Source organism: Schistocerca nitens, unplaced genomic scaffold, assembly GCF_023898315.1.
Source record: "Schistocerca nitens isolate TAMUIC-IGC-003100 unplaced genomic scaffold, iqSchNite1.1 HiC_scaffold_519, whole genome shotgun sequence".
NCBI classification, from domain to species: Eukaryota; Metazoa; Arthropoda; class Insecta; order Orthoptera; family Acrididae; genus Schistocerca; species Schistocerca nitens.
Genome location: NW_026046052.1, coordinates 203528 through 274941, shown reverse-complemented (window position 1 = coordinate 274941; position 71414 = coordinate 203528). Strand labels below are relative to the sequence as shown.

General features: G+C 58.9%; 5 protein-coding genes across 5 annotated transcripts; all 5 read left to right on the top strand.

The window, feature by feature from the left end:
* The first annotated feature begins 4030 nt into the window (after nucleotides 1–4030).
* On the top strand, nucleotides 4031–4816 carry LOC126232496 (WAS/WASL-interacting protein family member 2-like). The gene has a single exon (XM_049942745.1). The coding sequence runs from the start codon at nucleotides 4031–4033 to the stop codon at nucleotides 4814–4816; it is 786 nt and encodes a 261-aa protein (XP_049798702.1).
* A 13805-nt stretch (nucleotides 4817–18621) lies between these two features.
* On the top strand, nucleotides 18622–19404 carry LOC126232494 (uncharacterized). Its single transcript, XM_049942744.1, has one exon. The coding sequence runs from the start codon at nucleotides 18622–18624 to the stop codon at nucleotides 19402–19404; it is 783 nt and encodes a 260-aa protein (XP_049798701.1).
* A 14292-nt stretch (nucleotides 19405–33696) lies between these two features.
* LOC126232493 (uncharacterized) lies at nucleotides 33697–34476 on the top strand. The gene has a single exon (XM_049942743.1). The coding sequence runs from the start codon at nucleotides 33697–33699 to the stop codon at nucleotides 34474–34476; it is 780 nt and encodes a 259-aa protein (XP_049798700.1).
* A 12336-nt stretch (nucleotides 34477–46812) lies between these two features.
* Nucleotides 46813–47592, top strand: LOC126232492 (uncharacterized). The gene has a single exon (XM_049942742.1). It carries the CDS (start codon nucleotides 46813–46815, stop codon nucleotides 47590–47592), a length of 780 nt encoding a protein of 259 aa, XP_049798699.1.
* A 19590-nt stretch (nucleotides 47593–67182) lies between these two features.
* On the top strand, nucleotides 67183–67962 carry LOC126232491 (uncharacterized). Its single transcript, XM_049942741.1, has one exon. It carries the CDS (start codon nucleotides 67183–67185, stop codon nucleotides 67960–67962), a length of 780 nt encoding a protein of 259 aa, XP_049798698.1.
* The last annotated feature ends 3452 nt before the right edge of the window (nucleotides 67963–71414 follow it).

The following is a 71414-nucleotide window of genomic DNA, read 5'->3' as shown; positions in this document are numbered from 1 at the left end:
GCGGACCAGCCCCAAACCTGCGCCGCAACCACCCGCGCCGTTCAAACCACCGAGGATGGGGCTACACACGGCCACACCACAGTCGCCAACCAGTCGCCACGGCAGCGCCGCAAACCACGGCCAAACTGCAGCTACCGCGCGCTACAGCCTGGCTCGGCCCGCCGAGAATCGCCGCCCCCGCCCACATGCCGCCCCCACAGCCCCAGCCGACGACCCGCCACAATGGCCAAACCTTCGGCAAAAGTGCCACACCGTCGCCGCGCCAGCCCGGCCAGCGCGGCCGCCGCCACAGCCACACAAGCGGAGGCGTGCGGCGATGCCGGCCGTGCAAACGCACCTCCGCCGCCCCATCGCCCTCCCACCGTTTCCCGATCGGCCCGCAGCCGTCGGGCCACCTCGCCCGCCAACATTCGCGCCCCTTTCTCACAAAATTGCCCGCCGCAAACAAAACGGGCGCCGCCTGCGCAACATCGGCACCGGCCAACCGAGCGCCGCCGCCCCTCGCCGCTTACGCGAGGGGGGCTGACCGCCGTCCGCAACTACAGACACACCGAATCTGCCTCCAAGCACACACGACAGCCGACCTCCTACATTTATACGCCGCAAGCCACCCAACGGTGTGTGGCGGAGGGCACTTTTTACGTTACGTGCCACTGTCGTCATTGCCTCCCTTTGCCGTTCCAGTCGCGTATGGTTCGCGGGAACAACGACTGTCTGAAAGCCTCCGTGCGCGCTCGAATCTCTCTACTTTTACTACATTCGGGATCTCCTCGGGAGGTATATACGTACGGGGAAGCAATATATTCGATACCTCATCCGGAAACGCACCCTCTCGAAAACCTGGCGAGCAAGCTACACCGCGATGCAGAGAGCGCCTCCCTTGCAGAGTCTGCCACTTAACTATCACGGTTACCACATAACCCTGTGACGAAACGTTGGACCTTTCTCTATCTCCTCCGTCAACCCGACCTGCTACGCATCCCACACTGGTGGGCAACACTCACGTATGGGTCGGTCGAACGCGTGTTTTTGTAAGCCACCTCCTTTGTTGATGGACTACATTTTTGCTAAGCATTCTCCCAGTGCATCTCAACCTGGTACCCGCCTTACCAACAATTACTTTTATCTGATCATCATTCCACTTCCAAATCATTCCGCACGCATACTCCCAGATACATATTTTACAGACGTCACAGCTACCAGTGTTTGTCCCGCTATCATATAATCAATCATACAATAAACGATCCTTCTTTCTGTATATTCGCAATACATCACATTTGTCTATGTTAAGGGGACAGTTGCCACTCCCTGCACCGGGTGCCTATCCGCTGCCGATCGTCCTGCAACCTCTCTGTATACTACATACAGCACATCATCCGCGAAACGACGCATGGAACGTCCGGCACTATCTACTAGCTCATTTATATGATATGAATTGTGAAAAGCAATGGTCCCATAACACTCCCCCGTGGCACGCCAGGGGTTACTTTAACGTCTGTAGACGTCTGTCTCTCCATTGATAACAACATGCTGTGTTCCGTCTGCTAACATCTCGTCAATCCAGCCACACAGTTGGTCTGATATTCTGTAGACTCTTACGTCGTTTATCAGGCGACGGTGCGGAGCTGTATCGAACGCCTTCCGGACGTCAACGACAATGGCATCCACCTGGGAGCCTGTATCTCATATTTTCTGGGTCTCATGCGCAAATAAAGCGAGCTGGGGGTCTCACACACGATCGCTGTTTCCGGAATCCAACATGGATTCCTACATAGTAGACTCTGGAGTTTCCACAAACGACATGATACTCGAGCAAACAACATGTTCTACAACACATCGACGTCAGAGATATGGGTCTATGGTTTTTGCGCATCTGCTCGACGACTGGGACTACCTGTGCTCTTTTCCAATCATTTGGAACCCTCCCTTCCTCTCCAGAGACTTGCGGTACACGGCTGTTAGAAGGGGGGCAGGTTGTTTCGCGTACCCTGTGTAGGAATCGCGAATTGGTAATCCCGTCGGGTCCGGCGGACTTTCCCATTCCTCCTTGGACACTTATTTCGATGTCAGCCGGTTTCTCGTTCGTGCGAGCATTTAGAGACGGAACTGCAGTGCGGTCCGTCCTCTGTGAAACAGCTTTGGAAACAGGTGTTTAGGTATTTCACAGCTTTACGCGTGTCATCCTCTGTTTCAATGCCATCACCATGCCGGAGTGTCTGGATATGCTGTTTCGAGCCACTTACTGATTCAACGCAAGACCGGAACGTCCTAGCATTTTCTGTCAACGTCGGTACATAGGGTTTGTTCTACTTTCGAATTCACTGAACGCTTCACGCATAGCCCTCCTTACGCTCACACTTTGGACATCGTTTAGCTTCTGTTTGTCTCGGAGGTTTTGGCTGCGTTTAAACTTTGGGTGAAGCTCTCTTTGCTTTCGCAACAGTTTCCTAACGTTGTTGTTGTAGTATACCACGGTGGGTTTTTTTTCCCATCCCTCACAGTTCGACACTCGGCACGTACCTGTCTAAAAACGCATTTTTACCATTGCCTTGCACTTTCTCCATGAACACTCAACATTGTCAGTGTCGGAACAGGCATTTGCCTTTTCATCTGTCGGGTCGTCTGCAAATCTGCCTTCTATTACTCTTGCTAGCCAAAACAGATAGATACACCGTCCTCCCTGCAACGGCCTTATGATCACTGCGTCCCTGTTCTGCACATACAGAGTCGAAACACGTTCGGGTCTGTTTGTCATCCGTAGGTCCACGATGTTATCTCCACGAGTCGGTTCTCTGTTCATTTTGCTCGAGGTGATTTTCGGACAGTGCACTCAGTATAATGTCACTCGATGCTCTCTGTCCCCCTACCACCCGTCCTGAACATCATCTGAGTGTCCCAGTCTATATCGGGTAAATTGAAATCTCCACCTAAGACCCTAACATGCTGAGGAAAATGTATGTGAAATGTGTTTCCAAAATCCGTCTCTCCGTTGTTCTGCCACTAATGCTGCTGCGTCGGGAGGTCGGTCAAAGGAGCCAATTATTATTAAACCTAGCTCGGTTGTTGGGTGTAACCTCCACCCACAATATTTCACAGGAACCATCCACCTCTACTTCACTACAGGATCAAAACTACTACTCAAACAGCGACGAACACACCACCACCGGTTGCATGCAATCGAGCCTTTCTAAAACACCGTCTGTACCTTTGTGACAATTTCGGCAGAATTTATCCCTGGCGTCAGCCAGCTTTCTGTACCTTATCACGATTGCAGAGCTTCGGTGCTTTCTCTGTCAGCGCTTGCGGTTCCGGTACTGTACCAACGCAGCTTCGACAGTTGACAATTAACAAACGATACCGATTGCTGCTTGGTCCCCGCACCCGTTGAGGCTGCTGTTGCCCCCTTTCTGTACTTGCCCAAGGCCATCTAACCTAACAAAACCGCCCAGCCCACGCCACACAACCCCTGCTACCCGTGTAGCCGCTTGTTGCGTGTAGTGCTCTCCACCTAAGACTATAACATGCCTTCGACATTCGCAGTGTACAACACCTTAGGTTAGGGTTGGCGTCGCTTGGGTTAGGTTAGGTTACGTTAGGTGGACGTGGGTTAGGTTAAGGGTTAAAGTTAGGTTAGGCGTCAAAGTTAGGTTAAGCGTTCGGACGTGAGGCGTCAGGTGGCCGCACCTACCTTACGGCCGGACATCTTAGGTTAGGCTAAGGGCGCCGAGGTCACGTTACGTTCACCTTCGGGCGCCACACGTAGCTGTCACAGGTAGGTAGTAGTTCGGTCGGTCGGTCGTCGGCAAGCCGCAAAAAACTACAGACGACGTCGACAACAAGACCGAGCAGGAGGCAGATATATACCGAGCGCCAAAGAGACCGACCACACACACACACACACACACACACACAAAACAACAAACACCACCCACCGGCCAAAGGGGCACCAAAAAAACCCACAAAGCCGAGCACCACACGTCGCGACCAGAGGCAACCCGCAACCGCAACGGCGCTTTCCGCACCGGGCCGGATGCACGTACGACAACACCGCTACCCGTACACAAGGCCTCCCATTGCACACAGCCGCTCTGTGTTCAACATCATCAATGGCGCGCCCGCGGCTCGTCGCGGTCGCAGCCATGACGCCGCCGCCACTTTTGCACCAACACATTCACGCACCGCAAAACAGCTCGCCGACCCACCGACACAGCACAGCCGACAAACAAAAACAACCGCGGCGGCGGCAACAAAACAAAACAAACACCTCGCACCAAGCGTCCGACAGAAAACAAACGGACAGGCACACAGGCCTCTGCTAACGACCACGACACAGCGGCACGCTGCCCCTTTCCCGCCACTCTCGATTCACAGCGCACGCGACCCCGTCGTCGACGACGACACGCGACGGGCTCGCTTCCCGCAACCTACACCTTTCCGCCACTACGCACGGCTCCACCCGACGCCCGTCGCAACGGCACTACTGCACGCACTATCACCCCCGCCGCCGCCGCCGCCGCCGCCGCCTCCTCCTCTCTCCCCCTTCCCGTACACAACAACACAGCCAAAAACACACTCACGACCCAAACATAACAACATGGCACGTGCATCGGCGGCACACCCCCAACCAGTCACCGTCGACACAACCACACGCAAGGCACGGAAAAACCGGCGTCCTTCCACGTTGCCATCAAAGCAGCACAAACAACCACACAGGAGGAACCACCAACAACTGCCGGCCGGCCGGCAACCACCAAACGCACATTCCCGCTCGCCACCACACACCTCTCGGCAGCCGTTTCGCAAAGACATGACATGACATGACGCGACATCATCGCATCACGGGCGACGCACGCACACCGACCCACTTTCCCGCCCGTCTCTCTCTCTCTTTTTCTTCCGACGCCTTCGGCCGAGCACACACGTACGTGGCACAACGCCCAACACAGTCACACACAGTCGACAGGCGCACGCCCAGGCACGCAACGACGCAGCGCAGCAAAGGCGCCCGCGACACATACCTCCTCTCCCGTCTCGCCGCCGACCGCCAGCCAGCCACTCGCAATGTGCACTGGCCAACCGGACACACGTCCACCGCGCCGCCTCCGACCACCCGCCAGGGGGCGCTCACGTCCGCGACAACAGCGCGGCCCGCCGCCGGGCGGGCCCAGCCCGGCCCAGGCGGCGCGCGCTGCTCTGCACTCGGCGCGCCGCGCCACACATCCTGCTGCAGACCGGGCTCGTCTCTCTGTACGCGTCTGCGTCTGCCCGCATCTCATCTTCCTGCGCATCAACACAAACGAGGCCACGTGAGCAAACCCCCGTCACAACGCCACATCACGCACTGCCTTGTCGACCGCCTAAATAAATGCACTCACCCACCAGCCATCCGCTTCGTCCTCTTCTTGCTTACTCGTTGTTCGTCGTTGTTGCTGCTGCACCAGCACCAGCACCAGCACCGGCGGCGGCGGCGGCGGCGGCGGCGGCGGCGGCGGCGGCGGCGGCGGCGGCGGCGGCGGCGGCAGCGGCAGCGGCAGCGCACACAGCCCCCAGCCGGCCGCATCCGAGGGGGCCCCGCCGCCAGCGTCGCCTCCTTGGGCACAGGTGCGGTGCTGTGGCCGCCCATCCAACCGCATTTGCTGGCCGTCCCAGCCGCCAGGCAGGCGTTCCCACTGCCGCGCACCGCCTCTGCTGCAGAAGACGAACAAACGAAACGTACAAACATACACGCACCCGAAGCGTGGCCACACACGGACGGGACCGACAGGCTCCAAGGCGACCAAACGATGGAAAAACAAACACAAAAACAAAAGACACGCGAGCGAGCGAGCAAGCACGCAGTCGCCTCGCCTCTGTCCTCCCGCCCCCGCCCTTCTCCCCACCACATGCCCACAAACACCACCGCCTGCCCGCATCTCCACATTCGCCCCCTCCATTTGTTCCCTTGCGTTCGTTCCTTCCTTCCTTCCATGTGTCTGCGTGCGCGGCGCCTCTCCAACATCCGCCGTCCGTCCGTCCCGTTTTCGCCGTACCACACGCCACCGTCGGCGCCGCCTCGCCTCCTCCCAGTCCACCACCGCCGCCGCCCCTGTCCGCCCCGCACACCACCATACACCGCTGCTTGTCCCGGCCGTTGCCACCAAAGGCGCCAGCCGCAAACCGCGCCAAACGCCGCAGCGCGCGTGCGTCCTTCCTTCTTGCTTGCTTCTCCGTGCCGACGCTGCCTCTATTCCCGCACCCATTCGGCCGACAAGCACTGGCGTCGACGACACAGCCGTTGGGCTCCGGCACTGCGCGTACCGGAGTTACACGCGCACCCCCCCTCGCGAACGCACGACTCATTCTCTTTGTTGTTTCTCCTCTTTCTTACGTCTTCGTTTCTTGTTTGTTTGTTTGTTTGTTTTTTTTTTTTTCCTCCCACCGCCGCATGTGACACAATGGCCTCCCTCCCCCTTTCGTTCGTTGTCGCCGCTTTGTTTCTCTTTCTCATTGGTGCACGTCCGACGCGCTCCATTTCCACCACACCACGGCCATCGGCCTCCTCAACGGGCAGGCGCAGTGTGCCATTCTCCGGCGCACAAGCACACCGCGCGGCTCGCTCTCCTCGCCCCCACGCCACGCCACGCCACGCAGCACAAATGATGCTGTCTCGCAACACGACACACGGTGCGCACACCCCCGACCACGCGGCTCTTAAAAGGCATGGCACCGGCGACATGCGCCGCCCCGGCCCGCATCCGTCGTCTCACGTTCACTGCCGGCCGCGTCTGAGGCTACAACCGCACCACAACAACGGTCCCCTCCCGGCAACACATTTGTTGCACAAACACAACCGCCGAGCGCAGCGCGAGCCACCCACACGCGCCCTCCCCGTCTTTAAAAGCCTCCGCGTCTCCTTTCTCCTTTCGCGCCCCTCCCATCTCCCGAATATGCCAGCAGCGGTGCCACTACCGCGAAACGGACACGCCTTCCGGGCCACATGCAAGGGCACGCCCACCACCAACTACTGCCATATTCGCGGACGCAGTTAGGCAACACGCAACGCACTCTCCACCTACTTTCTCTCTCTCGTCCATTCTCTTTAAAACACACGAACCAACCAACCACGGCTAACACACTTTTTCGCGACACCTTTGACTGCGTTATCTTGACCGTGACGGCAGCTATCGACCTTCCAATTCCCCACTAAACACACACACACCCCTACATACACACCCTTCGCTACACCGGACAACAACAGCGTACACAACAGGAGGGCACACGAAACGGCAGGCAAGGGCAACGCATTCTCATAGATTCCTCCTCCGAGCCATGTCGGCGAACGTTTCATCCGGGAAGGCAATGCAATTCAGCCGTCACCACGGCCGACACCTGCAGCCGCGCCGTAAACGCCTTTCAGTGCGGCTGCAATGCACGGGAACGTTCCGTTGCTATAGACAGCGCCTCTCCGTTTTTCCCTGCTTCGTTTTCCGGTGATTGCTTCTCCATTTTGTTTGTTTTATTACTTTCCGTTCCCCTCCTCCACCATTGTTTCCGTCCCCAACAGTTTTGCTCATTCCACACGTTCTGCCCAGACACGACACTCGACCGATCAAAGGTCAGCCTTTCGTCACCGTTCGCGGCGCCGACGGTGCCACAGTGCGACTGGTGTGAACACCGACACGTTGCCATGACGCCGGTGTACCGCGCCGATATTGACAGTTACTCAGAGCCGCCGGATCGGATCACATCACCGACACACCTGCCATTTCACACCGGGGGACACAGACCAACGAAACGCGTGTACGCCCATAACAACAAACAACGACCGTCGTCGTCTAGCCTCACGCTTACTGTACTCAACCGAACACACGTGCACCGTGAATGACGTGCGTGCGCACAACAGTCCAATCAATCATCAGTCAAACTGCAGAAACGGCTATCATCAAATCAAGGGCCAAATAGGTACACCACCGTGCGTGTCGCCTACCCCACCCGCCCGTACATTTCTTGGCGACTTCGTAATGGATGATAGTACGACACGTCCATTTAAAACGTCACCAACACACACACACCAACGCGCCGTACAGCAAAGGGAATAGTCGACGGCAACACAACATTTCACCCTCGCCATCATGTATGATGTGACAACAGACGGCCGTAACGGTGACATCCAACAATCAATCAATCGCGAGGACTTTCAATTGCAGTCACGTGACTAACCGGGCAGACGGAGACAAAGACATGAATCAGCGCCACAGACAGCACCAACACCTCCTATCGATCTATCTGTGTGTCGACAAACAACCACGCCAAGACTCGTGCACGCATTCCACGTCACACCGGCGGCAACCAAACCCTCGCGGCCGTACCCCAGTAACCACAACCACAACCACATTCGAGACCACACCACCACGGCACAGCAGCACCACCAGCTGCCTCGCAACCAACCAAACCGGGTAGCTATGCCGCCCCTCTCACTCACTCACTCACTCACTCACTCACTCACACACACACAAACAATTCCGCTCTTCCCGCAAAGGCAATTTGGTGGCCCTGAAAAGGGCCGTTTTGCCGCTCTCGCAACGGAGGGAGCTTCCTTCCTTCCTTCCTTCCTTCCTTCCTTCCTTCCTTCCAAGAGCCGAAGTAACAACCTCCTCCTTACTTGGAGCTCGTGTACTTGGTCACCGCCTTCGTGCCCTCGCTCACGGCGTGCTTGGCCAGCTCGCCAGGCAGCAAGAGCCGCACAGCCGTCTGGATCTCGCGGGACGTGATGGTCGAGCGCTTGTTGTAGTGCGCCAGGCGAGACGCCTCGGCCGCAATGCGCTCGAAAATGTCGTTCACGAAGCTGTTCATGATGCTCATCGCCTTCGACGAGATGCCCGTGTCGGGGTGCACCTGCTTCAGCACCTTGTAGATGTAGATGGCATAGCTCTCCTTCCTCTTGCGCTTCTTCTTCTTGTCGCCCTTCGAAATGTTCTTCTGCGCCTTGCCGGCCTTCTTGGCGGCCTTCCCGCTAGTCTTGGGCGGCATCTCGAACGTACAACAACAGGCAGCAAGCGCTCCGCTCTAGTCAGCGTCTCCCCACACAGTGGCACCCGCCGCTACCGCAACACCGCACCTTTACCAGCTCGCCCTGTTGCGGCCGCCGACCAATGGGGCGCGCGCGCAACCGGCCGCCGCACCCGAGCCCATAAAGGGACCCCCACCCCGCCGCCGCCGGCACACGCACGCACTCCGCTGCTCGACTCGCTGCGGCTCGCACCGTTACGGTTACGTGTTTAGCGCTTACGCCACTAGCCAAACGCCATGTCCGGACGCGGAAAGGGAGGCAAAGTCAAGGGCAAGTCAAAGTCCCGCTCAAGCAGGGCTGGGCTCCAGTTCCCGGTCGGCAGAATCCACCGCCTCCTGCGCAAGGGAAACTACGCCGAGCGCGTCGGCGCCGGGGCGCCCGTCTACCTCGCCGCCGTCATGGAGTACCTCGCGGCTGAGGTGCTCGAGCTGGCCGGAAACGCGGCCCGCGACAACAAGAAGACGCGCATCATCCCGCGCCACCTGCAGCTCGCCATCCGCAACGACGAGGAGCTCAACAAGCTCTTGTCGGGCGTCACCATCGCACAGGGTGGTGTCCTGCCCAACATCCAGGCCGTCCTGCTGCCAAAGAAGACCGAGAAGAAGGCCTAAACAGGGACCGCGGCGCTGCGCTTGCGTGCTCCCTGCACGCAAACGCAAACGCGCCTTTGCCTTGCCGGCTCGCCTCACAACAATCGGCCCTTTTCAGGGCCACCACACAAACCTACGTCCAAAGCAAAGTTTCCGTCGTCCTCGCCGCACTTTACAACAACGTCCACAGCGCCGGCGCACGTCCGCCATCTTGTCCACAGCCCGTGTGGCCGAACACACACACATTTTTTCTGCACCCCTCCACGCACGCACAGTCGCGTTCCAAACAACGACAACGACATCAATACACCAATAATGTGATGTGATCATTGTTAATATGTTCATAATTAAAAGAGCGCGTAACGGCCCGACGACGGACGACACGCGGGCCGCCGCGCGCGCTCTCCAAACACACAGGCACAGGACAAACCAAACCAAACCAAACAGCTGATCCGATCGATGATCCGGCCCGCGCCACAAACAAACCACGCACACACCGGACTCAGCCGCGCCCTCCCGCATCCATCATCACACACGTCACGTCGAAACTCCAAACGGAACGCACGCACGCAAAGCAACAGAGGCGCACAACAACAACAACAACAACAACAAACACACACACACAGAGGCAGGCAGGCAACACAGACCCTTTCGCACTTTTCAATTTCCGAACAGTGTGGTGGCCCTGAAAAGGGCCGTTTTTCGTCTCTCCCACCAAGCACGGGCAACGGCACGGCCGCGGGAAGGCCACAGCACAGCACACCGGCTGCCTGCCTAACCGCCGAAACCGTACAGGGTGCGCCCCTGCCTCTTCAGGGCGTACACCACGTCCATGGCCGTCACAGTCTTGCGCTTGGCGTGCTCAGTGTACGTCACCGCGTCGCGGATCACGTTCTCCAGGAACACCTTCAGCACTCCGCGGGTCTCCTCGTAGATCAGACCAGAGATGCGCTTCACGCCGCCCCTGCGAGCCAGGCGGCGGATGGCGGGCTTCGTGATGCCCTGGATGTTGTCGCGCAACACCTTGCGGTGCCGCTTGGCGCCACCCTTGCCCAGCCCCTTTCCCCTTTCCTCCCTTGCCGCGGCCTGTCATTCTTCCTCCTCCTCAAGCAACAAAAAAAGCACAAGCGGCAGCTCCTCACCCGGCGCTAGCGAGTCGGCTACGGTGCGCCGTGAGCGCGCGCCGCCCCCCTATATAGACTCTGGCCCGCCCTCCCCCCACCACGCGCACCGAGGGCATATAAGCGCAGCACGGGCCCGCGCGGGCCCGTCCCGTCCCCGTCAGTTGGCTGGGAGACTGCGGACGGAGCGCACAGCAAGACGCCGGCGCGCACGCATCTTCACACGTTTACGCATCCGACATGGCTGGACGCGGACGCAGGAACGGAAGCAAGTTTGCGGCCGCACTGGAGTTCCTGGCCGAGGTGATCGGCAAGGACCACGGACGCAGACGACACAAGAAGAAACCGCGCACCGAGCAGCAATGCTTTCGGTGCCAAAGGCTGGGGCACATTGCCAAAGTGTGCAGGGGCAGTCTGGCGTGTCTGAAGTGTGCTGAGGCACACGACACACGCAACTGCACCAAGCCCCGCGGTGCGGCTGCCAAGTGCGTGAACTGCGGCGGTGCCCACGCCGCAAACGCGCGCAGCTGCGCCTACGTGCGGGGCTACAGAGGCAAGTTGGTCGCCCCACGCCCTGCTGAGGTACCTGCAGAGGTGCCTGGCGTCGAGACGGACGTCCCACCAACCCGCTCCCGCGGGAGAGGTGGACCGTGCCGTCGCGAAGCCACCACAGATGACACACTGGCCGCCTTCCACGCCGCCCTTGCGGCCGAGAGGGCCGCCATGAAGGAGGAACTCGTGGCTGTTCACCGCCAGCTGCAACAGCTGCGTGAGGAGCTGCGGGTCCTCAAGAAGACGTCCACCCCCACCGCCAACCCCACTGCGAGTCGGCCAGCAGGGGTCGACGCCTCCACCCAGACGGAGCCACCCGCGCCGCCAGTTTACGTGACGGGCGGCGTGGAGGCTCCCATGGACATCGAGGTGGAGCAGCCTACTCTCCCTCCTGATGGGGAGGTCGAGCCGCGGGCACAAGACGAGGAGACGCACACTGAGACACCCCCACTTGCTGCGGCGGAGACTGAATGCCTGCCGCTCCCAACGGAGCACAGCGTTCAGCCTGTGCTGCAGAAGGTCGCCGCGTCTCTTCGGGATGGGACTTACCCACACCTGGATAACCCCTACCCGTTTACACCATCCGACAGGACGAAACCGGCCCTTCCTCACCAGCCCTACGGACCAGTCAGGACTAACAAGGCCCTCAGAGGACTGGTATCGAGGAAGGACCTGAATACCATCAATCAGCACCCCGTCTTCACGCCCACGGACTGGGAACACATCTTTGTGGTCTCAGCCCGGGGCGCGGCGGGCGGGGAAGCTCGTCCGGAAGCAGAACAACACCCAGCTTACCTGGAACTCCAGGAGCTCGGAAAGCTAGGAGAGAACCTCACCAAGGAGGAAATGATCCAGTACTGTCTACGTAATCGAGATTACTTGGACAAGCTTAGATTCCGACAACCAATGGATGCTACGCATCCGACAGGCCAGCCCGAATTAAGCCAGTACCCTCCCGTACCAGCAAGTCAGTATCAGCAGGAATAGCACCTAGATGCTCACCCTGCATCTTCACGAGCATAGGATTGCTCGCTAGTAAAGTGCAGTGCAGTGCAGTGCGCGGGCCCGTTGTCAAGGCAGCACCGGACGCTTCGCTACCGCACGCACCGCTAACCGCTATGGCCCGCACAAAGCAAACGGCCCGCAAGTCCACCGGCGGAAAGGCGCCGCGCAAACAGCTCGCCACCAAGGCGGCGAGGAAGAGCGCGCCCGCCACCGGCGGCGTCAAGAAGCCCCACCGCTACAGGCCGGGCACCGTCGCCCTGCGAGAAATCAGGCGCTACCAGAAGAGCACAGAGCTGCTCATCCGCAAGCTGCCGTTCCAGCGCCTAGTGCGCGAGATCGCCCAGGACTTCAAGACCGACCTGCGCTTCCAGAGCTCCGCAGTCATGGCCCTGCAGGAGGCCAGCGAGGCCTACCTCGTCGGCCTCTTCGAAGACACCAACCTGTGCGCAATCCACGCCAAGCGCGTCACCATCATGCCCAAGGACATCCAGCTCGCGCGCCGCATCCGCGGCGAGCGCGCCTAAACCGCTTAGCCGCGGCACGGCACCGCACGCGCGCAACACAAAAAAAACGGCCCTTTTCAGGGCCACTAACATCTCTCCGTCGCGAGCAAAACTTTTGTCGGTCTTGCCGCCCAGCCTCTCTCTCTAGCCCCGTTAAAACAACCACCACAATTCCCCACCCTCCCTCCCGTACACAGCCGCTCTCGCCAACAATCACAATCGACGTCATCCCACCCCACCCCTTCAAATACACACAAACAAACAGCCGGACGACGTCACCACGGGTGGCTGGCCGCCGCCGTCTCCGAGGCGCCACCGCGCCTTCCCAATTCCCGCCGGCCACTTCCACGTCTCAACGTCCCCGTCCCCCTTTCACACAGAGAGGACACACACATAACAAACAAGACGCGCCATCCGCAAAGCAAGCAAACAAACAGAGTCTCCAGAAACATGAGAAACCAACCGTCGGCCGCCGCACAAAATACAAAACACAAAACAAAACGGCCACAACCGCTCCGCTACCGCGCGCCGCCGCCTACCGCCACCGGCCCCACAATCCAACCACCACGGCACGCACACAGTACCCACAAGGGTCATACAGAAACGCCACACAAACACCAACCAACCCCACACACACACACACACACACACACACACACCCCGGCGCATGCACGCACGGCCACCCAAACAAGACAACACAACGCGCCAAGCACGACAATCAACGCCTTCCCGACGTCCTCTGATGGCCCTGAGAAGGGCCGTTTTGGGCCGCGCGCAGCCGTGCCATCGCGCGCCACTAGACGACGCGGGGGAGGGGGGTGGGGGACGACGGGGTCAAGCGCCAGCCCTTCCCTTCCTTCCCCTTTCCTTTCTTTACTTTAACTTCACTTCTTCTTCTTGGGCGAAGCCTTCGCCTTAGACGGCGTCGTCGCCTTCTTCGGGCGCGGCGCCTTCGGCTTCTTCGTCGGAACCTTCGCGGCCTTCTTCGCCTTCGACGGCGACTTGGCCTTGGCCGGCTTGGCCGCAGCCGCCTTCTTCGCACCCGCGGGAGCCGCCGACGCCGCAGACGCCTTCTTGGCGGCGCCCGCCTTCCGACCGGTCGCCGCCTTCACGCCACCAGCCTTCTTTGCGCCGGCCGCACGGGCGCCCTTCTTCTCCTTGCTGGCCGGAGCGGCGCGCTTCTTCTTCGCACCGCCGGCACGGGCCTTGCCGCCCTCGGCCGCCCCGCCGCCGGCGCCGGCAAGCTTGAAAGAGCCGGACGCGCCCTTCCCCTTCGTCTGCACCAGCTCGCCAGCCACGACGGCCGACTTGAGGTACTTCTTGATAAAGGGCGCCAGCTTCTCCGCGTCCAGCTTGTAGTGCGCGGCAATGTACTTCTTGATCGCCTGCAGCGACGAGCCGCCGCGCTCCTTCAGACTCTTGATGGCGGCCGTCACCATCTCAGAGGTGCGCGGGTGCGCAGGCTTGGCGCGCGGCTTCTTCGCAGACGCCGCAGACTTGGCCTTCTTCGTCGTGCCGGTGGCGGCGGGTGCCGCAGCAGTCTCGTTCGTAGCCGCCTGATCTGCCATTATTTCGACGACGCGCGTACACACACGAGAGCGAGAGCGAGAGCGGCAGGCGGCAAGCACGGCGGCAGAGAATAGCCGCCGCGCCGCCAGGCCCAGCCAGTGTCGCGGGCGGGCGCGGACGGCCGAGAGAGCGGCCGCCACTCTGCGCGCCGCCGCGCCGCGCCTCCCGCGCTTGCTACCGCCCAACGTCCGACAGCCTGTGCGGACCAGCCCCAAACCTGCGCCGCAACCACCCGCGCCGTTCAAACCACCGAGGATGGGGCTACACACGGCCACACCACAGTCGCCAACCAGTCGCCACGGCAGCGCCGCAAACCACGGCCAAACTGCAGCTACCGCGCGCTACAGCCTGGCTCGGCCCGCCGAGAATCGCCGCCCCCGCCCACATGCCGCCCCCACAGCCCCAGCCGACGACCCGCCACAATGGCCAAACCTTCGGCAAAAGTGCCACACCGTCGCCGCGCCAGCCCGGCCAGCGCGGCCGCCGCCACAGCCACACAAGCGGAGGCGTGCGGCGATGCCGGCCGTGCAAACGCACCTCCGCCGCCCCATCGCCCTCCCACCGTTTCCCGATCGGCCCGCAGCCGTCGGGCCACCTCGCCCGCCAACATTCGCGCCCCTTTCTCACAAAATTGCCCGCCGCAAACAAAACGGGCGCCGCCTGCGCAACATCGGCACCGGCCAACCGAGCGCCGCCGCCCCTCGCCGCTTACGCGAGGGGGGCTGACCGCCGTCCGCAACTACAGACACACCGAATCTGCCTCCAAGCACACACGACAGCCGACCTCCTACATTTATACGCCGCAAGCCACCCAACGGTGTGTGGCGGAGGGCACTTTTTACGTTACGTGCCACTGTCGTCATTGCCTCCCTTTGCCGTTCCAGTCGCGTATGGTTCGCGGGAACAACGACTGTCTGAAAGCCTCCGTGCGCGCTCGAATCTCTCTACTTTTACTACATTCGGGATCTCCTCGGGAGGTATATACGTACGGGGAAGCAATATATTCGATACCTCATCCGGAAACGCACCCTCTCGAAAACCTGGCGAGCAAGCTACACCGCGATGCAGAGAGCGCCTCCCTTGCAGAGTCTGCCACTTAACTATCACGGTTACCACATAACCCTGTGACGAAACGTTGGACCTTTCTCTATCTCCTCCGTCAACCCGACCTGCTACGCATCCCACACTGGTGGGCAACACTCACGTATGGGTCGGTCGAACGCGTGTTTTTGTAAGCCACCTCCTTTGTTGATGGACTACATTTTTGCTAAGCATTCTCCCAGTGCATCTCAACCTGGTACCCGCCTTACCAACAATTACTTTTATCTGATCATCATTCCACTTCCAAATCATTCCGCACGCATACTCCCAGATACATATTTTACAGACGTCACAGCTACCAGTGTTTGTCCCGCTATCATATAATCAATCATACAATAAACGATCCTTCTTTCTGTATATTCGCAATACATCACATTTGTCTATGTTAAGGGGACAGTTGCCACTCCCTGCACCGGGTGCCTATCCGCTGCCGATCGTCCTGCAACCTCTCTGTATACTACATACAGCACATCATCCGCGAAACGACGCATGGAACGTCCGGCACTATCTACTAGCTCATTTATATGATATGAATTGTGAAAAGCAATGGTCCCATAACACTCCCCCGTGGCACGCCAGGGGTTACTTTAACGTCTGTAGACGTCTGTCTCTCCATTGATAACAACATGCTGTGTTCCGTCTGCTAACATCTCGTCAATCCAGCCACACAGTTGGTCTGATATTCTGTAGACTCTTACGTCGTTTATCAGGCGACGGTGCGGAGCTGTATCGAACGCCTTCCGGACGTCAACGACAATGGCATCCACCTGGGAGCCTGTATCTCATATTTTCTGGGTCTCATGCGCAAATAAAGCGAGCTGGGGGTCTCACACACGATCGCTGTTTCCGGAATCCAACATGGATTCCTACATAGTAGACTCTGGAGTTTCCACAAACGACATGATACTCGAGCAAACAACATGTTCTACAACACATCGACGTCAGAGATATGGGTCTATGGTTTTTGCGCATCTGCTCGACGACTGGGACTACCTGTGCTCTTTTCCAATCATTTGGAACCCTCCCTTCCTCTCCAGAGACTTGCGGTACACGGCTGTTAGAAGGGGGGCAGGTTGTTTCGCGTACCCTGTGTAGGAATCGCGAATTGGTAATCCCGTCGGGTCCGGCGGACTTTCCCATTCCTCCTTGGACACTTATTTCGATGTCAGCCGGTTTCTCGTTCGTGCGAGCATTTAGAGACGGAACTGCAGTGCGGTCCGTCCTCTGTGAAACAGCTTTGGAAACAGGTGTTTAGGTATTTCACAGCTTTACGCGTGTCATCCTCTGTTTCAATGCCATCACCATGCCGGAGTGTCTGGATATGCTGTTTCGAGCCACTTACTGATTCAACGCAAGACCGGAACGTCCTAGCATTTTCTGTCAACGTCGGTACATAGGGTTTGTTCTACTTTCGAATTCACTGAACGCTTCACGCATAGCCCTCCTTACGCTCACACTTTGGACATCGTTTAGCTTCTGTTTGTCTCGGAGGTTTTGGCTGCGTTTAAACTTTGGGTGAAGCTCTCTTTGCTTTCGCAACAGTTTCCTAACGTTGTTGTTGTAGTATACCACGGTGGGTTTTTTTTCCCATCCCTCACAGTTCGACACTCGGCACGTACCTGTCTAAAAACGCATTTTTACCATTGCCTTGCACTTTCTCCATGAACACTCAACATTGTCAGTGTCGGAACAGGCATTTGCCTTTTCATCTGTCGGGTCGTCTGCAAATCTGCCTTCTATTACTCTTGCTAGCCAAAACAGATAGATACACCGTCCTCCCTGCAACGGCCTTATGATCACTGCGTCCCTGTTCTGCACATACAGAGTCGAAACACGTTCGGGTCTGTTTGTCATCCGTAGGTCCACGATGTTATCTCCACGAGTCGGTTCTCTGTTCATTTTGCTCGAGGTGATTTTCGGACAGTGCACTCAGTATAATGTCACTCGATGCTCTCTGTCCCCCTACCACCCGTCCTGAACATCATCTGAGTGTCCCAGTCTATATCGGGTAAATTGAAATCTCCACCTAAGACCCTAACATGCTGAGGAAAATGTATGTGAAATGTGTTTCCAAAATCCGTCTCTCCGTTGTTCTGCCACTAATGCTGCTGCGTCGGGAGGTCGGTCAAAGGAGCCAATTATTATTAAACCTAGCTCGGTTGTTGGGTGTAACCTCCACCCACAATATTTCACAGGAACCATCCACCTCTACTTCACTACAGGATCAAAACTACTACTCAAACAGCGACGAACACACCACCACCGGTTGCATGCAATCGAGCCTTTCTAAAACACCGTCTGTACCTTTGTGACAATTTCGGCAGAATTTATCCCTGGCGTCAGCCAGCTTTCTGTACCTTATCACGATTGCAGAGCTTCGGTGCTTTCTCTGTCAGCGCTTGCGGTTCCGGTACTGTACCAACGCAGCTTCGACAGTTGACAATTAACAAACGATACCGATTGCTGCTTGGTCCCCGCACCCGTTGAGGCTGCTGTTGCCCCCTTTCTGTACTTGCCCAAGGCCATCTAACCTAACAAAACCGCCCAGCCCACGCCACACAACCCCTGCTACCCGTGTAGCCGCTTGTTGCGTGTAGTGCTCTCCACCTAAGACTATAACATGCCTTCGACATTCGCAGTGTACAACACCTTAGGTTAGGGTTGGCGTCGCTTGGGTTAGGTTAGGTTACGTTAGGTGGACGTGGGTTAGGTTAAGGGTTAAAGTTAGGTTAGGCGTCAAAGTTAGGTTAAGCGTTCGGACGTGAGGCGTCAGGTGGCCGCACCTACCTTACGGCCGGACATCTTAGGTTAGGCTAAGGGCGCCGAGGTCACGTTACGTTCACCTTCGGGCGCCACACGTAGCTGTCACAGGTAGGTAGTAGTTCGGTCGGTCGGTCGTCGGCAAGCCGCAAAAAACTACAGACGACGTCGACAACAAGACCGAGCAGGAGGCAGATATATACCGAGCGCCAAAGAGACCGACCACACACACACACACACACACACACACACAAAACAACAAACACCACCCACCGGCCAAAGGGGCACCAAAAAAACCCACAAAGCCGAGCACCACACGTCGCGACCAGAGGCAACCCGCAACCGCAACGGCGCTTTCCGCACCGGGCCGGATGCACGTACGACAACACCGCTACCCGTACACAAGGCCTCCCATTGCACACAGCCGCTCTGTGTTCAACATCATCAATGGCGCGCCCGCGGCTCGTCGCGGTCGCAGCCATGACGCCGCCGCCACTTTTGCACCAACACATTCACGCACCGCAAAACAGCTCGCCGACCCACCGACACAGCACAGCCGACAAACAAAAACAACCGCGGCGGCGGCAACAAAACAAAACAAACACCTCGCACCAAGCGTCCGACAGAAAACAAACGGACAGGCACACAGGCCTCTGCTAACGACCACGACACAGCGGCACGCTGCCCCTTTCCCGCCACTCTCGATTCACAGCGCACGCGACCCCGTCGTCGACGACGACACGCGACGGGCTCGCTTCCCGCAACCTACACCTTTCCGCCACTACGCACGGCTCCACCCGACGCCCGTCGCAACGGCACTACTGCACGCACTATCACCCCCGCCGCCGCCGCCGCCGCCGCCGCCTCCTCCTCTCTCCCCCTTCCCGTACACAACAACACAGCCAAAAACACACTCACGACCCAAACATAACAACATGGCACGTGCATCGGCGCACACCCCCAACCAGTCACCGTCGACACAACCACACGCAAGGCACGGAAAAACCGGCGTCCTTCCACGTTGCCATCAAAGCAGCACAAACAACCACACAGGAGGAACCACCAACAACTGCCGGCCGGCCGGCAACCACCAAACGCACATTCCCGCTCCACACCTCTCGGCAGCCGTTTCGCAAAGACATGACATGACATGACGCGACATCATCGCATCACGGGCGACGCACGCACACCGACCCACTTTCCCGCCCGTCTCTCTCTCTCTTTTTCTTCCGACGCCTTCGGCCGAGCACACACGTACGTGGCACAACGCCCAACACAGTCACACACAGTCGACAGGCGCACGCCCAGGCACGCAACGACGCAGCGCAGCAAAGGCGCCCGCGACACATACCTCCTCTCCCGTCTCGCCGCCGACCGCCAGCCAGCCACTCGCAATGTGCACTGGCCAACCGGACACACGTCCACCGCGCCGCCTCCGACCACCCGCCAGGGGGCGCTCACGTCCGCGACAACAGCGCGGCCCGCCGCCGGGCGGGCCCAGCCCGGCCCAGGCGGCGCGCGCTGCTCTGCACTCGGCGCGCCGCGCCACACATCCTGCTGCAGACCGGGCTCGTCTCTCTGTACGCGTCTGCGTCTGCCCGCATCTCATCTTCCTGCGCATCAACACAAACGAGGCCACGTGAGCAAACCCCCGTCACAACGCCACATCACGCACTGCCTTGTCGACCGCCTAAATAAATGCACTCACCCACCAGCCATCCGCTTCGTCCTCTTCTTGCTTACTCGTTGTTCGTCGTTGTTGCTGCTGCACCAGCACCAGCACCAGCACCGGCGGCGGCGGCGGCGGCGGCGGCGGCGGCGGCGGCGGCGGCGGCGGCGGCGGCAGCGGCAGCGGCAGCGCACACAGCCCCCAGCCGGCCGCATCCGAGGGGGCCCCGCCGCCAGCGTCGCCTCCTTGGGCACAGGTGCGGTGCTGTGGCCGCCCATCCAACCGCATTTGCTGGCCGTCCCAGCCGCCAGGCAGGCGTTCCCACTGCCGCGCACCGCCTCTGCTGCAGAAGACGAACAAACGAAACGTACAAACATACACGCACCCGAAGCGTGGCCACACACGGACGGGACCGACAGGCTCCAAGGCGACCAAACGATGGAAAAACAAACACAAAAACAAAAGACACGCGAGCGAGCGAGCAAGCACGCAGTCGCCTCGCCTCTGTCCTCCCGCCCCCGCCCTTCTCCCCACCACATGCCCACAAACACCACCGCCTGCCCGCATCTCCACATTCGCCCCCTCCATTTGTTCCCTTGCGTTCGTTCCTTCCTTCCTTCCATGTGTCTGCGTGCGCGGCGCCTCTCCAACATCCGCCGTCCGTCCGTCCCGTTTTCGCCGTACCACACGCCACCGTCGGCGCCGCCTCGCCTCCTCCCAGTCCACCACCGCCGCCGCCCCTGTCCGCCCCGCACACCACCATACACCGCTGCTTGTCCCGGCCGTTGCCACCAAAGGCGCCAGCCGCAAACCGCGCCAAACGCCGCAGCGCGCGTGCGTCCTTCCTTCTTGCTTGCTTCTCCGTGCCGACGCTGCCTCTATTCCCGCACCCATTCGGCCGACAAGCACTGGCGTCGACGACACAGCCGTTGGGCTCCGGCACTGCGCGTACCGGAGTTACACGCGCACCCCCCCTCGCGAACGCACGACTCATTCTCTTTGTTGTTTCTCCTCTTTCTTACGTCTTCGTTTCTTGTTTGTTTGTTTGTTTGTTTTTTTTTTTTTCCTCCCACCGCCGCATGTGACACAATGGCCTCCCTCCCCCTTTCGTTCGTTGTCGCCGCTTTGTTTCTCTTTCTCATTGGTGCACGTCCGACGCGCTCCATTTCCACCACACCACGGCCATCGGCCTCCTCAACGGGCAGGCGCAGTGTGCCATTCTCCGGCGCACAAGCACACCGCGCGGCTCGCTCTCCTCGCCCCCACGCCACGCCACGCCACGCAGCACAAATGATGCTGTCTCGCAACACGACACACGGTGCGCACACCCCCGACCACGCGGCTCTTAAAAGGCATGGCACCGGCGACATGCGCCGCCCCGGCCCGCATCCGTCGTCTCACGTTCACTGCCGGCCGCGTCTGAGGCTACAACCGCACCACAACAACGGTCCCCTCCCGGCAACACATTTGTTGCACAAACACAACCGCCGAGCGCAGCGCGAGCCACCCACACGCGCCCTCCCCGTCTTTAAAAGCCTCCGCGTCTCCTTTCTCCTTTCGCGCCCCTCCCATCTCCCGAATATGCCAGCAGCGGTGCCACTACCGCGAAACGGACACGCCTTCCGGGCCACATGCAAGGGCACGCCCACCACCAACTACTGCCATATTCGCGGACGCAGTTAGGCAACACGCAACGCACTCTCCACCTACTTTCTCTCTCTCGTCCATTCTCTTTAAAACACACGAACCAACCAACCACGGCTAACACACTTTTTCGCGACACCTTTGACTGCGTTATCTTGACCGTGACGGCAGCTATCGACCTTCCAATTCCCCACTAAACACACACACACCCCTACATACACACCCTTCGCTACACCGGACAACAACAGCGTACACAACAGGAGGGCACACGAAACGGCAGGCAAGGGCAACGCATTCTCATAGATTCCTCCTCCGAGCCATGTCGGCGAACGTTTCATCCGGGAAGGCAATGCAATTCAGCCGTCACCACGGCCGACACCTGCAGCCGCGCCGTAAACGCCTTTCAGTGCGGCTGCAATGCACGGGAACGTTCCGTTGCTATAGACAGCGCCTCTCCGTTTTTCCCTGCTTCGTTTTCCGGTGATTGCTTCTCCATTTTGTTTGTTTTATTACTTTCCGTTCCCCTCCTCCACCATTGTTTCCGTCCCCAACAGTTTTGCTCATTCCACACGTTCTGCCCAGACACGACACTCGACCGATCAAAGGTCAGCCTTTCGTCACCGTTCGCGGCGCCGACGGTGCCACAGTGCGACTGGTGTGAACACCGACACGTTGCCATGACGCCGGTGTACCGCGCCGATATTGACAGTTACTCAGAGCCGCCGGATCGGATCACATCACCGACACACCTGCCATTTCACACCGGGGGACACAGACCAACGAAACGCGTGTACGCCCATAACAACAAACAACGACCGTCGTCGTCTAGCCTCACGCTTACTGTACTCAACCGAACACACGTGCACCGTGAATGACGTGCGTGCGCACAACAGTCCAATCAATCATCAGTCAAACTGCAGAAACGGCTATCATCAAATCAAGGGCCAAATAGGTACACCACCGTGCGTGTCGCCTACCCCACCCGCCCGTACATTTCTTGGCGACTTCGTAATGGATGATAGTACGACACGTCCATTTAAAACGTCACCAACACACACACACCAACGCGCCGTACAGCAAAGGGAATAGTCGACGGCAACACAACATTTCACCCTCGCCATCATGTATGATGTGACAACAGACGGCCGTAACGGTGACATCCAACAATCAATCAATCGCGAGGACTTTCAATTGCAGTCACGTGACTAACCGGGCAGACGGAGACAAAGACATGAATCAGCGCCACAGACAGCACCAACACCTCCTATCGATCTATCTGTGTGTCGACAAACAACCACGCCAAGACTCGTGCACGCATTCCACGTCACACCGGCGGCAACCAAACCCTCGCGGCCGTACCCCAGTAACCACAACCACAACCACATTCGAGACCACACCACCACGGCACAGCAGCACCACCAGCTGCCTCGCAACCAACCAAACCGGGTAGCTATGCCGCCTCCTCACTCACTCACTCACTCACTCACACACACACAAACAATTCCGCTCTTCCCGCAAAGGCAATTTGGTGGCCCTGAAAAGGGCCGTTTTGCCGCTCTCGCAACGGAGGGAGCTTCCTTCCTTCCTTCCTTCCTTCCTTCCAAGAGCCGAAGTAACAACCTCCTCCTTACTTGGAGCTCGTGTACTTGGTCACCGCCTTCGTGCCCTCGCTCACGGCGTGCTTGGCCAGCTCGCCAGGCAGCAAGAGCCGCACAGCCGTCTGGATCTCGCGGGACGTGATGGTCGAGCGCTTGTTGTAGTGCGCCAGGCGAGACGCCTCGGCCGCAATGCGCTCGAAAATGTCGTTCACGAAGCTGTTCATGATGCTCATCGCCTTCGACGAGATGCCCGTGTCGGGGTGCACCTGCTTCAGCACCTTGTAGATGTAGATGGCATAGCTCTCCTTCCTCTTGCGCTTCTTCTTCTTGTCGCCCTTCGAAATGTTCTTCTGCGCCTTGCCGGCCTTCTTGGCGGCCTTCCCGCTAGTCTTGGGCGGCATCTCGAACGTACAACAACAGGCAGCAAGCGCTCCGCTCTAGTCAGCGTCTCCCCACACAGTGGCACCCGCCGCTACCGCAACACCGCACCTTTACCAGCTCGCCCTGTTGCGGCCGCCGACCAATGGGGCGCGCGCGCAACCGGCCGCCGCACCCGAGCCCATAAAGGGACCCCCACCCCGCCGCCGCCGGCACACGCACGCACTCCGCTGCTCGACTCGCTGCGGCTCGCACCGTTACGGTTACGTGTTTAGCGCTTACGCCACTAGCCAAACGCCATGTCCGGACGCGGAAAGGGAGGCAAAGTCAAGGGCAAGTCAAAGTCCCGCTCAAGCAGGGCTGGGCTCCAGTTCCCGGTCGGCAGAATCCACCGCCTCCTGCGCAAGGGAAACTACGCCGAGCGCGTCGGCGCCGGGGCGCCCGTCTACCTCGCCGCCGTCATGGAGTACCTCGCGGCTGAGGTGCTCGAGCTGGCCGGAAACGCGGCCCGCGACAACAAGAAGACGCGCATCATCCCGCGCCACCTGCAGCTCGCCATCCGCAACGACGAGGAGCTCAACAAGCTCTTGTCGGGCGTCACCATCGCACAGGGTGGTGTCCTGCCCAACATCCAGGCCGTCCTGCTGCCAAAGAAGACCGAGAAGAAGGCCTAAACAGGGACCGCGGCGCTGCGCTTGCGTGCTCCCTGCACGCAAACGCAAACGCGCCTTTGCCTTGCCGGCTCGCCTCACAACAATCGGCCCTTTTCAGGGCCACCACACAAACCTACGTCCAAAGCAAAGTTTCCGTCGTCCTCGCCGCACTTTACAACAACGTCCACAGCGCCGGCGCACGTCCGCCATCTTGTCCACAGCCCGTGTGGCCGAACACACACACATTTTTTCTGCACCCCTCCACGCACGCACAGTCGCGTTCCAAACAACGACAACGACATCAATACACCAATAATGTGATGTGATCATTGTTAATATGTTCATAATTAAAAGAGCGCGTAACGGCCCGACGACGGACGACACGCGGGCCGCCGCGCGCGCTCTCCAAACACACAGGCACAGGACAAACCAAACCAAACCAAACAGCTGATCCGATCGATGATCCGGCCCGCGCCACAAACAAACCACGCACACACCGGACTCAGCCGCGCCCTCCCGCATCCATCATCACACACGTCACGTCGAAACTCCAAACGGAACGCACGCACGCAAAGCAACAGAGGCGCACAACAACAACAACAACAACAACAAACACACACACACAGAGGCAGGCAGGCAACACAGACCCTTTCGCACTTTTCAATTTCCGAACAGTGTGGTGGCCCTGAAAAGGGCCGTTTTTCGTCTCTCCCACCAAGCACGGGCAACGGCACGGCCGCGGGAAGGCCACAGCACAGCACACCGGCTGCCTGCCTAACCGCCGAAACCGTACAGGGTGCGCCCCTGCCTCTTCAGGGCGTACACCACGTCCATGGCCGTCACAGTCTTGCGCTTGGCGTGCTCAGTGTACGTCACCGCGTCGCGGATCACGTTCTCCAGGAACACCTTCAGCACTCCGCGGGTCTCCTCGTAGATCAGACCAGAGATGCGCTTCACGCCGCCCCTGCGAGCCAGGCGGCGGATGGCGGGCTTCGTGATGCCCTGGATGTTGTCGCGCAACACCTTGCGGTGCCGCTTGGCGCCACCCTTGCCCAGCCCCTTTCCTCCCTTGCCGCGGCCTGTCATTCTTCCTCCTCCTCAAGCAACAAAAAAAGCACAAGCGGCAGCTCCTCACCCGGCGCTAGCGAGTCGGCTACGGTGCGCCGTGAGCTTTTTTTTTAAAAGGATGGGGCCCCTCCACGCCCGCACCAACGTGGTGACCAACACAAAAGTTTTACTGTCACCTCCGTAAGCATGTTAGTTTTGAATCAGGCGTCACAGGATGCAGGCTGTGATGTTATCCATGCGTCTGGGTAAGACTACTCATTAACATGGTCCATCAGGAGATAGTGGTGGTCGAAAACGATCGAAGGGTAGCGGTTTTAAGAGCAGAGGAAAAAAAGTGCCAAGGCCAGCGCCAAGGGAAAAAAACCTCTGCGACAGTAGGACGGGTGGTAAGGGCAGTAGCGGCTTGCTAGCTGCGACAGAGCATGCAAGGTGAGGGGGGTTAGCGTGAGGTATCGTGCAACGTTACCTATGTACTGCGTGGTTGTTAGCTGGGGCAGTCCGGTGCTGCGGCTGGGCTCGCTTGTAGTCTCCTGGGCCGGCCGCGGTGGCTTACTCCCTGTAACATAAAAACTCGGCGCGGCAGGGCGGTGACGCTTCTGCGATGAAGACCGGCCTACTGGCTCCTCGACCCCTTGCGGGGCCCGGTCCCGTAGCAGTCGGCGTCGCCAGCGGCTCTTCTGCGACGGCGGTTGTCTTCTTCTTCTTTGCGCCTCTCACCCGCGCTGCTGCTGGAACAAGAGCTGGGATAGGCGCGCGAACGTCCTTCTGCGAGGTCGCAGGAGTGTTCGCAGGTACGACTGCGCTGAGGCCTTGGGCAAAAACTGCTCGCAGTTGCCTCAAGGCCTCTTCCTTCTCTGCAGCCACGGCGGCTGCGAAGGCAGCCCTCTCCGCCGCCATGACGGCTTTGAGGGCTGCTGTGGCCTCCTTCACGGCGGTGCCGAGTTGGAGGTCACATCTCTTCGCAGGAAGGCGAGCTGCGTCCTGGCTGCCCGTTTCCGAGCGGCCGTCCCTGCCCCTGGCAGGTGGAACTGCTGCTGCGCCGTCCCTTAGCTGCGCCGGGCTGTTCTGCGCCCTACGCCGTTTCCGGCGTCGTCTTCTCTTCTGCTGCTGCGTCGGTGCGGCCGCGGCCGCTTCGCCGCCCCCGGCACGGCTGCGGCTTGAGAAAGCCGAACAGCCGCGCCAACTGGCGACGTGCGGGCCGCCACACCGGACACATGTCGGCAGAGCGTTGCTGCCGCGGTCGCAGGCGCGGCTGTCGTGCTCACCTGAGCACTTGACGCACCGCGCCGCGTTGCGGCAATACTTCGCAACATGGCCCTCGCCCTGGCACCTGAAGCACTGGGGCTGAGGATCCATGGCGGTCGGGAGAGCCTCCGTCGTAACCGGGAAGCCCAGCAACTTCCTCAAGTCGAAGATGTCACTCCCGCCGTCGACCGTTTGCACGGTCACGGCATAGAGCGGCGCCCTCTTCCTGTTGGTTCGGTTGTGCAACCTTGCGGCTGCACTACCAAACCCGGCTCGCAGCAGCCCTTCCCGGACCGCTGCCTCATCACAGCACCAAGGCAACCCCCTGAGGAGTGCCTTAGTCGTCTTCACCCTTCCGACGGAAGGTGCCTTCACACGCGCCGGCGGCGCGTCGACGATGTGGTCGGCCACTGCGACCTTGATCGCCCTGTGGTCGGCCACGTTTGCAGCTCGAACGCAGATCAGCGAGTCTGTATCGACAGACTCGTAGACCACCTCGTTCTGAGCGCAGCTCGTCATGGTGTCGAACAGCGCTGTCCACCCGCCTTTGCACTTGACGTACAAAGGGGGGACAGGCCGCGACTCGTCTTCTCTGGAGTTCCTTGCACGGTCGGCAGACTCAGTGAGTTGCACAACCGAAGGACCCATCGTAGCGGCAGGTTTCCTCTGCGTACGCTTCTTTCCCATGCTGCGAGGCGCGGAACACGACAATTTGCACGCGTTGTCAAAACAACGCACGACAATTTGCTCTCCGCAGCGCCCACAGCACGGAAAACCTCTTCTCGAGCTCTCAACGGCCGAGTAAGCGAAGCGCGCAACACCAGCGATGCGCTCACCTCGCCAGCTCAGGCCGTGGGCGCGCGCCGCCCCCCTATATAGACTCTGGCCCGCCCTCCCCCCACCACGCGCACCGAGGGCATATAAGCGCAGCACGGGCCCGCGCGGGCCCGTTGTCAAGGCAGCACCGGACGCTTCGCTACCGCACGCACCGCTAACCGCTATGGCCCGCACAAAGCAAACGGCCCGCAAGTCCACCGGCGGAAAGGCGCCGCGCAAACAGCTCGCCACCAAGGCGGCGAGGAAGAGCGCGCCCGCCACCGGCGGCGTCAAGAAGCCCCACCGCTACAGGCCGGGCACCGTCGCCCTGCGAGAAATCAGGCGCTACCAGAAGAGCACAGAGCTGCTCATCCGCAAGCTGCCGTTCCAGCGCCTAGTGCGCGAGATCGCCCAGGACTTCAAGACCGACCTGCGCTTCCAGAGCTCCGCAGTCATGGCCCTGCAGGAGGCCAGCGAGGCCTACCTCGTCGGCCTCTTCGAAGACACCAACCTGTGCGCAATCCACGCCAAGCGCGTCACCATCATGCCCAAGGACATCCAGCTCGCGCGCCGCATCCGCGGCGAGCGCGCCTAAACCGCTTAGCCGCGGCACGGCACCGCACGCGCGCAACACAAAAAAAACGGCCCTTTTCAGGGCCACTAACATCTCTCCGTCGCGAGCAAAACTTTTGTCGGTCTTGCCGCCCAGCCTCTCTCTCTAGCCCCGTTAAAACAACCACCACAATTCCCCACCCTCCCTCCCGTACACAGCCGCTCTCGCCAACAATCACAATCGACGTCATCCCACCCCACCCCTTCAAATACACACAAACAAACAGCCGGACGACGTCACCACGGGTGGCTGGCCGCCGCCGTCTCCGAGGCGCCACCGCGCCTTCCCAATTCCCGCCGGCCACTTCCACGTCTCAACGTCCCCGTCCCCCTTTCACACAGAGAGGACACACACATAACAAACAAGACGCGCCATCCGCAAAGCAAGCAAACAAACAGAGTCTCCAGAAACATGAGAAACCAACCGTCGGCCGCCGCACAAAATACAAAACACAAAACAAAACGGCCACAACCGCTCCGCTACCGCGCGCCGCCGCCTACCGCCACCGGCCCCACAATCCAACCACCACGGCACGCACACAGTACCCACAAGGGTCATACAGAAACGCCACACAAACACCAACCAACCCCACACACACACACACACACACACACACACACACCCCGGCGCATGCACGCACGGCCACCCAAACAAGACAACACAACGCGCCAAGCACGACAATCAACGCCTTCCCGACGTCCTCTGATGGCCCTGAGAAGGGCCGTTTTGGGCCGCGCGCAGCCGTGCCATCGCGCGCCACTAGACGACGCGGGGGAGGGGGGTGGGGGACGACGGGGTCAAGCGCCAGCCCTTCCCTTCCTTCCCCTTTCCTTTCTTTACTTTAACTTCACTTCTTCTTCTTGGGCGAAGCCTTCGCCTTAGACGGCGTCGTCGCCTTCTTCGGGCGCGGCGCCTTCGGCTTCTTCGTCGGAACCTTCGCGGCCTTCTTCGCCTTCGACGGCGACTTGGCCTTGGCCGGCTTGGCCGCAGCCGCCTTCTTCGCACCCGCGGGAGCCGCCGACGCCGCAGACGCCTTCTTGGCGGCGCCCGCCTTCCGACCGGTCGCCGCCTTCACGCCACCAGCCTTCTTTGCGCCGGCCGCACGGGCGCCCTTCTTCTCCTTGCTGGCCGGAGCGGCGCGCTTCTTCTTCGCACCGCCGGCACGGGCCTTGCCGCCCTCGGCCGCCCCGCCGCCGGCGCCGGCAAGCTTGAAAGAGCCGGACGCGCCCTTCCCCTTCGTCTGCACCAGCTCGCCAGCCACGACGGCCGACTTGAGGTACTTCTTGATAAAGGGCGCCAGCTTCTCCGCGTCCAGCTTGTAGTGCGCGGCAATGTACTTCTTGATCGCCTGCAGCGACGAGCCGCCGCGCTCCTTCAGACTCTTGATGGCGGCCGTCACCATCTCAGAGGTGCGCGGGTGCGCAGGCTTGGCGCGCGGCTTCTTCGCAGACGCCGCAGACTTGGCCTTCTTCGTCGTGCCGGTGGCGGCGGGTGCCGCAGCAGTCTCGTTCGTAGCCGCCTGATCTGCCATTATTTCGACGACGCGCGTACACACACGAGAGCGAGAGCGAGAGCGGCAGGCGGCAAGCACGGCGGCAGAGAATAGCCGCCGCGCCGCCAGGCCCAGCCAGTGTCGCGGGCGGGCGCGGACGGCCGAGAGAGCGGCCGCCACTCTGCGCGCCGCCGCGCCGCGCCTCCCGCGCTTGCTACCGCCCAACGTCCGACAGCCTGTGCGGACCAGCCCCAAACCTGCGCCGCAACCACCCGCGCCGTTCAAACCACCGAGGATGGGGCTACACACGGCCACACCACAGTCGCCAACCAGTCGCCACGGCAGCGCCGCAAACCACGGCCAAACTGCAGCTACCGCGCGCTACAGCCTGGCTCGGCCCGCCGAGAATCGCCGCCCCCGCCCACATGCCGCCCCCACAGCCCCAGCCGACGACCCGCCACAATGGCCAAACCTTCGGCAAAAGTGCCACACCGTCGCCGCGCCAGCCCGGCCAGCGCGGCCGCCGCCACAGCCACACAAGCGGAGGCGTGCGGCGATGCCGGCCGTGCAAACGCACCTCCGCCGCCCCATCGCCCTCCCACCGTTTCCCGATCGGCCCGCAGCCGTCGGGCCACCTCGCCCGCCAACATTCGCGCCCCTTTCTCACAAAATTGCCCGCCGCAAACAAAACGGGCGCCGCCTGCGCAACATCGGCACCGGCCAACCGAGCGCCGCCGCCCCTCGCCGCTTACGCGAGGGGGGCTGACCGCCGTCCGCAACTACAGACACACCGAATCTGCCTCCAAGCACACACGACAGCCGACCTCCTACATTTATACGCCGCAAGCCACCCAACGGTGTGTGGCGGAGGGCACTTTTTACGTTACGTGCCACTGTCGTCATTGCCTCCCTTTGCCGTTCCAGTCGCGTATGGTTCGCGGGAACAACGACTGTCTGAAAGCCTCCGTGCGCGCTCGAATCTCTCTACTTTTACTACATTCGGGATCTCCTCGGGAGGTATATACGTACGGGGAAGCAATATATTCGATACCTCATCCGGAAACGCACCCTCTCGAAAACCTGGCGAGCAAGCTACACCGCGATGCAGAGAGCGCCTCCCTTGCAGAGTCTGCCACTTAACTATCACGGTTACCACATAACCCTGTGACGAAACGTTGGACCTTTCTCTATCTCCTCCGTCAACCCGACCTGCTACGCATCCCACACTGGTGGGCAACACTCACGTATGGGTCGGTCGAACGCGTGTTTTTGTAAGCCACCTCCTTTGTTGATGGACTACATTTTTGCTAAGCATTCTCCCAGTGCATCTCAACCTGGTACCCGCCTTACCAACAATTACTTTTATCTGATCATCATTCCACTTCCAAATCATTCCGCACGCATACTCCCAGATACATATTTTACAGACGTCACAGCTACCAGTGTTTGTCCCGCTATCATATAATCAATCATACAATAAACGATCCTTCTTTCTGTATATTCGCAATACATCACATTTGTCTATGTTAAGGGGACAGTTGCCACTCCCTGCACCGGGTGCCTATCCGCTGCCGATCGTCCTGCAACCTCTCTGTATACTACATACAGCACATCATCCGCGAAACGACGCATGGAACGTCCGGCACTATCTACTAGCTCATTTATATGATATGAATTGTGAAAAGCAATGGTCCCATAACACTCCCCCGTGGCACGCCAGGGGTTACTTTAACGTCTGTAGACGTCTGTCTCTCCATTGATAACAACATGCTGTGTTCCGTCTGCTAACATCTCGTCAATCCAGCCACACAGTTGGTCTGATATTCTGTAGACTCTTACGTCGTTTATCAGGCGACGGTGCGGAGCTGTATCGAACGCCTTCCGGACGTCAACGACAATGGCATCCACCTGGGAGCCTGTATCTCATATTTTCTGGGTCTCATGCGCAAATAAAGCGAGCTGGGGGTCTCACACACGATCGCTGTTTCCGGAATCCAACATGGATTCCTACATAGTAGACTCTGGAGTTTCCACAAACGACATGATACTCGAGCAAACAACATGTTCTACAACACATCGACGTCAGAGATATGGGTCTATGGTTTTTGCGCATCTGCTCGACGACTGGGACTACCTGTGCTCTTTTCCAATCATTTGGAACCCTCCCTTCCTCTCCAGAGACTTGCGGTACACGGCTGTTAGAAGGGGGGCAGGTTGTTTCGCGTACCCTGTGTAGGAATCGCGAATTGGTAATCCCGTCGGGTCCGGCGGACTTTCCCATTCCTCCTTGGACACTTATTTCGATGTCAGCCGGTTTCTCGTTCGTGCGAGCATTTAGAGACGGAACTGCAGTGCGGTCCGTCCTCTGTGAAACAGCTTTGGAAACAGGTGTTTAGGTATTTCACAGCTTTACGCGTGTCATCCTCTGTTTCAATGCCATCACCATGCCGGAGTGTCTGGATATGCTGTTTCGAGCCACTTACTGATTCAACGCAAGACCGGAACGTCCTAGCATTTTCTGTCAACGTCGGTACATAGGGTTTGTTCTACTTTCGAATTCACTGAACGCTTCACGCATAGCCCTCCTTACGCTCACACTTTGGACATCGTTTAGCTTCTGTTTGTCTCGGAGGTTTTGGCTGCGTTTAAACTTTGGGTGAAGCTCTCTTTGCTTTCGCAACAGTTTCCTAACGTTGTTGTTGTAGTATACCACGGTGGGTTTTTTTTCCCATCCCTCACAGTTCGACACTCGGCACGTACCTGTCTAAAAACGCATTTTTACCATTGCCTTGCACTTTCTCCATGAACACTCAACATTGTCAGTGTCGGAACAGGCATTTGCCTTTTCATCTGTCGGGTCGTCTGCAAATCTGCCTTCTATTACTCTTGCTAGCCAAAACAGATAGATACACCGTCCTCCCTGCAACGGCCTTATGATCACTGCGTCCCTGTTCTGCACATACAGAGTCGAAACACGTTCGGGTCTGTTTGTCATCCGTAGGTCCACGATGTTATCTCCACGAGTCGGTTCTCTGTTCATTTTGCTCGAGGTGATTTTCGGACAGTGCACTCAGTATAATGTCACTCGATGCTCTCTGTCCCCCTACCACCCGTCCTGAACATCATCTGAGTGTCCCAGTCTATATCGGGTAAATTGAAATCTCCACCTAAGACCCTAACATGCTGAGGAAAATGTATGTGAAATGTGTTTCCAAAATCCGTCTCTCCGTTGTTCTGCCACTAATGCTGCTGCGTCGGGAGGTCGGTCAAAGGAGCCAATTATTATTAAACCTAGCTCGGTTGTTGGGTGTAACCTCCACCCACAATATTTCACAGGAACCATCCACCTCTACTTCACTACAGGATCAAAACTACTACTCAAACAGCGACGAACACACCACCACCGGTTGCATGCAATCGAGCCTTTCTAAAACACCGTCTGTACCTTTGTGACAATTTCGGCAGAATTTATCCCTGGCGTCAGCCAGCTTTCTGTACCTTATCACGATTGCAGAGCTTCGGTGCTTTCTCTGTCAGCGCTTGCGGTTCCGGTACTGTACCAACGCAGCTTCGACAGTTGACAATTAACAAACGATACCGATTGCTGCTTGGTCCCCGCACCCGTTGAGGCTGCTGTTGCCCCCTTTCTGTACTTGCCCAAGGCCATCTAACCTAACAAAACCGCCCAGCCCACGCCACACAACCCCTGCTACCCGTGTAGCCGCTTGTTGCGTGTAGTGCTCTCCACCTAAGACTATAACATGCCTTCGACATTCGCAGTGTACAACACCTTAGGTTAGGGTTGGCGTCGCTTGGGTTAGGTTAGGTTACGTTAGGTGGACGTGGGTTAGGTTAAGGGTTAAAGTTAGGTTAGGCGTCAAAGTTAGGTTAAGCGTTCGGACGTGAGGCGTCAGGTGGCCGCACCTACCTTACGGCCGGACATCTTAGGTTAGGCTAAGGGCGCCGAGGTCACGTTACGTTCACCTTCGGGCGCCACACGTAGCTGTCACAGGTAGGTAGTAGTTCGGTCGGTCGGTCGTCGGCAAGCCGCAAAAAACTACAGACGACGTCGACAACAAGACCGAGCAGGAGGCAGATATATACCGAGCGCCAAAGAGACCGACCACACACACACACACACACACACACACAAAACAACAAACACCACCCACCGGCCAAAGGGGCACCAAAAAAACCCACAAAGCCGAGCACCACACGTCGCGACCAGAGGCAACCCGCAACCGCAACGGCGCTTTCCGCACCGGGCCGGATGCACGTACGACAACACCGCTACCCGTACACAAGGCCTCCCATTGCACACAGCCGCTCTGTGTTCAACATCATCAATGGCGCGCCCGCGGCTCGTCGCGGTCGCAGCCATGACGCCGCCGCCACTTTTGCACCAACACATTCACGCACCGCAAAACAGCTCGCCGACCCACCGACACAGCACAGCCGACAAACAAAAACAACCGCGGCGGCGGCAACAAAACAAAACAAACACCTCGCACCAAGCGTCCGACAGAAAACAAACGGACAGGCACACAGGCCTCTGCTAACGACCACGACACAGCGGCACGCTGCCCCTTTCCCGCCACTCTCGATTCACAGCGCACGCGACCCCGTCGTCGACGACGACACGCGACGGGCTCGCTTCCCGCAACCTACACCTTTCCGCCACTACGCACGGCTCCACCCGACGCCCGTCGCAACGGCACTACTGCACGCACTATCACCCCCGCCGCCGCCGCCGCCGCCGCCGCCTCCTCCTCTCTCCCCCTTCCCGTACACAACAACACAGCCAAAAACACACTCACGACCCAAACATAACAACATGGCACGTGCATCGGCGCACACCCCCAACCAGTCACCGTCGACACAACCACACGCAAGGCACGGAAAAACCGGCGTCCTTCCACGTTGCCATCAAAGCAGCACAAACAACCACACAGGAGGAACCACCAACAACTGCCGGCCGGCCGGCAACCACCAAACGCACATTCCCGCTCGCCACCACACACCTCTCGGCAGCCGTTTCGCAAAGACATGACATGACATGACGCGACATCATCGCATCACGGGCGACGCACGCACACCGACCCACTTTCCCGCCCGTCTCTCTCTCTCTTTTTCTTCCGACGCCTTCGGCCGAGCACACACGTACGTGGCACAACGCCCAACACAGTCACACACAGTCGACAGGCGCACGCCCAGGCACGCAACGACGCAGCGCAGCAAAGGCGCCCGCGACACATACCTCCTCTCCCGTCTCGCCGCCGACCGCCAGCCAGCCACTCGCAATGTGCACTGGCCAACCGGACACACGTCCACCGCGCCGCCTCCGACCACCCGCCAGGGGGCGCTCACGTCCGCGACAACAGCGCGGCCCGCCGCCGGGCGGGCCCAGCCCGGCCCAGGCGGCGCGCGCTGCTCTGCACTCGGCGCGCCGCGCCACACATCCTGCTGCAGACCGGGCTCGTCTCTCTGTACGCGTCTGCGTCTGCCCGCATCTCATCTTCCTGCGCATCAACACAAACGAGGCCACGTGAGCAAACCCCCGTCACAACGCCACATCACGCACTGCCTTGTCGACCGCCTAAATAAATGCACTCACCCACCAGCCATCCGCTTCGTCCTCTTCTTGCTTACTCGTTGTTCGTCGTTGTTGCTGCTGCACCAGCACCAGCACCAGCACCGGCGGCGGCGGCGGCGGCGGCGGCGGCGGCGGCGGCGGCGGCGGCGGCGGCGGCGGCGGCGGCAGCGGCAGCGGCAGCGCACACAGCCCCCAGCCGGCCGCATCCGAGGGGGCCCCGCCGCCAGCGTCGCCTCCTTGGGCACAGGTGCGGTGCTGTGGCCGCCCATCCAACCGCATTTGCTGGCCGTCCCAGCCGCCAGGCAGGCGTTCCCACTGCCGCGCACCGCCTCTGCTGCAGAAGACGAACAAACGAAACGTACAAACATACACGCACCCGAAGCGTGGCCACACACGGACGGGACCGACAGGCTCCAAGGCGACCAAACGATGGAAAAACAAACACAAAAACAAAAGACACGCGAGCGAGCGAGCAAGCACGCAGTCGCCTCGCCTCTGTCCTCCCGCCCCCGCCCTTCTCCCCACCACATGCCCACAAACACCACCGCCTGCCCGCATCTCCACATTCGCCCCCTCCATTTGTTCCCTTGCGTTCGTTCCTTCCTTCCTTCCATGTGTCTGCGTGCGCGGCGCCTCTCCAACATCCGCCGTCCGTCCGTCCCGTTTTCGCCGTACCACACGCCACCGTCGGCGCCGCCTCGCCTCCTCCCAGTCCACCACCGCCGCCGCCCCTGTCCGCCCCGCACACCACCATACACCGCTGCTTGTCCCGGCCGTTGCCACCAAAGGCGCCAGCCGCAAACCGCGCCAAACGCCGCAGCGCGCGTGCGTCCTTCCTTCTTGCTTGCTTCTCCGTGCCGACGCTGCCTCTATTCCCGCACCCATTCGGCCGACAAGCACTGGCGTCGACGACACAGCCGTTGGGCTCCGGCACTGCGCGTACCGGAGTTACACGCGCACCCCCCCTCGCGAACGCACGACTCATTCTCTTTGTTGTTTCTCCTCTTTCTTACGTCTTCGTTTCTTGTTTGTTTGTTTGTTTGTTTTTTTTTTTTTCCTCCCACCGCCGCATGTGACACAATGGCCTCCCTCCCCCTTTCGTTCGTTGTCGCCGCTTTGTTTCTCTTTCTCATTGGTGCACGTCCGACGCGCTCCATTTCCACCACACCACGGCCATCGGCCTCCTCAACGGGCAGGCGCAGTGTGCCATTCTCCGGCGCACAAGCACACCGCGCGGCTCGCTCTCCTCGCCCCCACGCCACGCCACGCCACGCAGCACAAATGATGCTGTCTCGCAACACGACACACGGTGCGCACACCCCCGACCACGCGGCTCTTAAAAGGCATGGCACCGGCGACATGCGCCGCCCCGGCCCGCATCCGTCGTCTCACGTTCACTGCCGGCCGCGTCTGAGGCTACAACCGCACCACAACAACGGTCCCCTCCCGGCAACACATTTGTTGCACAAACACAACCGCCGAGCGCAGCGCGAGCCACCCACACGCGCCCTCCCCGTCTTTAAAAGCCTCCGCGTCTCCTTTCTCCTTTCGCGCCCCTCCCATCTCCCGAATATGCCAGCAGCGGTGCCACTACCGCGAAACGGACACGCCTTCCGGGCCACATGCAAGGGCACGCCCACCACCAACTACTGCCATATTCGCGGACGCAGTTAGGCAACACGCAACGCACTCTCCACCTACTTTCTCTCTCTCGTCCATTCTCTTTAAAACACACGAACCAACCAACCACGGCTAACACACTTTTTCGCGACACCTTTGACTGCGTTATCTTGACCGTGACGGCAGCTATCGACCTTCCAATTCCCCACTAAACACACACACACCCCTACATACACACCCTTCGCTACACCGGACAACAACAGCGTACACAACAGGAGGGCACACGAAACGGCAGGCAAGGGCAAGGCAGGCAAGGGCAACGCATTCTCATAGATTCCTCCTCCGAGCCATGTCGGCGAACGTTTCATCCGGGAAGGCAATGCAATTCAGCCGTCACCACGGCCGACACCTGCAGCCGCGCCGTAAACGCCTTTCAGTGCGGCTGCAATGCACGGGAACGTTCCGTTGCTATAGACAGCGCCTCTCCGTTTTTCCCTGCTTCGTTTTCCGGTGATTGCTTCTCCATTTTGTTTGTTTTATTACTTTCCGTTCCCCTCCTCCACCATTGTTTCCGTCCCCAACAGTTTTGCTCATTCCACACGTTCTGCCCAGACACGACACTCGACCGATCAAAGGTCAGCCTTTCGTCACCGTTCGCGGCGCCGACGGTGCCACAGTGCGACTGGTGTGAACACCGACACGTTGCCATGACGCCGGTGTACCGCGCCGATATTGACAGTTACTCAGAGCCGCCGGATCGGATCACATCACCGACACACCTGCCATTTCACACCGGGGGACACAGACCAACGAAACGCGTGTACGCCCATAACAACAAACAACGACCGTCGTCGTCTAGCCTCACGCTTACTGTACTCAACCGAACACACGTGCACCGTGAATGACGTGCGTGCGCACAACAGTCCAATCAATCATCAGTCAAACTGCAGAAACGGCTATCATCAAATCAAGGGCCAAATAGGTACACCACCGTGCGTGTCGCCTACCCCACCCGCCCGTACATTTCTTGGCGACTTCGTAATGGATGATAGTACGACACGTCCATTTAAAACGTCACCAACACACACACACCAACGCGCCGTACAGCAAAGGGAATAGTCGACGGCAACACAACATTTCACCCTCGCCATCATGTATGATGTGACAACAGACGGCCGTAACGGTGACATCCAACAATCAATCAATCGCGAGGACTTTCAATTGCAGTCACGTGACTAACCGGGCAGACGGAGACAAAGACATGAATCAGCGCCACAGACAGCACCAACACCTCCTATCGATCTATCTGTGTGTCGACAAACAACCACGCCAAGACTCGTGCACGCATTCCACGTCACACCGGCGGCAACCAAACCCTCGCGGCCGTACCCCAGTAACCACAACCACAACCACATTCGAGACCACACCACCACGGCACAGCAGCACCACCAGCTGCCTCGCAACCAACCAAACCGGGTAGCTATGCCGCCTCCTCTCACTCACTCACTCACTCACACACACACAAACAATTCCGCTCTTCCCGCAAAGGCAATTTGGTGGCCCTGAAAAGGGCCGTTTTGCCGCTCTCGCAACGGAGGGAGCTTCCTTCCTTCCTTCCTTCCTTCCTTCCTTCCTTCCTTCCAAGAGCCGAAGTAACAACCTCCTCCTTACTTGGAGCTCGTGTACTTGGTCACCGCCTTCGTGCCCTCGCTCACGGCGTGCTTGGCCAGCTCGCCAGGCAGCAAGAGCCGCACAGCCGTCTGGATCTCGCGGGACGTGATGGTCGAGCGCTTGTTGTAGTGCGCCAGGCGAGACGCCTCGGCCGCAATGCGCTCGAAAATGTCGTTCACGAAGCTGTTCATGATGCTCATCGCCTTCGACGAGATGCCCGTGTCGGGGTGCACCTGCTTCAGCACCTTGTAGATGTAGATGGCATAGCTCTCCTTCCTCTTGCGCTTCTTCTTCTTGTCGCCCTTCGAAATGTTCTTCTGCGCCTTGCCGGCCTTCTTGGCGGCCTTCCCGCTAGTCTTGGGCGGCATCTCGAACGTACAACAACAGGCAGCAAGCGCTCCGCTCTAGTCAGCGTCTCCCCACACAGTGGCACCCGCCGCTACCGCAACACCGCACCTTTACCAGCTCGCCCTGTTGCGGCCGCCGACCAATGGGGCGCGCGCGCAACCGGCCGCCGCACCCGAGCCCATAAAGGGACCCCCACCCCGCCGCCGCCGGCACACGCACGCACTCCGCTGCTCGACTCGCTGCGGCTCGCACCGTTACGGTTACGTGTTTAGCGCTTACGCCACTAGCCAAACGCCATGTCCGGACGCGGAAAGGGAGGCAAAGTCAAGGGCAAGTCAAAGTCCCGCTCAAGCAGGGCTGGGCTCCAGTTCCCGGTCGGCAGAATCCACCGCCTCCTGCGCAAGGGAAACTACGCCGAGCGCGTCGGCGCCGGGGCGCCCGTCTACCTCGCCGCCGTCATGGAGTACCTCGCGGCTGAGGTGCTCGAGCTGGCCGGAAACGCGGCCCGCGACAACAAGAAGACGCGCATCATCCCGCGCCACCTGCAGCTCGCCATCCGCAACGACGAGGAGCTCAACAAGCTCTTGTCGGGCGTCACCATCGCACAGGGTGGTGTCCTGCCCAACATCCAGGCCGTCCTGCTGCCAAAGAAGACCGAGAAGAAGGCCTAAACAGGGACCGCGGCGCTGCGCTTGCGTGCTCCCTGCACGCAAACGCAAACGCGCCTTTGCCTTGCCGGCTCGCCTCACAACAATCGGCCCTTTTCAGGGCCACCACACAAACCTACGTCCAAAGCAAAGTTTCCGTCGTCCTCGCCGCACTTTACAACAACGTCCACAGCGCCGGCGCACGTCCGCCATCTTGTCCACAGCCCGTGTGGCCGAACACACACACATTTTTTCTGCACCCCTCCACGCACGCACAGTCGCGTTCCAAACAACGACAACGACATCAATACACCAATAATGTGATGTGATCATTGTTAATATGTTCATAATTAAAAGAGCGCGTAACGGCCCGACGACGGACGACACGCGGGCCGCCGCGCGCGCTCTCCAAACACACAGGCACAGGACAAACCAAACCAAACCAAACAGCTGATCCGATCGATGATCCGGCCCGCGCCACAAACAAACCACGCACACACCGGACTCAGCCGCGCCCTCCCGCATCCATCATCACACACGTCACGTCGAAACTCCAAACGGAACGCACGCACGCAAAGCAACAGAGGCGCACAACAACAACAACAACAACAACAAACACACACACACAGAGGCAGGCAGGCAACACAGACCCTTTCGCACTTTTCAATTTCCGAACAGTGTGGTGGCCCTGAAAAGGGCCGTTTTTCGTCTCTCCCACCAAGCACGGGCAACGGCACGGCCGCGGGAAGGCCACAGCACAGCACACCGGCTGCCTGCCTAACCGCCGAAACCGTACAGGGTGCGCCCCTGCCTCTTCAGGGCGTACACCACGTCCATGGCCGTCACAGTCTTGCGCTTGGCGTGCTCAGTGTACGTCACCGCGTCGCGGATCACGTTCTCCAGGAACACCTTCAGCACTCCGCGGGTCTCCTCGTAGATCAGACCAGAGATGCGCTTCACGCCGCCCCTGCGAGCCAGGCGGCGGATGGCGGGCTTCGTGATGCCCTGGATGTTGTCGCGCAACACCTTGCGGTGCCGCTTGGCGCCACCCTTGCCCAGCCCCTTTCCTCCCTTGCCGCGGCCTGTCATTCTTCCTCCTCCTCAAGCAACAAAAAAAGCACAAGCGGCAGCTCCTCACCCGGCGCTAGCGAGTCGGCTACGGTGCGCCGTGAGCGCGCGCCGCCCCCCTATATAGACTCTGGCCCGCCCTCCCCCCACCACGCGCACCGAGGGCATATAAGCGCAGCACGGGCCCGCGCGGGCCCGTTGTCAAGGCAGCACCGGACGCTTCGCTACCGCACGCACCGCTAACCGCTATGGCCCGCACAAAGCAAACGGCCCGCAAGTCCACCGGCGGAAAGGCGCCGCGCAAACAGCTCGCCACCAAGGCGGCGAGGAAGAGCGCGCCCGCCACCGGCGGCGTCAAGAAGCCCCACCGCTACAGGCCGGGCACCGTCGCCCTGCGAGAAATCAGGCGCTACCAGAAGAGCACAGAGCTGCTCATCCGCAAGCTGCCGTTCCAGCGCCTAGTGCGCGAGATCGCCCAGGACTTCAAGACCGACCTGCGCTTCCAGAGCTCCGCAGTCATGGCCCTGCAGGAGGCCAGCGAGGCCTACCTCGTCGGCCTCTTCGAAGACACCAACCTGTGCGCAATCCACGCCAAGCGCGTCACCATCATGCCCAAGGACATCCAGCTCGCGCGCCGCATCCGCGGCGAGCGCGCCTAAACCGCTTAGCCGCGGCACGGCACCGCACGCGCGCAACACAAAAAAAACGGCCCTTTTCAGGGCCACTAACATCTCTCCGTCGCGAGCAAAACTTTTGTCGGTCTTGCCGCCCAGCCTCTCTCTCTAGCCCCGTTAAAACAACCACCACAATTCCCCACCCTCCCTCCCGTACACAGCCGCTCTCGCCAACAATCACAATCGACGTCATCCCACCCCACCCCTTCAAATACACACAAACAAACAGCCGGACGACGTCACCACGGGTGGCTGGCCGCCGCCGTCTCCGAGGCGCCACCGCGCCTTCCCAATTCCCGCCGGCCACTTCCACGTCTCAACGTCCCCGTCCCCCTTTCACACAGAGAGGACACACACATAACAAACAAGACGCGCCATCCGCAAAGCAAGCAAACAAACAGAGTCTCCAGAAACATGAGAAACCAACCGTCGGCCGCCGCACAAAATACAAAACACAAAACAAAACGGCCACAACCGCTCCGCTACCGCGCGCCGCCGCCTACCGCCACCGGCCCCACAATCCAACCACCACGGCACGCACACAGTACCCACAAGGGTCATACAGAAACGCCACACAAACACCAACCAACCCCACACACACACACACACACACACACACACACCCCGGCGCATGCACGCACGGCCACCCAAACAAGACAACACAACGCGCCAAGCACGACAATCAACGCCTTCCCGACGTCCTCTGATGGCCCTGAGAAGGGCCGTTTTGGGCCGCGCGCAGCCGTGCCATCGCGCGCCACTAGACGACGCGGGGGAGGGGGGTGGGGGACGACGGGGTCAAGCGCCAGCCCTTCCCTTCCTTCCCCTTTCCTTTCTTTACTTTAACTTCACTTCTTCTTCTTGGGCGAAGCCTTCGCCTTAGACGGCGTCGTCGCCTTCTTCGGGCGCGGCGCCTTCGGCTTCTTCGTCGGAACCTTCGCGGCCTTCTTCGCCTTCGACGGCGACTTGGCCTTGGCCGGCTTGGCCGCAGCCGCCTTCTTCGCACCCGCGGGAGCCGCCGACGCCGCAGACGCCTTCTTGGCGGCGCCCGCCTTCCGACCGGTCGCCGCCTTCACGCCACCAGCCTTCTTTGCGCCGGCCGCACGGGCGCCCTTCTTCTCCTTGCTGGCCGGAGCGGCGCGCTTCTTCTTCGCACCGCCGGCACGGGCCTTGCCGCCCTCGGCCGCCCCGCCGCCGGCGCCGGCAAGCTTGAAAGAGCCGGACGCGCCCTTCCCCTTCGTCTGCACCAGCTCGCCAGCCACGACGGCCGACTTGAGGTACTTCTTGATAAAGGGCGCCAGCTTCTCCGCGTCCAGCTTGTAGTGCGCGGCAATGTACTTCTTGATCGCCTGCAGCGACGAGCCGCCGCGCTCCTTCAGACTCTTGATGGCGGCCGTCACCATCTCAGAGGTGCGCGGGTGCGCAGGCTTGGCGCGCGGCTTCTTCGCAGACGCCGCAGACTTGGCCTTCTTCGTCGTGCCGGTGGCGGCGGGTGCCGCAGCAGTCTCGTTCGTAGCCGCCTGATCTGCCATTATTTCGACGACGCGCGTACACACACGAGAGCGAGAGCGAGAGCGGCAGGCGGCAAGCACGGCGGCAGAGAATAGCCGCCGCGCCGCCAGGCCCAGCCAGTGTCGCGGGCGGGCGCGGACGGCCGAGAGAGCGGCCGCCACTCTGCGCGCCGCCGCGCCGCGCCTCCCGCGCTTGCTACCGCCCAACGTCCGACAGCCTGTGCGGACCAGCCCCAAACCTGCGCCGCAACCACCCGCGCCGTTCAAACCACCGAGGATGGGGCTACACACGGCCACACCACAGTCGCCAACCAGTCGCCACGGCAGCGCCGCAAACCACGGCCAAACTGCAGCTACCGCGCGCTACAGCCTGGCTCGGCCCGCCGAGAATCGCCGCCCCCGCCCACATGCCGCCCCCACAGCCCCAGCCGACGACCCGCCACAATGGCCAAACCTTCGGCAAAAGTGCCACACCGTCGCCGCGCCAGCCCGGCCAGCGCGGCCGCCGCCACAGCCACACAAGCGGAGGCGTGCGGCGATGCCGGCCGTGCAAACGCACCTCCGCCGCCCCATCGCCCTCCCACCGTTTCCCGATCGGCCCGCAGCCGTCGGGCCACCTCGCCCGCCAACATTCGCGCCCCTTTCTCACAAAATTGCCCGCCGCAAACAAAACGGGCGCCGCCTGCGCAACATCGGCACCGGCCAACCGAGCGCCGCCGCCCCTCGCCGCTTACGCGAGGGGGGCTGACCGCCGTCCGCAACTACAGACACACCGAATCTGCCTCCAAGCACACACGACAGCCGACCTCCTACATTTATACGCCGCAAGCCACCCAACGGTGTGTGGCGGAGGGCACTTTTTACGTTACGTGCCACTGTCGTCATTGCCTCCCTTTGCCGTTCCAGTCGCGTATGGTTCGCGGGAACAACGACTGTCTGAAAGCCTCCGTGCGCGCTCGAATCTCTCTACTTTTACTACATTCGGGATCTCCTCGGGAGGTATATACGTACGGGGAAGCAATATATTCGATACCTCATCCGGAAACGCACCCTCTCGAAAACCTGGCGAGCAAGCTACACCGCGATGCAGAGAGCGCCTCCCTTGCAGAGTCTGCCACTTAACTATCACGGTTACCACATAACCCTGTGACGAAACGTTGGACCTTTCTCTATCTCCTCCGTCAACCCGACCTGCTACGCATCCCACACTGGTGGGCAACACTCACGTATGGGTCGGTCGAACGCGTGTTTTTGTAAGCCACCTCCTTTGTTGATGGACTACATTTTTGCTAAGCATTCTCCCAGTGCATCTCAACCTGGTACCCGCCTTACCAACAATTACTTTTATCTGATCATCATTCCACTTCCAAATCATTCCGCACGCATACTCCCAGATACATATTTTACAGACGTCACAGCTACCAGTGTTTGTCCCGCTATCATATAATCAATCATACAATAAACGATCCTTCTTTCTGTATATTCGCAATACATCACATTTGTCTATGTTAAGGGGACAGTTGCCACTCCCTGCACCGGGTGCCTATCCGCTGCCGATCGTCCTGCAACCTCTCTGTATACTACATACAGCACATCATCCGCGAAACGACGCATGGAACGTCCGGCACTATCTACTAGCTCATTTATATGATATGAATTGTGAAAAGCAATGGTCCCATAACACTCCCCCGTGGCACGCCAGGGGTTACTTTAACGTCTGTAGACGTCTGTCTCTCCATTGATAACAACATGCTGTGTTCCGTCTGCTAACATCTCGTCAATCCAGCCACACAGTTGGTCTGATATTCTGTAGACTCTTACGTCGTTTATCAGGCGACGGTGCGGAGCTGTATCGAACGCCTTCCGGACGTCAACGACAATGGCATCCACCTGGGAGCCTGTATCTCATATTTTCTGGGTCTCATGCGCAAATAAAGCGAGCTGGGGGTCTCACACACGATCGCTGTTTCCGGAATCCAACATGGATTCCTACATAGTAGACTCTGGAGTTTCCACAAACGACATGATACTCGAGCAAACAACATGTTCTACAACACATCGACGTCAGAGATATGGGTCTATGGTTTTTGCGCATCTGCTCGACGACTGGGACTACCTGTGCTCTTTTCCAATCATTTGGAACCCTCCCTTCCTCTCCAGAGACTTGCGGTACACGGCTGTTAGAAGGGGGGCAGGTTGTTTCGCGTACCCTGTGTAGGAATCGCGAATTGGTAATCCCGTCGGGTCCGGCGGACTTTCCCATTCCTCCTTGGACACTTATTTCGATGTCAGCCGGTTTCTCGTTCGTGCGAGCATTTAGAGACGGAACTGCAGTGCGGTCCGTCCTCTGTGAAACAGCTTTGGAAACAGGTGTTTAGGTATTTCACAGCTTTACGCGTGTCATCCTCTGTTTCAATGCCATCACCATGCCGGAGTGTCTGGATATGCTGTTTCGAGCCACTTACTGATTCAACGCAAGACCGGAACGTCCTAGCATTTTCTGTCAACGTCGGTACATAGGGTTTGTTCTACTTTCGAATTCACTGAACGCTTCACGCATAGCCCTCCTTACGCTCACACTTTGGACATCGTTTAGCTTCTGTTTGTCTCGGAGGTTTTGGCTGCGTTTAAACTTTGGGTGAAGCTCTCTTTGCTTTCGCAACAGTTTCCTAACGTTGTTGTTGTAGTATACCACGGTGGGTTTTTTTTCCCATCCCTCACAGTTCGACACTCGGCACGTACCTGTCTAAAAACGCATTTTTACCATTGCCTTGCACTTTCTCCATGAACACTCAACATTGTCAGTGTCGGAACAGGCATTTGCCTTTTCATCTGTCGGGTCGTCTGCAAATCTGCCTTCTATTACTCTTGCTAGCCAAAACAGATAGATACACCGTCCTCCCTGCAACGGCCTTATGATCACTGCGTCCCTGTTCTGCACATACAGAGTCGAAACACGTTCGGGTCTGTTTGTCATCCGTAGGTCCACGATGTTATCTCCACGAGTCGGTTCTCTGTTCATTTTGCTCGAGGTGATTTTCGGACAGTGCACTCAGTATAATGTCACTCGATGCTCTCTGTCCCCCTACCACCCGTCCTGAACATCATCTGAGTGTCCCAGTCTATATCGGGTAAATTGAAATCTCCACCTAAGACCCTAACATGCTGAGGAAAATGTATGTGAAATGTGTTTCCAAAATCCGTCTCTCCGTTGTTCTGCCACTAATGCTGCTGCGTCGGGAGGTCGGTCAAAGGAGCCAATTATTATTAAACCTAGCTCGGTTGTTGGGTGTAACCTCCACCCACAATATTTCACAGGAACCATCCACCTCTACTTCACTACAGGATCAAAACTACTACTCAAACAGCGACGAACACACCACCACCGGTTGCATGCAATCGAGCCTTTCTAAAACACCGTCTGTACCTTTGTGACAATTTCGGCAGAATTTATCCCTGGCGTCAGCCAGCTTTCTGTACCTTATCACGATTGCAGAGCTTCGGTGCTTTCTCTGTCAGCGCTTGCGGTTCCGGTACTGTACCAACGCAGCTTCGACAGTTGACAATTAACAAACGATACCGATTGCTGCTTGGTCCCCGCACCCGTTGAGGCTGCTGTTGCCCCCTTTCTGTACTTGCCCAAGGCCATCTAACCTAACAAAACCGCCCAGCCCACGCCACACAACCCCTGCTACCCGTGTAGCCGCTTGTTGCGTGTAGTGCTCTCCACCTAAGACTATAACATGCCTTCGACATTCGCAGTGTACAACACCTTAGGTTAGGGTTGGCGTCGCTTGGGTTAGGTTAGGTTACGTTAGGTGGACGTGGGTTAGGTTAAGGGTTAAAGTTAGGTTAGGCGTCAAAGTTAGGTTAAGCGTTCGGACGTGAGGCGTCAGGTGGCCGCACCTACCTTACGGCCGGACATCTTAGGTTAGGCTAAGGGCGCCGAGGTCACGTTACGTTCACCTTCGGGCGCCACACGTAGCTGTCACAGGTAGGTAGTAGTTCGGTCGGTCGGTCGTCGGCAAGCCGCAAAAAACTACAGACGACGTCGACAACAAGACCGAGCAGGAGGCAGATATATACCGAGCGCCAAAGAGACCGACCACACACACACACACACACACACACACACAAAACAACAAACACCACCCACCGGCCAAAGGGGCACCAAAAAAACCCACAAAGCCGAGCACCACACGTCGCGACCAGAGGCAACCCGCAACCGCAACGGCGCTTTCCGCACCGGGCCGGATGCACGTACGACAACACCGCTACCCGTACACAAGGCCTCCCATTGCACACAGCCGCTCTGTGTTCAACATCATCAATGGCGCGCCCGCGGCTCGTCGCGGTCGCAGCCATGACGCCGCCGCCACTTTTGCACCAACACATTCACGCACCGCAAAACAGCTCGCCGACCCACCGACACAGCACAGCCGACAAACAAAAACAACCGCGGCGGCGGCAACAAAACAAAACAAACACCTCGCACCAAGCGTCCGACAGAAAACAAACGGACAGGCACACAGGCCTCTGCTAACGACCACGACACAGCGGCACGCTGCCCCTTTCCCGCCACTCTCGATTCACAGCGCACGCGACCCCGTCGTCGACGACGACACGCGACGGGCTCGCTTCCCGCAACCTACACCTTTCCGCCACTACGCACGGCTCCACCCGACGCCCGTCGCAACGGCACTACTGCACGCACTATCACCCCCGCCGCCGCCGCCGCCGCCGCCGCCTCCTCCTCTCTCCCCCTTCCCGTACACAACAACACAGCCAAAAACACACTCACGACCCAAACATAACAACATGGCACGTGCATCGGCGCACACCCCCAACCAGTCACCGTCGACACAACCACACGCAAGGCACGGAAAAACCGGCGTCCTTCCACGTTGCCATCAAAGCAGCACAAACAACCACACAGGAGGAACCACCAACAACTGCCGGCCGGCCGGCAACCACCAAACGCACATTCCCGCTCGCCACCACACACCTCTCGGCAGCCGTTTCGCAAAGACATGACATGACATGACGCGACATCATCGCATCACGGGCGACGCACGCACACCGACCCACTTTCCCGCCCGTCTCTCTCTCTCTTTTTCTTCCGACGCCTTCGGCCGAGCACACACGTACGTGGCACAACGCCCAACACAGTCACACACAGTCGACAGGCGCACGCCCAGGCACGCAACGACGCAGCGCAGCAAAGGCGCCCGCGACACATACCTCCTCTCCCGTCTCGCCGCCGACCGCCAGCCAGCCACTCGCAATGTGCACTGGCCAACCGGACACACGTCCACCGCGCCGCCTCCGACCACCCGCCAGGGGGCGCTCACGTCCGCGACAACAGCGCGGCCCGCCGCCGGGCGGGCCCAGCCCGGCCCAGGCGGCGCGCGCTGCTCTGCACTCGGCGCGCCGCGCCACACATCCTGCTGCAGACCGGGCTCGTCTCTCTGTACGCGTCTGCGTCTGCCCGCATCTCATCTTCCTGCGCATCAACACAAACGAGGCCACGTGAGCAAACCCCCGTCACAACGCCACATCACGCACTGCCTTGTCGACCGCCTAAATAAATGCACTCACCCACCAGCCATCCGCTTCGTCCTCTTCTTGCTTACTCGTTGTTCGTCGTTGTTGCTGCTGCACCAGCACCAGCACCAGCACCGGCGGCGGCGGCGGCGGCGGCGGCGGCGGCGGCGGCGGCGGCGGCGGCGGCGGCGGCGGCGGCGGCAGCGGCAGCGGCAGCGCACACAGCCCCCAGCCGGCCGCATCCGAGGGGGCCCCGCCGCCAGCGTCGCCTCCTTGGGCACAGGTGCGGTGCTGTGGCCGCCCATCCAACCGCATTTGCTGGCCGTCCCAGCCGCCAGGCAGGCGTTCCCACTGCCGCGCACCGCCTCTGCTGCAGAAGACGAACAAACGAAACGTACAAACATACACGCACCCGAAGCGTGGCCACACACGGACGGGACCGACAGGCTCCAAGGCGACCAAACGATGGAAAAACAAACACAAAAACAAAAGACACGCGAGCGAGCGAGCAAGCACGCAGTCGCCTCGCCTCTGTCCTCCCGCCCCCGCCCTTCTCCCCACCACATGCCCACAAACACCACCGCCTGCCCGCATCTCCACATTCGCCCCCTCCATTTGTTCCCTTGCGTTCGTTCCTTCCTTCCTTCCATGTGTCTGCGTGCGCGGCGCCTCTCCAACATCCGCCGTCCGTCCGTCCCGTTTTCGCCGTACCACACGCCACCGTCGGCGCCGCCTCGCCTCCTCCCAGTCCACCACCGCCGCCGCCCCTGTCCGCCCCGCACACCACCATACACCGCTGCTTGTCCCGGCCGTTGCCACCAAAGGCGCCAGCCGCAAACCGCGCCAAACGCCGCAGCGCGCGTGCGTCCTTCCTTCTTGCTTGCTTCTCCGTGCCGACGCTGCCTCTATTCCCGCACCCATTCGGCCGACAAGCACTGGCGTCGACGACACAGCCGTTGGGCTCCGGCACTGCGCGTACCGGAGTTACACGCGCACCCCCCCTCGCGAACGCACGACTCATTCTCTTTGTTGTTTCTCCTCTTTCTTACGTCTTCGTTTCTTGTTTGTTTGTTTGTTTGTTTTTTTTTTTTTCCTCCCACCGCCGCATGTGACACAATGGCCTCCCTCCCCCTTTCGTTCGTTGTCGCCGCTTTGTTTCTCTTTCTCATTGGTGCACGTCCGACGCGCTCCATTTCCACCACACCACGGCCATCGGCCTCCTCAACGGGCAGGCGCAGTGTGCCATTCTCCGGCGCACAAGCACACCGCGCGGCTCGCTCTCCTCGCCCCCACGCCACGCCACGCCACGCAGCACAAATGATGCTGTCTCGCAACACGACACACGGTGCGCACACCCCCGACCACGCGGCTCTTAAAAGGCATGGCACCGGCGACATGCGCCGCCCCGGCCCGCATCCGTCGTCTCACGTTCACTGCCGGCCGCGTCTGAGGCTACAACCGCACCACAACAACGGTCCCCTCCCGGCAACACATTTGTTGCACAAACACAACCGCCGAGCGCAGCGCGAGCCACCCACACGCGCCCTCCCCGTCTTTAAAAGCCTCCGCGTCTCCTTTCTCCTTTCGCGCCCCTCCCATCTCCCGAATATGCCAGCAGCGGTGCCACTACCGCGAAACGGACACGCCTTCCGGGCCACATGCAAGGGCACGCCCACCACCAACTACTGCCATATTCGCGGACGCAGTTAGGCAACACGCAACGCACTCTCCACCTACTTTCTCTCTCTCGTCCATTCTCTTTAAAACACACGAACCAACCAACCACGGCTAACACACTTTTTCGCGACACCTTTGACTGCGTTATCTTGACCGTGACGGCAGCTATCGACCTTCCAATTCCCCACTAAACACACACACACCCCTACATACACACCCTTCGCTACACCGGACAACAACAGCGTACACAACAGGAGGGCACACGAAACGGCAGGCAAGGGCAACGCATTCTCATAGATTCCTCCTCCGAGCCATGTCGGCGAACGTTTCATCCGGGAAGGCAATGCAATTCAGCCGTCACCACGGCCGACACCTGCAGCCGCGCCGTAAACGCCTTTCAGTGCGGCTGCAATGCACGGGAACGTTCCGTTGCTATAGACAGCGCCTCTCCGTTTTTCCCTGCTTCGTTTTCCGGTGATTGCTTCTCCATTTTGTTTGTTTTATTACTTTCCGTTCCCCTCCTCCACCATTGTTTCCGTCCCCAACAGTTTTGCTCATTCCACACGTTCTGCCCAGACACGACACTCGACCGATCAAAGGTCAGCCTTTCGTCACCGTTCGCGGCGCCGACGGTGCCACAGTGCGACTGGTGTGAACACCGACACGTTGCCATGACGCCGGTGTACCGCGCCGATATTGACAGTTACTCAGAGCCGCCGGATCGGATCACATCACCGACACACCTGCCATTTCACACCGGGGGACACAGACCAACGAAACGCGTGTACGCCCATAACAACAAACAACGACCGTCGTCGTCTAGCCTCACGCTTACTGTACTCAACCGAACACACGTGCACCGTGAATGACGTGCGTGCGCACAACAGTCCAATCAATCATCAGTCAAACTGCAGAAACGGCTATCATCAAATCAAGGGCCAAATAGGTACACCACCGTGCGTGTCGCCTACCCCACCCGCCCGTACATTTCTTGGCGACTTCGTAATGGATGATAGTACGACACGTCCATTTAAAACGTCACCAACACACACACACCAACGCGCCGTACAGCAAAGGGAATAGTCGACGGCAACACAACATTTCACCCTCGCCATCATGTATGATGTGACAACAGACGGCCGTAACGGTGACATCCAACAATCAATCAATCGCGAGGACTTTCAATTGCAGTCACGTGACTAACCGGGCAGACGGAGACAAAGACATGAATCAGCGCCACAGACAGCACCAACACCTCCTATCGATCTATCTGTGTGTCGACAAACAACCACGCCAAGACTCGTGCACGCATTCCACGTCACACCGGCGGCAACCAAACCCTCGCGGCCGTACCCCAGTAACCACAACCACAACCACATTCGAGACCACACCACCACGGCACAGCAGCACCACCAGCTGCCTCGCAACCAACCAAACCGGGTAGCTATGCCGCCCCTCTCACTCACTCACTCACTCACACACACACAAACAATTCCGCTCTTCCCGCAAAGGCAATTTGGTGGCCCTGAAAAGGGCCGTTTTGCCGCTCTCGCAACGGAGGGAGCTTCCTTCCTTCCTTCCTTCCTTCCTTCCTTCCTTCCTTCCAAGAGCCGAAGTAACAACCTCCTCCTTACTTGGAGCTCGTGTACTTGGTCACCGCCTTCGTGCCCTCGCTCACGGCGTGCTTGGCCAGCTCGCCAGGCAGCAAGAGCCGCACAGCCGTCTGGATCTCGCGGGACGTGATGGTCGAGCGCTTGTTGTAGTGCGCCAGGCGAGACGCCTCGGCCGCAATGCGCTCGAAAATGTCGTTCACGAAGCTGTTCATGATGCTCATCGCCTTCGACGAGATGCCCGTGTCGGGGTGCACCTGCTTCAGCACCTTGTAGATGTAGATGGCATAGCTCTCCTTCCTCTTGCGCTTCTTCTTCTTGTCGCCCTTCGAAATGTTCTTCTGCGCCTTGCCGGCCTTCTTGGCGGCCTTCCCGCTAGTCTTGGGCGGCATCTCGAACGTACAACAACAGGCAGCAAGCGCTCCGCTCTAGTCAGCGTCTCCCCACACAGTGGCACCCGCCGCTACCGCAACACCGCACCTTTACCAGCTCGCCCTGTTGCGGCCGCCGACCAATGGGGCGCGCGCGCAACCGGCCGCCGCACCCGAGCCCATAAAGGGACCCCCACCCCGCCGCCGCCGGCACACGCACGCACTCCGCTGCTCGACTCGCTGCGGCTCGCACCGTTACGGTTACGTGTTTAGCGCTTACGCCACTAGCCAAACGCCATGTCCGGACGCGGAAAGGGAGGCAAAGTCAAGGGCAAGTCAAAGTCCCGCTCAAGCAGGGCTGGGCTCCAGTTCCCGGTCGGCAGAATCCACCGCCTCCTGCGCAAGGGAAACTACGCCGAGCGCGTCGGCGCCGGGGCGCCCGTCTACCTCGCCGCCGTCATGGAGTACCTCGCGGCTGAGGTGCTCGAGCTGGCCGGAAACGCGGCCCGCGACAACAAGAAGACGCGCATCATCCCGCGCCACCTGCAGCTCGCCATCCGCAACGACGAGGAGCTCAACAAGCTCTTGTCGGGCGTCACCATCGCACAGGGTGGTGTCCTGCCCAACATCCAGGCCGTCCTGCTGCCAAAGAAGACCGAGAAGAAGGCCTAAACAGGGACCGCGGCGCTGCGCTTGCGTGCTCCCTGCACGCAAACGCAAACGCGCCTTTGCCTTGCCGGCTCGCCTCACAACAATCGGCCCTTTTCAGGGCCACCACACAAACCTACGTCCAAAGCAAAGTTTCCGTCGTCCTCGCCGCACTTTACAACAACGTCCACAGCGCCGGCGCACGTCCGCCATCTTGTCCACAGCCCGTGTGGCCGAACACACACACATTTTTTCTGCACCCCTCCACGCACGCACAGTCGCGTTCCAAACAACGACAACGACATCAATACACCAATAATGTGATGTGATCATTGTTAATATGTTCATAATTAAAAGAGCGCGTAACGGCCCGACGACGGACGACACGCGGGCCGCCGCGCGCGCTCTCCAAACACACAGGCACAGGACAAACCAAACCAAACCAAACAGCTGATCCGATCGATGATCCGGCCCGCGCCACAAACAAACCACGCACACACCGGACTCAGCCGCGCCCTCCCGCATCCATCATCACACACGTCACGTCGAAACTCCAAACGGAACGCACGCACGCAAAGCAACAGAGGCGCACAACAACAACAACAACAACAACAAACACACACACACAGAGGCAGGCAGGCAACACAGACCCTTTCGCACTTTTCAATTTCCGAACAGTGTGGTGGCCCTGAAAAGGGCCGTTTTTCGTCTCTCCCACCAAGCACGGGCAACGGCACGGCCGCGGGAAGGCCACAGCACAGCACACCGGCTGCCTGCCTAACCGCCGAAACCGTACAGGGTGCGCCCCTGCCTCTTCAGGGCGTACACCACGTCCATGGCCGTCACAGTCTTGCGCTTGGCGTGCTCAGTGTACGTCACCGCGTCGCGGATCACGTTCTCCAGGAACACCTTCAGCACTCCGCGGGTCTCCTCGTAGATCAGACCAGAGATGCGCTTCACGCCGCCCCTGCGAGCCAGGCGGCGGATGGCGGGCTTCGTGATGCCCTGGATGTTGTCGCGCAACACCTTGCGGTGCCGCTTGGCGCCACCCTTGCCCAGCCCCTTTCCTCCCTTGCCGCGGCCTGTCATTCTTCCTCCTCCTCAAGCAACAAAAAAAGCACAAGCGGCAGCTCCTCACCCGGCGCTAGCGAGTCGGCTACGGTGCGCCGTGAGCATATATAGGATATATAGGATGGGGCCCCTCCACGCCCGCACCAACGTGGTGACCAACACAAAAGTTTTACTGTCACCTCCGTAAGCATGTTAGTTTTGAATCAGGCGTCACAGGATGCAGGCTGTGATGTTATCCATGCGTCTGGGTAAGACTACTCATTAACATGGTCCATCAGGAGATAGTAGTGGTCGAAAACGATCGAAGGGTAGCGGTTTTAAGAGCAGAGGAAAAAAAGTGCCAAGGCCAGCGCCAAGGGAAAAAAACCTCTGCGACAGTAGGACGGGTGGTAAGGGCAGTAGCGGCTTGCTAGCTGCGACAGAGCATGCAAGGTGAGGGGGGTTAGCGTGAGGTATCGTGCAACGTTACCTATGTACTGCGTGGTTGTTAGCTGGGGCAGTCCGGTGCTGCGGCTGGGCTCGCTTGTAGTCTCCTGGGCCGGCCGCGGTGGCTTACTCCCTGTAACATAAAAACTCGGCGCGGCAGGGCGGCGACGCTTCTGCGATGAAGACCGGCCTACTGGCTCCTCGACCCCTTGCGGGGCCCGGTCCCGTAGCAGTCGGCGTCGCCAGCGGCTCCTCTGCGACGGCGGTTGTCTTCTTCTTCTTTGCGCCTCTCACCCGCGCTGCTGCTGGAACAAGAGCTGGGATAGGCGCGCGAACGTCCTTCTGCGAGGTCGCAGGAGTGTTCGCAGGTGCGACTGCGCTGAGGCCTTGGGCGAAAACTGCTCGCAGTTGCCTCAAGGCCTCTTCCTTCTCTGCAGCCACGGCGGCTGCGAAGGCAGCCCTCTCCGCCGCCATGACGGCTTTGAGGGCTGCTGTGGCCTCCTTCACGGCGGTGCCGAGTTGGAGGTCACACCTCTTCGCAGGAAGGCGAGCTGCGTCCTGGCTGCCCGTTTCCGAGCGGCCGTCCCTGCCCCTGGCAGGTGGAACTGCTGCTGCGCCGTCCCTTAGCTGCGCCGGGCTGTTCTGCGCCCTACGCCGTTTCCGGCGTCGTCTTCTCTTCTGCTGCTGCGTCGGTGCGGCCGCGGCCGCTTCGCCGCCCCCGGCACGGCTGCGGCTTGAGAAAGCCGAACAGCCGCGCCAACTGGCGACGTGCGGGCCGCCGCACCGGACACATGTCGGCAGAGCGTTGCTGCCGCGGTCGCAGGCGCGGCTGTCGTGCTCACCTGAGCACTTGACGCACCGCGCCGCGTTGCGGCAATACTTCGCAACATGGCCCTCGCCCTGGCACCTGAAGCACTGGGGCTGAGGATCCATGGCGGTCGGGAGAGCCTCTGTCGTAACCGGGAAGCCCAGCAACTTCCGCAAGTCGAAGATGTCACTCCCGCCGTCGACCGTTTGCACGGTCACGGCATAGAGCGGCGCCCTCTTCCTGTTGGTTCGGTTGTGCAACCTTGCGGCTGCACTACCAAACCCGGCTCGCAGCAGCCCTTCCCGGACCGCTGCCTCATCACAGCACCAAGGCAACCCCCTGAGGAGTGCCTTAGTCGTCTTCACCCTTCCTACGGAAGGTGCCTTCTCACGCGCCGGCGGCGCGTCGACGATGTGGTCGGCCACTGCGACCTTGATCGCCCTGTGGTCGGCCACGTTTGCGGCTCGAACGCAGATCAGCGAGTCTGTATCGACAGACTCGTAGACCACCTCGTTCTGAGCGCAGCTCGTCATGGTGTCGAACAGCGCTGTCCACCCGCCTTTGCACTTGACGTACAAAGGGGGGACAGGCCGCGACTCGTCTTCTCTGGAGTTCCTTGCACGGTCGGCAGACTCAGTGAGTTGCACAACCGAAGGACCCATCGTAGCGGCAGGTTTCCTCTGCGTACGCTTCTTTCCCATGCTGCGAGGCGCGGAACACGACAATTTGCACGCGTTGTCAAAACAACGCACGACAATTTGCTCTCCGCAGCGCCCACAGCACAGAAAACCTCTTCTCGAGCTCTCAACGGCCGAGTAAGCGAAGCGCGCAACACCAGCGATGCGCTCACCTCGCCAGCTCAGGCCGCGGTGGCGCCGTGAGCGCGCGCCGCCCCCCTATATAGACTCTGGCCCGCCCTCCCCCCACCACGCGCACCGAGGGCATATAAGCGCAGCACGGGCCCGCGCGGGCCCGTTGTCAAGGCAGCACCGGACGCTTCGCTACCGCACGCACCGCTAACCGCTATGGCCCGCACAAAGCAAACGGCCCGCAAGTCCACCGGCGGAAAGGCGCCGCGCAAACAGCTCGCCACCAAGGCGGCGAGGAAGAGCGCGCCCGCCACCGGCGGCGTCAAGAAGCCCCACCGCTACAGGCCGGGCACCGTCGCCCTGCGAGAAATCAGGCGCTACCAGAAGAGCACAGAGCTGCTCATCCGCAAGCTGCCGTTCCAGCGCCTAGTGCGCGAGATCGCCCAGGACTTCAAGACCGACCTGCGCTTCCAGAGCTCCGCAGTCATGGCCCTGCAGGAGGCCAGCGAGGCCTACCTCGTCGGCCTCTTCGAAGACACCAACCTGTGCGCAATCCACGCCAAGCGCGTCACCATCATGCCCAAGGACATCCAGCTCGCGCGCCGCATCCGCGGCGAGCGCGCCTAAACCGCTTAGCCGCGGCACGGCACCGCACGCGCGCAACACAAAAAAAACGGCCCTTTTCAGGGCCACTAACATCTCTCCGTCGCGAGCAAAACTTTTGTCGGTCTTGCCGCCCAGCCTCTCTCTCTAGCCCCGTTAAAACAACCACCACAATTCCCCACCCTCCCTCCCGTACACAGCCGCTCTCGCCAACAATCACAATCGACGTCATCCCACCCCACCCCTTCAAATACACACAAACAAACAGCCGGACGACGTCACCACGGGTGGCTGGCCGCCGCCGTCTCCGAGGCGCCACCGCGCCTTCCCAATTCCCGCCGGCCACTTCCACGTCTCAACGTCCCCGTCCCCCTTTCACACAGAGAGGACACACACATAACAAACAAGACGCGCCATCCGCAAAGCAAGCAAACAAACAGAGTCTCCAGAAACATGAGAAACCAACCGTCGGCCGCCGCACAAAATACAAAACACAAAACAAAACGGCCACAACCGCTCCGCTACCGCGCGCCGCCGCCTACCGCCACCGGCCCCACAATCCAACCACCACGGCACGCACACAGTACCCACAAGGGTCATACAGAAACGCCACACAAACACCAACCAACCCCACACACACACACACACACACACACACACACCCCGGCGCATGCACGCACGGCCACCCAAACAAGACAACACAACGCGCCAAGCACGACAATCAACGCCTTCCCGACGTCCTCTGATGGCCCTGAGAAGGGCCGTTTTGGGCCGCGCGCAGCCGTGCCATCGCGCGCCACTAGACGACGCGGGGGAGGGGGGTGGGGGACGACGGGGTCAAGCGCCAGCCCTTCCCTTCCTTCCCCTTTCCTTTCTTTACTTTAACTTCACTTCTTCTTCTTGGGCGAAGCCTTCGCCTTAGACGGCGTCGTCGCCTTCTTCGGGCGCGGCGCCTTCGGCTTCTTCGTCGGAACCTTCGCGGCCTTCTTCGCCTTCGACGGCGACTTGGCCTTGGCCGGCTTGGCCGCAGCCGCCTTCTTCGCACCCGCGGGAGCCGCCGACGCCGCAGACGCCTTCTTGGCGGCGCCCGCCTTCCGACCGGTCGCCGCCTTCACGCCACCAGCCTTCTTTGCGCCGGCCGCACGGGCGCCCTTCTTCTCCTTGCTGGCCGGAGCGGCGCGCTTCTTCTTCGCACCGCCGGCACGGGCCTTGCCGCCCTCGGCCGCCCCGCCGCCGGCGCCGGCAAGCTTGAAAGAGCCGGACGCGCCCTTCCCCTTCGTCTGCACCAGCTCGCCAGCCACGACGGCCGACTTGAGGTACTTCTTGATAAAGGGCGCCAGCTTCTCCGCGTCCAGCTTGTAGTGCGCGGCAATGTACTTCTTGATCGCCTGCAGCGACGAGCCGCCGCGCTCCTTCAGACTCTTGATGGCGGCCGTCACCATCTCAGAGGTGCGCGGGTGCGCAGGCTTGGCGCGCGGCTTCTTCGCAGACGCCGCAGACTTGGCCTTCTTCGTCGTGCCGGTGGCGGCGGGTGCCGCAGCAGTCTCGTTCGTAGCCGCCTGATCTGCCATTATTTCGACGACGCGCGTACACACACGAGAGCGAGAGCGAGAGCGGCAGGCGGCAAGCACGGCGGCAGAGAATAGCCGCCGCGCCGTTTTTTTTTTTTTTTTTTTTTTTTTTTTTTTTTTTTTTTTTTTTTTTTTTTTTTTTTTGTGTAACGTGGTGTTTTACAGTGCCTTCGGCTTTGCCGAATCTACGTGTATTTGTGTGTGGTTGCGTTTGTTTTTCTCTGTGATTAAATTTTTATTTACAAAAACAAAATCGTGGGCTTTGGAGGGCATGGTCGGTAACAATAAGGCCTTGCGGCCCCCGACCATCCTCGATTTTTGAGGCGTGGGTTCTGTGCAGTGGGTGCAGCTGGTGCTGCTTCCCACTGCTTTCCTTTGTGGAGTTGTGCCAGTCGGCCGCTCGGCGAGATGAGGTCGTCGTTCCGTGGCGGCTGCTGTGCCCGTTGTTTTCCGCCGCTTGCCCGCTGGTTACGGGCGACGTACCATTTATGGTCTGCAGCAGACCTGCGTCTTACTTTAACATTTATTTTTACAACATTTGTCAAGTGTGGTTAAATCTATGTGGCTAAGGGTGGTCGTGCAGCCGACAGAGAGTGGGGGAGGGGCTTAGTGACTACATCTTAGACTTAGTTCTGGTCCTACGCTACTAATCAGCTAGAAAATTTTTAACTAACAATCAATGCACAATATAAATAGACATATTTGTATTCCCTGGTGGTTCCCAACAAGGGAGCATGGGTTTTTAAGGACAATTACAAAGTGTACTAAGCTAAATCGAAATTTTATTAACTATTATGCTTATTTACTATTGTCTACTAATTTCTTACTAGTCTAGTCTATGGGGTCTTGTGTGATTTGGCGTGGCACTCTCTGCCTGTGCCACGTTCGGGGTATCACAGTACCTGTGCCCCTGAGTTGTCTGCAGTTGTCTCTTATTACTTCTAGTTTGTCAAATATTGTTGTCACTAGTCTTTTCACTGTGTCCTGTATCCTCTCGATTTCCACCGTTTCGTGGAGCTCTCGTACGGGTGTCCACGGTGGGGCGTCCAGAATCCACCTTAGTACCTTATTTTGCACCCTTTGCAACTTGTTGTGGTTGGTCTGGCACGTGATTCCCCACGCAGAACACCCGTACGTTAATGCTGGGAGGACTGTTGTTTTGTATAATGTTCGTTTTGTTTCTATCCACATCTCCCTGCTGAGGAAGAAGGGCAGGAGGGCTTTTGCGAGGTTTATACCTCTCTTCCGCTTTTCCCCGATGTGAAGGTGGAACAACATTTTTTTGTCTAGTGTTACGCCCAGGTATTTCACGGAGTCTCTCCACGGTAATTCCTGGGCGTTTAGGGACAGCTGGTTTCTGAGTACCGGCCGCTTTCTTGTGAAATAGACAGCTGTAGTTTTGTCTGCGTTTAATGTCATTTTGTTTCCCCTACACCAGTCTTCTACCATGTCTAGCTGCCTTTGGAGGCGTGCTATGTTTGAATGGTGCTGCCTGCCACTCGTGTAGAAGGCTGTGTCATCCGCGAATTGGGCTATCCTGGCATGCGGTGACAGGGGGATGTCGTTTGCGTATATGTTGAAAAGTGTGGGTGATAGAACCGACCCCTGGGGGATGCCGGCCCTCAGGGTCTTTCTTGAGGAGCGTTTTCCGTCTACCTCAACAAGAAACGTCCGGTCTGTCAGAAAGCTGTCTACTAATCGTGTGTACACATCGGGGATCGTCGTATTGTGGTGTATCTTAAAGATCAAGTTATCATGCCATACCTTGTCGTATGCCTTTTCCCAATCAAGGAATACTGCTGCTGTAGAGTTTGTGTAGTTGAAATTGTGTGTGATGTGCTCTGTTAGTCGAAGGACTTGTAGCTCTGCAGAGACCTTTTTCTGGAACCCAAATTGTTCCGGTCTTATGGTTTCATCGTCTATGAGACATTTGTTGATCCTGTCCAAAACTACTCTTTCAAGTGTTTTCCCCATTGTGGAGAGTAAACTGATAGGACGGTGGTTCGCCGGTAGTTTTGGGTCTTTCCCTGCCTTTGGGATTGTAATAACTTTTGCTGCCTTCCAGGCCGCAGGGAATTTTTGTAGCAGCATGCAGCTATTTATTATGCGTGTTAGCAGGACTAGTGGTTTCCTAGATAGGTTCTTTAGATGTATGTTTGAAATTTTATCTAGTCCTGGTGCGGATCTGCCCTTTCTGCAGGCTATTATTTTCCTTATTTGTGTCGGTGTTGTGATTTCTGGTGCTGTTTGTGTCGGTGTGTCTCGGAGATTTTGAACTGTTTGTGTGACATTGTCTTCCTCAAGCTGTTCTGCGGCTGTGAGGTCGATCTGTGGTGTTGTGTTTTGCTCCTCGTATGTGTCCGCAAACAGTTCGGCTTTCGACAAGGCATCAAACACGGTACCCTGGGGTCCTAGCATAGCCCTTTTTGCTGGTCGCTGCTGTCGGATGTTTTTGACCAGTTGCCACTCGTCCTGGGTTTGGAGGCAGAATGTCTCCATCCTGTCTTCCCAGGTTTCCGCGCGCCATTCTTTTAGCCGCTTTTCGAGTTCACGAGACAGCCTGTTCATTTCTCTCCGCTCCCGCGGGTCCCTGCTTCTTTGCCACAGTTTTCTGTGTCTGTTTTTCTGGCATCGGAGCTCCCGCAGTAGCGGAGGGAGTTCTGTCTCGTGTCTATCCGGTAGTACTGTGGTTGTTCTGGTCTGTTTGATGGCTTTTTGTATTGCCGATGTAAGGTAGTCGACAGCACCGTCCAGCTTTTCCTCTGACGACAGGTCCAGTGTTGGGTCTATTGTGTCTGTGAGGACCCTGCGATAACGTTCCCAGTTTATGTTTATTACTTTTCTTGGGATGTCCGGGATAGAATTCATCCTGCGGAGCTTCACAAGAACCGGATTATGGTCAGACGTTAGGTCCTGGATCGCATCTAGCGTGACGTCGTCTCCAATATTTTTCGTCAGCAGTACGTCCAGGACGTCCGGTCTGTGACCAGCTATGACTGGGATGTGTGTCGCGTCGTCTGGGCCGCGGACGATGTAGTGGTACGCGTCCTCCAATTGCAGGAGTTTTGTTCCTTTCGGGTTCGTTGTGCGGGAATTCCACGCTGGATTTTTAGCGTTTAGGTCCCCGCCCAACGCCACCCTTTGGTGCCTGTCGAAGATCACTCTGAGGTCCTCTTCCAGTAACTGGCGGTTTGGGGCTAGGTATGCTGCCCCCACCGTCAATTTCCCTCTGTCCGTGTATATTGTGACCAGAGTGACCTCGATGTCCTGCACCGGAGGCGCGTCCACCACATCGTGCGGAATTTTCCGTTTCAGGAACACGGCCGTACCGCCTCCTCTTTGATTTTGTCTGTCGGTGCGGTAACCCGTCATGTTCCGCAGTTTAAAGGTATCGCAGGGCCGGAGGTGTGTTTCGGAGACTAACAGGACGTCCACATTATGGTCCGATATGAACGTCTGTAGCTCCGTCTTTTTGTTTTTAATGCCGTTTGCATTCCAGATGCAAAGTGTTGTGTCAGTGTTTTGTCTGCCTCGTTGCGCCATCTTTACATGAACGCACTAAGCAGACCCTGTAGTATTATTTGTGTCTTTTCCGTCTTGTCCGATGCTTGACGGAGCGCGTTTGCCGTGTGTAATATTGTTGTGACTATGTTTGAGTCCTGCTCGAGGGAACGGATCGTGTTTATGATCACCCATAGGGCGTCCACGAGCAGTCCTTTCTCACTTGTGTGTGGTGTGGCCGTGGTTTCCTGTTTGTTTTGTGTTGTCTCATTTTGTGTCTGCGTTTGTTTTGTCGTGTTTGTTTGGTTGTGCTTTGGTGTTGTGTCGGTCGTTGGTGGTGTCAGTACCTCTCTGAAGGAGCGGCGGCGAGGTGTTGGCGTGTTCTTGTCTGTGCCTGCCGCCTCCGCGTGTGCGGCAATGTCCGGATGGACCTGTCGTCGCGCAGGGAGAGGTGGAAACTGTGGTCTTGTTTGTCGTGAGCGTGGGGGGCGTGCGCCCTCTGTTGGGTTTGTATCTGGTCTGTCTGCTCTGCGTGTCGTTCTTTCGGTTTCGTCATTTGTCACCTGGTGCATTGTTTCCCCTGGAGTGGGGACTCTTGCTGGGAGGTCGTTTCTGTTTGTTTGGCCTTGTCTTGTGTGTGGTGTGTTTCCTAACTCCTGGTTGGGGTCAGTTCTCGTCTGTCTTTCGCCGTTATTTTTGTTTTGTCGGGGTTGTTTGTTTTTCGAGGGCGCACGCTGTTTGTGTTGTCCCTCTGTCGGCTGTCTGGGACGGTGTATGTACTTTTGGTGTTCCGGGCAGCCTTTCCAAGATGCTGGATGGTCTCCGGAGCACAATACACATTTTGGCGGCTCGCTCTCAGGTTTCCGGCAGTCCTTTGTGGCGTGGAGGCCCGCGCACTTTACGCACCTCGCCGGCATGTTGCAATAGTTTGCCGTGTGCGTTAGGCGCTGGCAGCGGTGACACTGCGCGCGACCTTCCTTGGGACGGTAGGTTTCTACCGTCACCTTTGTGTGGAGGATATACCGCACTTCGTATATCCTCTCACCGCCCGAGCCCCTGGGGAGGGAGACTTTGTACGTTGGCTCACGGATGAGCCTTCGTGAATTTCGTGCTCGTTTTTTGAACTGGTGCACGTATGTAGGGCTGAACCCTATCTCTACAAGGGCCTCTCGTAATTCCTCCTCTAGGACTTGGGCTGGTAGGCCGTGGAAGACCACGTGCAAATCCTTTTTCTCGGGCGGTTGGTGATTAAAGTGCGGTACCTCCCTTTCTCTTAGAAAGGCTGCCGCGGCATAGTAATCGCTTAGGGACTCGAAGTAGTACTTGACCGAGTCACCCCGGAAGATGGCCTTTAAGGGGCCTGATATCTTGCTCTTTATATCTTTGTTTAGTTTGGTGTACCCCTCTAATTGGTACACCACTATTGGAGGTACATTCCTCGGATTTGTCTCGTCCTCTCCGCTGACGGTGGGCTGTTGTCGACCCGCGACGGCGGGAGTCGAGTTGTCGTCGTGTGATGTAGAGGTGCAAGGTGCAGGTGTATCCCCTGGTGGTGCTTGTTGTGGTGGCGGTGGTGGGTTGACGTCTGGAGAGACGGTTTTCTCGCCTTCTTCATCCGAGTCCCCTAGGGCCTCAAATCGGTTGGGACTCTCGAAATTGTGTGGAATTCTTGTGGGTATTTGTGATTTTCTCTTCCCTGCCCCTTGCTGTTGTCGTGGGGTGGAGTTTTCTGGTGTGTTTGTCGCCGTCGGTCTGTTCGCAGATGCGGAAGTCGACGCGACGCGGTTGGTTGGGCTTTTGTGCGTGGGTTTCGTGGTGCCGACGCGGGTGCCCGTTGTCCAGGCCCAGCCAGTGTCGCGGGCGGGCGCGGACGGCCGAGAGAGCGGCCGCCACTCTGCGCGCCGCCGCGCCGCGCCTCCCGCGCTTGCTACCGCCCAACGTCCGACAGCCTGTGCGGACCAGCCCCAAACCTGCGCCGCAACCACCCGCGCCGTTCAAACCACCGAGGATGGGGCTACACACGGCCACACCACAGTCGCCAACCAGTCGCCACGGCAGCGCCGCAAACCACGGCCAAACTGCAGCTACCGCGCGCTACAGCCTGGCTCGGCCCGCCGAGAATCGCCGCCCCCGCCCACATGCCGCCCCCACAGCCCCAGCCGACGACCCGCCACAATGGCCAAACCTTCGGCAAAAGTGCCACACCGTCGCCGCGCCAGCCCGGCCAGCGCGGCCGCCGCCACAGCCACACAAGCGGAGGCGTGCGGCGATGCCGGCCGTGCAAACGCACCTCCGCCGCCCCATCGCCCTCCCACCGTTTCCCGATCGGCCCGCAGCCGTCGGGCCACCTCGCCCGCCAACATTCGCGCCCCTTTCTCACAAAATTGCCCGCCGCAAACAAAACGGGCGCCGCCTGCGCAACATCGGCACCGGCCAACCGAGCGCCGCCGCCCCTCGCCGCTTACGCGAGGGGGGCTGACCGCCGTCCGCAACTACAGACACACCGAATCTGCCTCCAAGCACACACGACAGCCGACCTCCTACATTTATACGCCGCAAGCCACCCAACGGTGTGTGGCGGAGGGCACTTTTTACGTTACGTGCCACTGTCGTCATTGCCTCCCTTTGCCGTTCCAGTCGCGTATGGTTCGCGGGAACAACGACTGTCTGAAAGCCTCCGTGCGCGCTCGAATCTCTCTACTTTTACTACATTCGGGATCTCCTCGGGAGGTATATACGTACGGGGAAGCAATATATTCGATACCTCATCCGGAAACGCACCCTCTCGAAAACCTGGCGAGCAAGCTACACCGCGATGCAGAGAGCGCCTCCCTTGCAGAGTCTGCCACTTAACTATCACGGTTACCACATAACCCTGTGACGAAACGTTGGACCTTTCTCTATCTCCTCCGTCAACCCGACCTGCTACGCATCCCACACTGGTGGGCAACACTCACGTATGGGTCGGTCGAACGCGTGTTTTTGTAAGCCACCTCCTTTGTTGATGGACTACATTTTTGCTAAGCATTCTCCCAGTGCATCTCAACCTGGTACCCGCCTTACCAACAATTACTTTTATCTGATCATCATTCCACTTCCAAATCATTCCGCACGCATACTCCCAGATACATATTTTACAGACGTCACAGCTACCAGTGTTTGTCCCGCTATCATATAATCAATCATACAATAAACGATCCTTCTTTCTGTATATTCGCAATACATCACATTTGTCTATGTTAAGGGGACAGTTGCCACTCCCTGCACCGGGTGCCTATCCGCTGCCGATCGTCCTGCAACCTCTCTGTATACTACATACAGCACATCATCCGCGAAACGACGCATGGAACGTCCGGCACTATCTACTAGCTCATTTATATGATATGAATTGTGAAAAGCAATGGTCCCATAACACTCCCCCGTGGCACGCCAGGGGTTACTTTAACGTCTGTAGACGTCTGTCTCTCCATTGATAACAACATGCTGTGTTCCGTCTGCTAACATCTCGTCAATCCAGCCACACAGTTGGTCTGATATTCTGTAGACTCTTACGTCGTTTATCAGGCGACGGTGCGGAGCTGTATCGAACGCCTTCCGGACGTCAACGACAATGGCATCCACCTGGGAGCCTGTATCTCATATTTTCTGGGTCTCATGCGCAAATAAAGCGAGCTGGGGGTCTCACACACGATCGCTGTTTCCGGAATCCAACATGGATTCCTACATAGTAGACTCTGGAGTTTCCACAAACGACATGATACTCGAGCAAACAACATGTTCTACAACACATCGACGTCAGAGATATGGGTCTATGGTTTTTGCGCATCTGCTCGACGACTGGGACTACCTGTGCTCTTTTCCAATCATTTGGAACCCTCCCTTCCTCTCCAGAGACTTGCGGTACACGGCTGTTAGAAGGGGGGCAGGTTGTTTCGCGTACCCTGTGTAGGAATCGCGAATTGGTAATCCCGTCGGGTCCGGCGGACTTTCCCATTCCTCCTTGGACACTTATTTCGATGTCAGCCGGTTTCTCGTTCGTGCGAGCATTTAGAGACGGAACTGCAGTGCGGTCCGTCCTCTGTGAAACAGCTTTGGAAACAGGTGTTTAGGTATTTCACAGCTTTACGCGTGTCATCCTCTGTTTCAATGCCATCACCATGCCGGAGTGTCTGGATATGCTGTTTCGAGCCACTTACTGATTCAACGCAAGACCGGAACGTCCTAGCATTTTCTGTCAACGTCGGTACATAGGGTTTGTTCTACTTTCGAATTCACTGAACGCTTCACGCATAGCCCTCCTTACGCTCACACTTTGGACATCGTTTAGCTTCTGTTTGTCTCGGAGGTTTTGGCTGCGTTTAAACTTTGGGTGAAGCTCTCTTTGCTTTCGCAACAGTTTCCTAACGTTGTTGTTGTAGTATACCACGGTGGGTTTTTTTTCCCATCCCTCACAGTTCGACACTCGGCACGTACCTGTCTAAAAACGCATTTTTACCATTGCCTTGCACTTTCTCCATGAACACTCAACATTGTCAGTGTCGGAACAGGCATTTGCCTTTTCATCTGTCGGGTCGTCTGCAAATCTGCCTTCTATTACTCTTGCTAGCCAAAACAGATAGATACACCGTCCTCCCTGCAACGGCCTTATGATCACTGCGTCCCTGTTCTGCACATACAGAGTCGAAACACGTTCGGGTCTGTTTGTCATCCGTAGGTCCACGATGTTATCTCCACGAGTCGGTTCTCTGTTCATTTTGCTCGAGGTGATTTTCGGACAGTGCACTCAGTATAATGTCACTCGATGCTCTCTGTCCCCCTACCACCCGTCCTGAACATCATCTGAGTGTCCCAGTCTATATCGGGTAAATTGAAATCTCCACCTAAGACCCTAACATGCTGAGGAAAATGTATGTGAAATGTGTTTCCAAAATCCGTCTCTCCGTTGTTCTGCCACTAATGCTGCTGCGTCGGGAGGTCGGTCAAAGGAGCCAATTATTATTAAACCTAGCTCGGTTGTTGGGTGTAACCTCCACCCACAATATTTCACAGGAACCATCCACCTCTACTTCACTACAGGATCAAAACTACTACTCAAACAGCGACGAACACACCACCACCGGTTGCATGCAATCGAGCCTTTCTAAAACACCGTCTGTACCTTTGTGACAATTTCGGCAGAATTTATCCCTGGCGTCAGCCAGCTTTCTGTACCTTATCACGATTGCAGAGCTTCGGTGCTTTCTCTGTCAGCGCTTGCGGTTCCGGTACTGTACCAACGCAGCTTCGACAGTTGACAATTAACAAACGATACCGATTGCTGCTTGGTCCCCGCACCCGTTGAGGCTGCTGTTGCCCCCTTTCTGTACTTGCCCAAGGCCATCTAACCTAACAAAACCGCCCAGCCCACGCCACACAACCCCTGCTACCCGTGTAGCCGCTTGTTGCGTGTAGTGCTCTCCACCTAAGACTATAACATGCCTTCGACATTCGCAGTGTACAACACCTTAGGTTAGGGTTGGCGTCGCTTGGGTTAGGTTAGGTTACGTTAGGTGGACGTGGGTTAGGTTAAGGGTTAAAGTTAGGTTAGGCGTCAAAGTTAGGTTAAGCGTTCGGACGTGAGGCGTCAGGTGGCCGCACCTACCTTACGGCCGGACATCTTAGGTTAGGCTAAGGGCGCCGAGGTCACGTTACGTTCACCTTCGGGCGCCACACGTAGCTGTCACAGGTAGGTAGTAGTTCGGTCGGTCGGTCGTCGGCAAGCCGCAAAAAACTACAGACGACGTCGACAACAAGACCGAGCAGGAGGCAGATATATACCGAGCGCCAAAGAGACCGACCACACACACACACACACACACACACACACAAAACAACAAACACCACCCACCGGCCAAAGGGGCACCAAAAAAACCCACAAAGCCGAGCACCACACGTCGCGACCAGAGGCAACCCGCAACCGCAACGGCGCTTTCCGCACCGGGCCGGATGCACGTACGACAACACCGCTACCCGTACACAAGGCCTCCCATTGCACACAGCCGCTCTGTGTTCAACATCATCAATGGCGCGCCCGCGGCTCGTCGCGGTCGCAGCCATGACGCCGCCGCCACTTTTGCACCAACACATTCACGCACCGCAAAACAGCTCGCCGACCCACCGACACAGCACAGCCGACAAACAAAAACAACCGCGGCGGCGGCAACAAAACAAAACAAACACCTCGCACCAAGCGTCCGACAGAAAACAAACGGACAGGCACACAGGCCTCTGCTAACGACCACGACACAGCGGCACGCTGCCCCTTTCCCGCCACTCTCGATTCACAGCGCACGCGACCCCGTCGTCGACGACGACACGCGACGGGCTCGCTTCCCGCAACCTACACCTTTCCGCCACTACGCACGGCTCCACCCGACGCCCGTCGCAACGGCACTACTGCACGCACTATCACCCCCGCCGCCGCCGCCGCCGCCGCCGCCTCCTCCTCTCTCCCCCTTCCCGTACACAACAACACAGCCAAAAACACACTCACGACCCAAACATAACAACATGGCACGTGCATCGGCGCACACCCCCAACCAGTCACCGTCGACACAACCACACGCAAGGCACGGAAAAACCGGCGTCCTTCCACGTTGCCATCAAAGCAGCACAAACAACCACACAGGAGGAACCACCAACAACTGCCGGCCGGCCGGCAACCACCAAACGCACATTCCCGCTCGCCACCACACACCTCTCGGCAGCCGTTTCGCAAAGACATGACATGACATGACGCGACATCATCGCATCACGGGCGACGCACGCACACCGACCCACTTTCCCGCCCGTCTCTCTCTCTCTTTTTCTTCCGACGCCTTCGGCCGAGCACACACGTACGTGGCACAACGCCCAACACAGTCACACACAGTCGACAGGCGCACGCCCAGGCACGCAACGACGCAGCGCAGCAAAGGCGCCCGCGACACATACCTCCTCTCCCGTCTCGCCGCCGACCGCCAGCCAGCCACTCGCAATGTGCACTGGCCAACCGGACACACGTCCACCGCGCCGCCTCCGACCACCCGCCAGGGGGCGCTCACGTCCGCGACAACAGCGCGGCCCGCCGCCGGGCGGGCCCAGCCCGGCCCAGGCGGCGCGCGCTGCTCTGCACTCGGCGCGCCGCGCCACACATCCTGCTGCAGACCGGGCTCGTCTCTCTGTACGCGTCTGCGTCTGCCCGCATCTCATCTTCCTGCGCATCAACACAAACGAGGCCACGTGAGCAAACCCCCGTCACAACGCCACATCACGCACTGCCTTGTCGACCGCCTAAATAAATGCACTCACCCACCAGCCATCCGCTTCGTCCTCTTCTTGCTTACTCGTTGTTCGTCGTTGTTGCTGCTGCACCAGCACCAGCACCAGCACCGGCGGCGGCGGCGGCGGCGGCGGCGGCGGCGGCGGCGGCGGCGGCGGCGGCGGCGGCGGCGGCGGCAGCGGCAGCGGCAGCGCACACAGCCCCCAGCCGGCCGCATCCGAGGGGGCCCCGCCGCCAGCGTCGCCTCCTTGGGCACAGGTGCGGTGCTGTGGCCGCCCATCCAACCGCATTTGCTGGCCGTCCCAGCCGCCAGGCAGGCGTTCCCACTGCCGCGCACCGCCTCTGCTGCAGAAGACGAACAAACGAAACGTACAAACATACACGCACCCGAAGCGTGGCCACACACGGACGGGACCGACAGGCTCCAAGGCGACCAAACGATGGAAAAACAAACACAAAAACAAAAGACACGCGAGCGAGCGAGCAAGCACGCAGTCGCCTCGCCTCTGTCCTCCCGCCCCCGCCCTTCTCCCCACCACATGCCCACAAACACCACCGCCTGCCCGCATCTCCACATTCGCCCCCTCCATTTGTTCCCTTGCGTTCGTTCCTTCCTTCCTTCCATGTGTCTGCGTGCGCGGCGCCTCTCCAACATCCGCCGTCCGTCCGTCCCGTTTTCGCCGTACCACACGCCACCGTCGGCGCCGCCTCGCCTCCTCCCAGTCCACCACCGCCGCCGCCCCTGTCCGCCCCGCACACCACCATACACCGCTGCTTGTCCCGGCCGTTGCCACCAAAGGCGCCAGCCGCAAACCGCGCCAAACGCCGCAGCGCGCGTGCGTCCTTCCTTCTTGCTTGCTTCTCCGTGCCGACGCTGCCTCTATTCCCGCACCCATTCGGCCGACAAGCACTGGCGTCGACGACACAGCCGTTGGGCTCCGGCACTGCGCGTACCGGAGTTACACGCGCACCCCCCCTCGCGAACGCACGACTCATTCTCTTTGTTGTTTCTCCTCTTTCTTACGTCTTCGTTTCTTGTTTGTTTGTTTGTTTGTTTTTTTTTTTTTCCTCCCACCGCCGCATGTGACACAATGGCCTCCCTCCCCCTTTCGTTCGTTGTCGCCGCTTTGTTTCTCTTTCTCATTGGTGCACGTCCGACGCGCTCCATTTCCACCACACCACGGCCATCGGCCTCCTCAACGGGCAGGCGCAGTGTGCCATTCTCCGGCGCACAAGCACACCGCGCGGCTCGCTCTCCTCGCCCCCACGCCACGCCACGCCACGCAGCACAAATGATGCTGTCTCGCAACACGACACACGGTGCGCACACCCCCGACCACGCGGCTCTTAAAAGGCATGGCACCGGCGACATGCGCCGCCCCGGCCCGCATCCGTCGTCTCACGTTCACTGCCGGCCGCGTCTGAGGCTACAACCGCACCACAACAACGGTCCCCTCCCGGCAACACATTTGTTGCACAAACACAACCGCCGAGCGCAGCGCGAGCCACCCACACGCGCCCTCCCCGTCTTTAAAAGCCTCCGCGTCTCCTTTCTCCTTTCGCGCCCCTCCCATCTCCCGAATATGCCAGCAGCGGTGCCACTACCGCGAAACGGACACGCCTTCCGGGCCACATGCAAGGGCACGCCCACCACCAACTACTGCCATATTCGCGGACGCAGTTAGGCAACACGCAACGCACTCTCCACCTACTTTCTCTCTCTCGTCCATTCTCTTTAAAACACACGAACCAACCAACCACGGCTAACACACTTTTTCGCGACACCTTTGACTGCGTTATCTTGACCGTGACGGCAGCTATCGACCTTCCAATTCCCCACTAAACACACACACACCCCTACATACACACCCTTCGCTACACCGGACAACAACAGCGTACACAACAGGAGGGCACACGAAACGGCAGGCAAGGGCAACGCATTCTCATAGATTCCTCCTCCGAGCCATGTCGGCGAACGTTTCATCCGGGAAGGCAATGCAATTCAGCCGTCACCACGGCCGACACCTGCAGCCGCGCCGTAAACGCCTTTCAGTGCGGCTGCAATGCACGGGAACGTTCCGTTGCTATAGACAGCGCCTCTCCGTTTTTCCCTGCTTCGTTTTCCGGTGATTGCTTCTCCATTTTGTTTGTTTTATTACTTTCCGTTCCCCTCCTCCACCATTGTTTCCGTCCCCAACAGTTTTGCTCATTCCACACGTTCTGCCCAGACACGACACTCGACCGATCAAAGGTCAGCCTTTCGTCACCGTTCGCGGCGCCGACGGTGCCACAGTGCGACTGGTGTGAACACCGACACGTTGCCATGACGCCGGTGTACCGCGCCGATATTGACAGTTACTCAGAGCCGCCGGATCGGATCACATCACCGACACACCTGCCATTTCACACCGGGGGACACAGACCAACGAAACGCGTGTACGCCCATAACAACAAACAACGACCGTCGTCGTCTAGCCTCACGCTTACTGTACTCAACCGAACACACGTGCACCGTGAATGACGTGCGTGCGCACAACAGTCCAATCAATCATCAGTCAAACTGCAGAAACGGCTATCATCAAATCAAGGGCCAAATAGGTACACCACCGTGCGTGTCGCCTACCCCACCCGCCCGTACATTTCTTGGCGACTTCGTAATGGATGATAGTACGACACGTCCATTTAAAACGTCACCAACACACACACACCAACGCGCCGTACAGCAAAGGGAATAGTCGACGGCAACACAACATTTCACCCTCGCCATCATGTATGATGTGACAACAGACGGCCGTAACGGTGACATCCAACAATCAATCAATCGCGAGGACTTTCAATTGCAGTCACGTGACTAACCGGGCAGACGGAGACAAAGACATGAATCAGCGCCACAGACAGCACCAACACCTCCTATCGA

Coding starts and splice junctions, on each gene's coding strand:
- LOC126232494 (XM_049942744.1), top strand. CDS start 18,622: ATGCACGTACGACAACACCGCTACCCGTACACAAGGCCTCCCATTGCA.
- LOC126232493 (XM_049942743.1), top strand. CDS start 33,697: ATGCACGTACGACAACACCGCTACCCGTACACAAGGCCTCCCATTGCA.
- LOC126232492 (XM_049942742.1), top strand. CDS start 46,813: ATGCACGTACGACAACACCGCTACCCGTACACAAGGCCTCCCATTGCA.
- LOC126232496 (XM_049942745.1), top strand. CDS start 4,031: ATGCACGTACGACAACACCGCTACCCGTACACAAGGCCTCCCATTGCA.
- LOC126232491 (XM_049942741.1), top strand. CDS start 67,183: ATGCACGTACGACAACACCGCTACCCGTACACAAGGCCTCCCATTGCA.